This window comes from Oncorhynchus gorbuscha, linkage group LG07 (genome assembly GCF_021184085.1).
Source record: "Oncorhynchus gorbuscha isolate QuinsamMale2020 ecotype Even-year linkage group LG07, OgorEven_v1.0, whole genome shotgun sequence".
In the NCBI taxonomy this organism is placed as follows: Eukaryota; Metazoa; Chordata; class Actinopteri; order Salmoniformes; family Salmonidae; genus Oncorhynchus; species Oncorhynchus gorbuscha.
The window spans coordinates 65,130,198-65,202,286 of record NC_060179.1 but is presented as its reverse complement, the minus strand read 5'-3'; the positions used below and the strand labels follow the sequence as shown (position 1 = coordinate 65,202,286).

Here is a 72,089-nt window from a genome sequence, read left to right as displayed (position 1 = left end):
GCTTTTATCCAAAGCGACTTACTCTTCCTACAGATGGCCAGCCCAGCCAAACAGAGCAATCGGGGGAGAACGGCCTTGGTCTGGGAGGTGACTTGAAATCGATGGTCACTCTGACAGAGCTCCAGAGTTCTTCTCTGGAGATGGGAGAACCTTCCAGAAGGACAGCCGTCTCTGCAGCACTCCACCAATAAGGCCTTTATGGTAGTGACTCACGGAAGCCACTCATCAGTAAAATACACATGACAGCCTGCTTGGAGATTTAAAGACTCTAAGATTATGAGAAACAAGATTCTCTGGTCTGATGAAACCAAGATGGAACTCTTTGGCCTGAATGCAAAGCGTCATGTCTGAAGGAAACCTGGCACCATCCCTACGGTGAAGCATGGTGGTGGCAGCATCATGCTGTGGGGATATTTGTCAGTGGCAGGGACTGGGAGACTAGTCAGGATTGAGGGAAATATGAATGGATCAAAGTACAGAGACATCAGGATCTCAGACTGGGGTGAAGGTTCACCTTCCAACAGGATAACAACCTTAAGCACACAGCCAAGACAATGCAGGAGTGGCTTATGGACAAGTCTCTGAATGTCCTTGAATAGCCCAGACAGAGCTCAGACTTGAACCCAACCGAACATCTCTGGAGAGACCTGAAAATGTCTGTGCAGCAACACTCTCCATCCAACCTGACAGCTTGAAAGGATCTGCAGAGAAGAATGGGGGAAACTCCCCAAATACTGGTGTGCCAAGCTTGTAGCGGCATAGCCAACAAAACTTCAGGCTGTAATCGCTGCCAAAGGTGCTTCAGCAAAGGAATGTAAAGGGTCTGATTGGTTATGTAAATTTGATACTTCAGTTTTTTATTTGTAATACATTTTCAGAAAAAAAATGTTTTTGTCATTATGGGGTATTGTGTGTAGATTGGTGATGGGAAAAAATATTTTAATACATTTTATAATAATGCTGTAACAACAAGTCACGGGGTCTGAATACTTTCCGAATGTACAGTAGCTGGGTTTTGCATGCATCGGTAAGAAGCATGTAAAATGTGTGGTGTGTCTCTTTGTCAACAACAGCTGGTGCGCGATCTCTAATATTAAGCAATTCTCAAGGTTTTGCTCTCCTGAGTACTTCATGATAAGATGTAGACCACACTAACTAGAGATAGTTTTCATCTATTTTCATTGTAGCTGTCTATTTACCACCACAAACCGATGCTGGCACTATGCTGGCACTATGACGGCACTCAACGATCTGTATAAGACCTTAAGCAAATAAGAAAATGCTCCTCCAGAGGGATCGCTCCTTGTGGCCGGGGACTGTAATACAGGAAAACCTTTACTCCACACAGAGACGCATACAAAGCTATACCTCGGCCTCCATTTGGAAAACCTGACCTCTATCTTCTTGATTCGTGACTCAGAGCAAATACTCAAACAGGAAGTAGCAGTGACGTGCTCAATAGGGAAGTGGTCCGATGAAGCGGATGCTAAGCAACAGGACTGTTTCGCTAGCACAGATTAGAATACGTTCCGGGATTTATCCAATAGCATTGAGGAGTATATCACATCAGTCACCAGCTTAATTAACAAGTGCATCAACAAGCCATCCCCACAATGGCCGTACGTACATATCTCATCTAGAAGCCATGGATACAGGCAACATCCGCACTGAGCTAAAGGCTAGAGCTGCCGTTTTAAGGAGTGGGACACTAATCTTACACGATTGTTAGAAATCCTGCTATGCCCTCCGATGAACCATCAAACAGGCAAAGCATCAATACAGGACAAAGACAGAATCCTACAAAACCAGCTCTGACGCTCATCAGATGTGGGGCTATCAAATTATCATGGACAAATGGAAACCAAGTCGCGAGCTGCCCAGTGACGTGAGCCTACCAGACGAGCTAAATGCCTATTACGCCCGTTTTCTAGGCAAACAGTACTGAACCAAGCATGAGAACACCAGCTGTTCTGGAAGACTGTGTGATCACATTCCCCATAGCCGATGTGAGTAAGACCTTTAAACAGGTTAACATTCACAAGGTCGCAAGGCCAGACGGATTGCCAGGACACATACTGACCAGCTGGCAAGTGTCTTCACTGGTCTTCACTGGTGAAAAAATGCATTTTTCAACCTCTCCCTGACCCAGTATGTAATACCTAGCAGACCACCATAGTCCATGTGCCCAAGAATGCCAGGTTAACCTGCCTAAATGTTTTACCGCCCCATAGCACTCACATCTGTAGCCACGAAATGCTTTGAAAGTGTCATGTCTATCTCCGCTTCTTCCCTACAGAGTTCGACGTCGCCGGTATGCTAACCATCATTACGCACACCTGGCATCAATCATTACGCGCACTTGCATGAGGCATACTTGGACTCCATTACCACTCTTCTTACCTCCCCTATATCTGGCACTCTCTTAGGTTCCTTCCCCAGTCAGTATTAATCCTGTGTTAGGCTAAGATGCTACAGTTATGTTGTCTTGTTCCATGTTTGTTGTTTTATTAAATGTTCCACCTGCACCTGCATCTCGACTCACAACTTTTTTCCCTATAGAAAGGCTGGTAGTGGCTCACATTAACACCATCATCCTAGAAACTCTGGATCCACTCCAACTCGCAAACCTCCCCAACAGATCCACAGATTACGCAATCTCTATTGCACTCCACACTGCCCTTTCCCACCTGGACACTAAGCTAAGGATACTGGGACTGAACACGTCCATCTGCAACTGGATCCTGGACTTCCTGATGGGCTGCCCCAAGGTGGTGAGGGTAGGCAACAACACATCCACCACACTGACCCTCAACACTGGGGCCTCTCAGGGCCACGACTGCGTGTCCACGCATGACTCCAATACATACCATCATTAAGTTAGCCGACGACGCATTGTGGTAGGCCTGATCACTAATGACAATGAGACAGCCTATATGGAGAAGGTCGGAGACCTGGCAGTGTGATGCCAAGACAACAATCTCTCCTTCAACGTGAGGAAGACAAATGAGCTGATTATGGACTACAGGAAAATGAGTGCCAAGCACGCCCCCATTCATATTGACTCTGTAATGGAGCGGGTCGAGAGCTTCAAGTTCCTTTGTGTCCACATCACTTAGAAACTATCATGGTCCAATCGCACCAGCACAGTCGTGAAGAGGGCATGACAACACTTATTCCCCCTAAGAAAGCTGTAAAAATGTGGTATCGTTCCTCAGATCCTCAAAAAGTTATACAGCTGCACCATTGAGAGTATCCTGACTGGTTGCCTCACTGCTTGGTATGGCAAGCAGTGGTATCGGCATCCAACCGCAAGGTGCTACAGAAGGAAGTGCGCTACAGAGGGTAGTGCGTACGGCCCAGTACATCACTGGAGCCAAGCGTCCTGCCATCCAGGAACTCTATTCCAGGCGGTGTCAGAGGAAGACCTTAAAAATTGGCTCCAGCCACCCACGTTATTGACTGTTCTATCGCACGGCAAGCGATACCGGAGTGCCAAGTCTGGGACCAAAGGATCCTTAACAGCTTCTACCCCCAAGCAATAAGACTGCTGAACAGTTAATCAAATATTTGCATTGACCCCTTATTGTATTCTACATTTTACCCCTGCTTACATGGACATTACCTTGATAAACCCGTACCCCTGCACATTGACTCGATACAGATACCCTTTGTATATAGCCTCGTTATTGTTATTTTATTTTGTTACTATTTTTCCTTCTTACTTACTTTTTTTACTCTGCGTTGTTGGTTAAGGGTTTGTAAGTAAGAATTTCAAGGTAAGGTTGTATTCGGCACGTGACATATACAATTTGATTTGAAACCACTCAGGGATTTCACCATGAGGCCAATGGTGACTATAAATTGTTTGAGTTTAAGGGCTGTGGATGAGACTGGATCAACAACATTGTAGATACTACTCAATAGCACCTAATTGACAGAGTGAAAAGAAGGAAGCCTGTACAGAATACAAATATTCCTAAACCTGCATCCTATTTGCAACAAGGCTAAAATAAGACTGTAAATAAATAATAAGCAATTCACTTTTTGTCCTCGATACAAGGTGTTATGTTTGGGGCAAATCCAGTACAACACATTGCTGAGTACCACTCTCCATAATTTCAAGCATAGTAGTGGCTGCATCATGTTATGGGTATGCTTGTAATCATTAAGGGCTAGGGAGTTTTTCAGGAAAAAATAAATAAAAAGAATGGAGCTAAGCACAGGCAAACATTTTGAGGAAAACTTGGTTTAGTCTGCTTTCCACCAGTCACAGGGAGATGAATTCACTTTTTCAGCAGGACAATAACCTAAATCACAAAGCCAAATCTACACTGGAAATGCTTAACAAGAATGTGAATGTTCCTTAGTGGACAATTTACTACTTGAAAATCTATGGCAAGACCTGAAAATGGTTGTCTATCATTTATCAAAAACCAATTTGACAGAGTTTGAAGAATTTTAGAGACGTATATAGTGTATGTAGACACCCCTTCAAATGAGTGGATTTGGCTATTGCGGGTGTATAAAATTGAGCACACAGCCATGCAATCTCCATAAACAAACATTGGCAGTAGAACAGCCTTTCTGAAGAGCTCAGTGACTTTCAACGTGGCACCGTCATACAGTAGGATGCCTCCTTTCCAACAAGTCAGTTCGTCAAATATCTGCCCTACTAGAGATGCCCCAGTCAACTGTATGTTTTATTATTTTGAAGTGGAAACGTCTAGGAGCAACAATGGCTCAGCTGCGAAGTGGTAGGCCACACAAGCTCACAGAACGGGACTGCCGAGTGCTGAAGCACGTAGAGCATAAAAATGTTCGTCCTCAGTCTGAACAGTTCCAAAAGCAACATCAACACAAGCACTACTCATCGGGAGCTTCAAGAAATGGGTTTCCATGGCCGAGCAGCCGCACACAATCCGTAGATCACCATGCGCAATGCCAAGCGTCGGCTGGAGTGGTGTAAAGCTCGCCGCCATTGGACTCTGGAGCAGTGGAAACACATTCTCTGGAGTGATGAATCACGCTTCACCATCTGGCAGTCCGACAGAAGGATCTGGGTTTGGTGGATGCCAGGAGAACGCTACCTGCCCCAATGCCTGGCCTGCAGAGCCCAGACCTCAACTCCATGGAAAACCTTTGGGATGAATTTGAAAGCCGACTGCGACGCAGGCGTAATAGCCCAACATCAGTGCCCGACCTCACTAATGCTCTTATGGCTCTTATGGCTGAATGGAAGCAAGTCCCCGCGGCAATGTTCAAACATCTAATGGAAACTATTCCCAGAAGAGTGGAGGTTGTTATAGCATCAAAGGTGGGACCAACTCCGGTTTGCAGGTGACAACATACTTTTGTTTATGTAGTGTATTTTCGTATTTCATTATCATTTGCTAAGAATTCTAAAAACATGTTTTCACTTTGTGATTATGGGGTATGGGTGAGATTTGTGGGATAATAACTCCATTTTGAATCAGTCTGTAACACAACAAAATGTGGAATAAGTCAAGGGGTATGAATATTTTCTGAAAGAACTGTATCTTTGCCCAAAGATGTTATGCAGTTGGTAGAATCTTATTCCAAATTATTCACAGCTTTCTTGTGTGAAAAATGTGTGACAAATGTGAAAAAATGTAAAGGGGGTATAGACCTTCTGTAGGCACTCTATGCATATACATTTAGCAGACACTCATCACATCATAGTGCCATCAGACTTTTGATACCAATGTAGGGTAAAAGATGGCCAATATATTTTTGAAAATACAAAATTACAGCTTTCCAAAGTGTCTTATTACAAAATACATTGGAGTGCAGTTCAGCTCAGAAGTAATTCAAATCCATATTTCAAATACATGTAGAAGAAATAATGCCCATCTCTGAAGACAACCAATGACAATAGTTGCCGGCCACCATCACTCTTCCATACAAGATGTTTTTCTTTTGTATCTGTGCCCAATTTGCATATAATACAGTACATCTCATCACCTGTCTGACACTGACGTCAACTGGAGACAAGCCCTGGGAATGGAGGGCTACTGTCATTGTCAGTCCGAACCCAAAATCCTGATTACCCAGATTAGTGTAAAGGATTCTGGTAACATGACACACATATTGTTATTGTGTGCTACATTAGCTTACTGTGTGGACTCTTCCCTATGCTATGAATTATTAACCAGGAGACTGTAACCTATAGGCCCCAGGGTAGTTACCTCAGAGTGGGGTTAGGTTGTTTGTTGATGTGTCCCAAAATGGCACCGTATTCCCTACGCAGTGCGTTACTTATTGGGCTCTGGTCAAAAGCAGTGCACTATGAAGTGAATAGGGTGCCATTTGGGACACCGCTCTGATGCTGCTGGAAGAGAAGGCGGACTGAACTCATCTGCTTCAAACACTACACACACAGAAAAAAATACATTTAAAATATACTTTTAGATCCATTTTTTAGGATACATGTTGGTCCTTCTGTAGCTCAGTTGGTAGAGCATGGCGCTTGTAACGCCAGGGTAGTGGGTTCGATCCCCGGGACCACCCATACGTAGAATGTATGCACACATGACTGTAAGTCGCTTTGGATAAAAGCGTCTGCTAAATGGCATATATTATTATTATTATTATAAAAACGTCAAATTGGAGAAATAACCCCCTCCGTTTGTTTTGTACACTGTTGCTACTCATTGTTTACTATCTGTACATAGTTACTTCACCCCCACCTACATGTACAAATGACCTCGACTAACCTGTACCCCCGCACACTGACACGGTACTGTCACGCCCTGACCTTAGTTATCTTTGTTTTCTTTATTATTCTTTTTTAGGTCAGGGTGTGACGAGGGTGGTATGTGTGTTTTTGTCTTGTCTAGGGTTTTTTGTATATCTATGGGGTTTTGGTATTGTCTGGGTAAATATAGGTCTATGGTGGCTTGAATTGGTTCCCAATCAGAGACAGTTGTTTAGCGTTGTCTCTGATTGGGGATCCTATTTAGGTTCCATTTTGGTTTTGTGGGTTATTGTCTATGTGTAGTTGCCTCTCAGCACTTGTGTTATATAGCCTCACGTTCATTTTGTTAGTTTGTTTAGTGTTCTGCGTTTTAATAAAGAAGAATGTTGCGCCTTGGTCTCCTCATTACAACGAACGTGACATGTACCCCCTGTATATAGCCTCATTGTTATTTTATTGTGTTACTTTGTATTGTCATTTTTTTTTTTTACTTTAGTTTATTTGGTAAATGTTTTCTTAACTCTTCTTGAACTGCACTGTTGGTTAAGGGCTTGTAAGTAAGCATTTCATGGTAAGGTCTACACTTGTTGTATTCGGATCATGTGACAAATAAAGCTTGATTTGATGTTCTTAATAACAAAATACTTTTGAGAGCTGAAATTTGTATTTTCAAAACACAAAATGCTTTTCGATATTTATTTATTTTTGTGATTCACAATTATATGGCCCCCTTTCACCCTGCAGTGACATTAGACGTCTGATAGCACTTTGGTGTTATAAAACCAACTGCTAGTTGAACTAAATATACTTTGCCTTAAAGTTTTCATACCCCTTGACTTTTTCCACATTTTGTCATGTTCATCAACATAAAATACTCCATAATGACAAAGTGAAAACATGTTTGTAGAAACACATTTACATAAGTATTCTGAGTAAATACATGTTGGCATCACCTTTGGAAATGATTACCGCTGTGAGTCTTTCTGGGTCCCTCAGGGGCATTGTACACCTGGATTGTACTGTATTTGCACATGATTCTTTTTAAATTATTTAAGCCCTGTCAAGCTGGTTGTTGATCATTGCTAGACAACCAGTTTCAAGTCTTGCCATATATTTTCAAGCCAATTTAAGTCAAAACCATAACTAGGTCACTCAAAAACATTCAAGGTTGTCTTGGTAAGCAACTCCAGTGTATATTTGACCTTGAGTTTTATGTTATTGTCCTGCCGAAAGGTGAATTTGTCTCCCAGTGTCTGTTGGAAAGAAGACTGAACCTGGTCTTTGTGGCTGAATGTGTTTGAGATTCACTGCTCGACTGAGGAACCTTACAGATTGGATTGGATGTGTAGGGTACAGATATGAGGCGTTCATTAAAAAAATCATGTCAAACACTGTTATTACACACAGATTTAGTCAATGCATTTTATGTTATGACTTGAGAAGCGCAATTCTACACTGAATTTATTTAGTCTTACCATAACAAAGGGGTTGAATACTTATTGACTCAAGACATTTCAGCATTTAATTTTTTATTAATTTGTAAAGATGTCTACAAACAGAATTCCACTTTGACATTATAGGGTACTGTGTGTAGGCTAGTGACACAATTCCAATTGAATCCATTTTTAATTCAGGCTGTAACACAACAAAATGTAGAAAAAGTCAAGGGGAGTGAATACTTTCTGAAAGCCCTGTATGTACAGTACATGCATCTCTAGCCATATAGAAATCGGTGGTGATTGTTAGTCGATTTTAAGTGTGATGCAGTTGAATAGTGACAATGACATGCATTGCAGTTGACATCCATTCAAGCATTACACTCCAATTTTTACCCCAATGTGTGAAATAAATACAGAGCCAGTCAAAAGTTTGGACACACCTATTCATTCAATGGTTTTTCTTTATTTTTTTACTATTTTCTACATTGTAGAATAATAGTGAAGACATCAAAACTATGAAAGAACATATATGGAATCATGTAGTGACCAAAAAAGTGTTAAACAAATCAAAATGTATATTATATTTGAGATTCTTCAAAGTAGCCACCCTTTGCCTTGATAACAGCTTTGCACACTCTTGGCATTCTCTCAACTAGCTTCATGAGGTAGTCACCTGGAATGCTTTTCAATTAACAGGTGTGCCTTGTTAACGTAGATTTGTGGAATTTATGTCTTCCTTAATGCGTTTGAGCCAATCAGTTGTGTTGTGACAAGGTAGGGGTGGAATACAGACGATAGCCCTATTAGGGTAAATGACCAAGTCCATATTATAGCAAAAACAACTCATATAAGCAAAGAGAAACGACAGCCCATCATTACTTTAAGACATGAAGGTCAGTCAATCCGGAACATTTCAAGAACTTTGTGCTATGATGAAACTGGTTGCCACAGGAAAGGACCACCCAGAGTTACCTCTGCTGTAGATGATAAGTTTATTAGAGTTACCAGCCTCAGAAATTACAGCCTAAATGCTACAGAGTTCAAGTAACAGACACATCTCAATATCAATTGTTCAGAGGAGACTGCGTGAATCATGCCTTCGTGGTCAAATTGCTGCATAGACACCACTAAAGGACAACAATTATAAGAAGAGACTTGCTTGAGCCAAGAAACACAGGCAACGGTCTGGTAGATATCTGATGAGTCCAAATTAGAGATTTTTGGTTCCAACCGCCGTGTCTTTGTGAGAAGCAGAGTGGATGAACGGATGATCTCCGCATGAGTAGTTCCCACCGTGAAGCATGGAGGAGGAGGTGTGATGGTGTGGGTGTGCCTTGCTGGTGACACTGTCAGTGATGTATTTAGAATTCAAGGCACACTTAACCAGCATGGCTACCACAGCATTTTGTAGCGATACGCCATCCCATCTGGTTTGCGCTTAGTGGGACTATCTTTTGTTCTAGAAAATGCAAAATAGTACAAATAAAGAAAAGCCCTTAAATGAGTAGGTGTGTCCAAACGTTTGACTGGTACTGTATAGAAACAATAGCCTAAAAGTAGGCTAATTTTGATTGGCGTCAATAAGGAGATTCTGAATGGCATTTCCATCATCTTGGTTGAATATCGTTTATATTGTAACGAGTGCGCTGAGATTCGGGAAGCAAGTTCAGGGAGTGAGTGTTTTAATAAGTGAATGAACGAATGAATACAAACAATAAACACGAACCACAAACAACGCACCGACTTGAAAACTGAGTCAATAACACCTGAGGAAAGAACCGAGGGGAGTGACTGATATAGGGAAGATAATCAAAGAGGTGATGGAGTCCAGGTGAGTATCAGGAGGTGCTGGTACGCGTGACGATGGTGACAGGTGTGCGGGATAATCAGCAGCCTGGTGACCTAGAGGCCAGAGAGGGAGTATACGTGACAGATATTCTCATCACATCTATAAGCCAGGGAGGAGCAGCAAAGTTGCCATGTAACTCCTGAAATGAAAAGAAGCAGTAAATAATCATAAGGATAGTTAATAATAGAAATGCAATTTTACGGTGATGAAAACACAGCAGGCTACCACTTCTGATTTTTTATTTTTTATTTCACCTTTATTTAACCAGGTAGGCAAGTTGAGAACAAGTTCTCATTTACAATTGCGACCTGGCCAAGATAAAGCAAAGCAGTTCGACAGATGTAATATTGCACCCCAAAATGAGGAGATCCTACCAGAAATGCCAAAGTGACAGCAAATTTACGCTGCTATTTTCCATCCATCAACCATTTTCAGGCTGTTATAATGCAGACACTTATCCATATGACTCACAGATGTCCACTCTAAAGTAATGTTTCCCCTATAACATTCCTTCATGGCTAATCAGAAGGTTTTCAGCTCTGCTGGTGTTTGAGTTCCTCCTATTCTGATTTGACTAAAAGGTATTCTGAGAGGGTGGTGGTGGAGAAGTGCAGTTGTGTGTTCTAATGTGAGTTATTATACACAGCTGTAGTGTGAGGGAGGCCCATACTCCCTCCCCTGTCAAGATTTACAACCACTGTCCAAATGCACCCACCAGATGTGTCTGCCACTCCTAGGCCTAACCAACAGGAGCCAATGTCCAAAATCACACCATGGAGATATTATCTCTCCCACACACATGGTCCATTTCATCTGCACATGGATCTGGGCCTAGATCCAACAGAGCCATAGATGATTTAGCTGAGGGGCTTAACGCCCAGACAGACTGCACATATTACAGACACGTTTACCATCCAGATGTTCAACATTCACATTTCATCTGGTCATAACCAGGCAGGAAGCCTGATTTTAAAAGCCATAAAGTTGATATTCACATTTAGAGGCCTTGAAATGCAACCTTCAAGGCATTTAGCAATAATTTTATATTTTCATCAGCAAAGGATCTCCTCATTTTGGGGTGCAATATCACATCAGAAGTGGCAGGCTGCTGTGTTTTCTTCACAGTAAAATTGTAGTCCTATTATTAACTATCCTTATGAGTATTTACTGCTTCTTTGCAGTTCATGGGGCAGCAGGTAGCCTACTGGTTAGAGCATTGGACTAGTCACCCAAAGATTGCAAGATCAAATCCCTGGTCTGACAAGGTAAAAATCTGTCGTTCTGCCCCTGAACAAGGCAGTTAGCCCACTGTTCCTAGGCCGCCATTGAAACTAAGAATTTGTTCTTAACTGACTTCCCTGGATACATTTTAAAAAATGTATTTGCATTTCAGGAGTTGCAACCTGCCCCCCTGGCTTATAGCTGTGATAAAATAAGCTTTAGGCTCAAAATGGTGAGAGACGCAGGTGAGCATGTTCTTCTGAAAAGTGTTGCTTTGTTTTCATGGAAAATTAATTCAGAATGTCTCCAACTGTTACAGCTACTGCAATGGCTGTAGATGGCTGTTGTTCAAATGGAATTGGCTATACTGTGACTATGTCCAAGGAGAATGGTGGAATTGGGGGTAACTCTAAACTCCAAATGTCCTCCAAGTCACAGCAAATCCCATAATCACAATGAGTAATTATGTTGCTTACAAGAGACACAATGCATGCAGTTTTGTGGGGACTCTCTCTGTCCCCATTGATGTTGAAAGTATCCGCAGTGTGTCCATGAAGCACATTATTTGATGGATTCAATCTATAAGGAATAATCCTGAACAGTATGCAGAAGGAAAAGGTTCTGTGTAACTACTCGTATGCAGTGGCCTAGCCTACCTTGAAGTATTTAACCCCCCCCCACCCCCCCCAAAATGCTTCTCATAGCAACTACCTCTGTGGCAACCGGAATGTAGGACAACTCACCTCCCAACTGAAGCAACCAGCTTTTCGGACGGTCCAAGATGCCATTGGTTTGTTTGAGCCCACAGCAGGAGTGGCCTGCGAACTTGTCCATCAATAATGTATCTTGGATTACCTTTCTAAATTCTTCAGCTCATTCTTAGGTGAGGACCGGTCGAGGTGAGCCTGTGTGTCGTTAGCGCTGGGTGTCGGGGAAACCTTTGTCTATTCACGGTGTAAGTGGATTTTATTTCAATTCAGCCTACTGTTATTTACAAAAGATGCTCACATACCTGTGACTAAATGGCTATTTTCGCAGACAATTGGCCATGTGATATTTCTTTTAATTAACGTTTTTCCCAGTGGACATTTGATTTTCTCATATTATTTGCAATTACTCCATATATCAATGATATGTTAATGATTCCAAAAATGTGTGACATTCATGCAAATGTGGAATATTGAAATATTCTAAAATATTTTAAATATCTTAAAATGTCTGACATCAGAAAGTAGCCTAACTTTAGAATTTTCAGAATCGCATCTCAAAACTGAAATGGGAATAGCAGCAGTCCAATATGGCGACTGGAGTATGGGTGAGTGGGTGTGTGGAAAGGAGTGGGTAAGTGGAACTGAAAGTAGTGGATATGTGGAAGGGAGTGGGTAAGTGGAACTGAAAGTAGTGGATATGTGGAAGGGAGTGGGTGAGTGGAAAGGAAAGTAGTGGGCGTGTGGAAGGGAGTGGGTGAGTGGAATGTAAAGTAGTGGATATGTGGAAGGGAGTGGGTGAGTGGAAAGGAAAGTAGTGGATGTGTGGAAGGGAGTGGGTGAGTGGAAAGGAAAGTAGTGGGCATGTGGAAGGGAGTGGGTGAGTGGAAAGGAAAGTAGTGGATATGTGGAAGGGAGTGGGTGAGTGGAATGGAAAGAAGGGAGTAGTGGAAAGGAAAGTAGTGGAAGGGAAGGGAGTGGGTGAGTGGAAAGGAAAGTAGTGGATATGTAGAAGGGAGTGGGTGAGTGGAAAGGAAAGTAGTGGATATGTGGAAGGGAGTGGGTGAGTGGAATGGAAAGTAGTGGGCATGTGGAAGGGAGTGGGTGAGTGGAATGGAAAGTAGTGGATATGTGGAAGGGAGTGGGTGAGTAGAATGGAAAGTAGTGGGCATGTGGAAGGGAGTGGGTGAGTGGAAAGCGCTCTGCTATATGTTAGAAGGTTTTGATTGAGCGGTGTTTTATTTATTTTGTTTCTTACCACTCAACTACCGTACACTGAGCTACGATTTGTGTTTTGAAGCCAGAGTATTTCTTTATTTGATTTAACCTTTATTGAACCTGGAAGGGCTCATTGAGATTTGAAATCTGTTTTTCAAGAGCGTCCTGACCAAGATAGGCAGCACCAAGTCATTACACAATTACAGACATTACAGACAGACAACATGAAAAACTACAGGTAGTCTAGTAAAAGAACAGAATTCACAAGAGTATAACACAATCATGAAACATCAAATTAAAAACATTGACAGGTCAGGGAATCAGCCTCAAAATCCTTCATCAATGATTTAAAAACACCAATCGGGTGTTTCAAGTTCTTCCAGTTTAAAAGTATTTTGTAAGGAGTTCCAAGCCGATGGCGCAGAGTACATAAAAACCCTTTTACCAAATTCAGTTCGGACCTTTGGAACAGTTAGCAGGATTAAGTCCTGTGAACGAAGAGAGAACCAACCACATTTCTGAACAATAAAAATGACTAAATAATATGGTTGTAAATCCAAAAGGGCTTTGTAAATAAAAGTATACCAGTGACTGAGCCTACGATTAACTAGAGAAGGACAGCCAACCCTTGTTTATAATGTACAATGGTGCGTAAGGGTTTTGCAGTTTAAAATAATAGTCGTAATTTCACTGTTGGTTTTACACAAAGAATGGTAGATTGTCTGTTATTAAACTGGCAATTGTTTATTTTTTATTAAAAGTACTGACAATGGGTGCACTGTTTCCTTATGTGTTGTACAGTATGTGTGTGCTTACTGTGAATGTCAGCCTAACTAATACAGTAGGTAGCTACTTCCCATGCTATTGCTGGTCAGTAGTGCTTGTTAAGATGGAGCGAAGGGCACTGTGTCCCAGTGTTGTTGCCATTCTTTCCCTCCCCATTGAGTAGTAAACTGTATGTATCTATCAAGATGACATCTAGATGGTTATCAACCTTAGTTATTTCTTGTGTAGGCCTACTTGAAATAAAATCATGGGAAGGAGAAAAATTGGCAACTTCAGCAACAGATAGCGACACAAACACCAAAGATATTTACAAGTAATCCAAGATTGTTCATCTGTGTCATTATCAATGGGAGCAAATTAAGCATAGTGGACAGAACAAGCAAGGAGGTGGTCAGAGCCAAGCACGAGCTAGCGAGATGTTTTTGCATATTTCCATCGGGGAACACCTTCTCTGTAAAGTGAGTGAGCACAATAACTCAGTTCACCCTTGCACTCCTTGTAAACAACGCAAAGGTTCACGTCTACAAAACTTAATGCACTATTTTCATAACAGATTATAGTTTTGACAACAGAAAACTGTATTGAGCTCAGGCTTTTATTTGGTGAGAAAATCAGCCGAATGTTGGCCCAGTTCCATCTCGCTGCAGACTCTCTCACTGATGGCCACTGGGCTTCCTCTCCTCGCCATATTGGTGGGGAGTGAAAATTTCAACCGGATGCTTGAGAATTATACATTCAGTGAAACATCTGGCCCCTTGTTCTAGCTGTCGTGATAACCAGTAGGAAGCATGTCGGCAGGCACGTCAATACAACAACGGTGAACTGGTCGCCGGCTTATTGGCTCCTTGTGTAGCCGAATCAGTCACTCAATTACCTGATTCGCTTTCCATACACCCACTCCTTTCGACATACCCACTTGCCTATACTCCCGTTGCCATATTGGTCTGCTTCTACCTATACTTGTGGAAACTGCCGAGCAAGTATAGCATCATCACTTCAGATTTTTGTATCTTTGCCTTCAAAGATTCTCAATTAAATCAGTCGTCATGACATGTTTAGTGAAGCATTTGTTGACTGCAAACGACGATAGAATGACTCAACTGTTTGACAGATAATCATCCATTTATTGACAAAATGGCTAAATCACGACTCTTTTTCAAACCTAGAAGACATTAGAATGTGTTGGTCTTGTGAAAATATAAGAGACAGATACCAATCTTTCGCAGTCTTATAAAGACTTAATGATAACAGATGACATGTGATATGCAAATACACTAATACACAGATCCAATATTGCATGTTTTCAGGAGAAAAGAAGAGCCCTGAGAAGACGAGCGACAAATGGAGCTAATGGGATCCACCTTGACGGCGGAGTACACCCGACCCAAAACCAGCCAATACTTCCCAGCCATCTCCAACATGGTGTCCTCCTACCGGAGCAACCAGCCTGTGCTGGCCATGAACCCCAGTGCCAACCAGCCCTGGAGGACTAACGCCTACTACCGCACAGGCAGCACTGCCGCCATCCCCTCCCTCTCCTCCATCCAGAGGGAGAACCTAGGCTTCGACCTGGTCCGGGCCAAGACCATGTTCTACCCGTCAAACCGGTCAGCCATGATCACCCGCTACACCCCAGACGACTGGTACAAGTCCAACCAGAGCAACTACCGTGAGTCGGAGTCGTCCAGGAACAGTGCGGAGCGGCTGAGGAGGGATACCATCAGGTTGATGCAGGATAAAGAGCAGCTGACAAGGAGGACCCAGGAGACCACCAGTAAGAACATCGGTGAACGCCTCAACGACATTAGTTTCTGGAGGTCAGAGTTGAACCAGGAGATAGACAACATGGTGAGCGAGATCATGGCCCTCACTGAGGTGAAGAGAAGGCTGGAGAGAGCCCTGCAGGAGACCGAGGGGCCTCTGCAGGTAATGGTGTGTGTGCGTGCGTGCATGCGCGCTTGCACGTGTGCGTGCTAAGCTCTATGTAAGAGTGTCCTGAAACTCCAACAGTACACAATGCATTCACACAGAAATGCAGATTGTGTAGTATAAAGCATAACAAACTCCATCTCCAGTGCACCTATTTAATCATCCATGCATGTCACTTACTCAACACAGGATCTTACTGTGTCTGATGGTGGTGGATAAAGTGACAGTAGAGTTATTGGTTCTTCACACAACTTCAGAGCAGACGGGGTCATCATTCACAATACTCTAAATTAGGTCACACGTGTCCTGTTAAGGTTGCTGGGCAACCAGGCAACCTTCCACAGAACAGCACCGGTGGTCATTTGTCCTAACCCAAAGTTCTTTGGGGTGTATAGTAGCGTCAACTTGATCTGGCTGGAGATCTGGTGACATGAAGGACCCACACACGGTAGTGGAGATCAGGTAGCAATAGATCGTTTTCAGAGAGGACCTCTAATAAGTAATTGGAACCTATGAAAAGAATGTATATTCACTGTATAGCGAGTCATACCAATCAAATCATAATTTGTGTATATACAGTACCAGTCAAAAGTCTGGACACACCTACTCGAATCAAGTGGAGAAGATGCAGGTCTCCCTCTACAATATTCACCCAAGGAATGCTCTTTGTTTCAAGATTATTTTTCCCGGAACTCTAACACGTTCAAAAGTGAATACTAGAGCAATATTTCTAACATAGAACATTGAGAATGGTCAGAGGCGATCTATAGAACACTAATGTAAATTGTATGTTATTTTGTGATGTCATTAAAAATGTTATAAAGGAAATACTGTAATTTGGAAAGTATACCCACTACATGTGAAAAGTTTCCATGCTATGCATTGTGCATGTCATTTGAAAAATGATTAGTGTTTTAGATAACAGAGGGATGTGATCAAATAAAATCAAACTTTTTGTCACATGCGCCGAATACAACAAGTATAGACCTTTCCGTGAAATGCTAACTTACAAGCCCTTAACCAACAGTGCAGTTCAAGAAGAGTTAAGAAAATATTTACCAAATAAACTTAAGTAAAAAATAATAAAGAGTAACACAATAAAATAACAATAACGAGGCTATATACAGGGGGTACCGGCACCGAGTCAGTGTGTACAGGTTAGATGAGGTAAATTGTACATGTAGATAGAGGTGAAGTGACGATGCATAGATGATAAACAGCGAGTAGCTGTCAATATAAATAGTCCGGTGGCCATTTAATTAATTGTTCAGCAGTCTTATAGATTGGGAGTAGAAGCTATTAAGGAGCCTTTTGGTCCTAGACTTGGCACTCCGGTACCGCTTGCTGTGATTTGAGAAACTATAAGAGATAATTGTTTTACCTTACTTTGTACAAGTGACAAGTCACGCCCCCGAGTGAGGTCAGAGAGTGTGTCAGTCTGACGGAACCAAACTGTGTAAATCACTGGTGCAACTGATAAGCTGTCCTAAGTAAAGTATCTTTGAAAGCGAATTTAAGTAGGACCATCCTACTACTCTGCTCAAACCACCGTATTATACTACTCTCATTACCCCACTGGGAACCATCGACCTGGCTGGCTAGCCTATCTTCAAAGAAGCATCTTCACGAGCGAATGGAAGGAACATAAACTCTGTTGTCCTGTTCAGGTTTACACGACAAGTCACTGGATACCAGACAACTACAGAAGAAAACAACAATAGAAGTCTTGTTGGAACCCTTTTGGACAATCAGAGCCTTACAAGCATGCCGGGAAAAGACCCAACCCCCTTTCCAAGGAGGCCTGGTTCAGAGAGAGATACATGGCGAACCCAGACATTTCATATATAAACAATCATGAATACTTGCTCAACGAAGACGGCGGTTTGTGTGCAAAGTATATGATTACTGTTAGAGTATTACGTTAGAATCTTATTAAGTTAGAGTCTTATTAAGTTAGAGTAACAAGCAGCCATGTTGTGTCATTTTGCTAGGGACCTGTTTTTAACATGTTAAGTGTGTATGTTTATCCTGTGTTGCCATTTAAGTAGCTAGTAAATAAATAATTAAACCTATATGTGTAATACTTAATCATTGCAGGTGCAAGGAGGTTACAACTGTTCAGAATGATGATATGATACAAGGTTATGATTTAGAAGTTGACTGTTTATAGATGTGATAGGTAAAGACCTTTTCGAGTTGACTTTGGGAGATGGTAACTCTTAAAAGAACCACTCTCAATGTGCCCAAATCCTAATGAGTTCATTGTTACATTATTAAGTTCAATTGGGTAACAATTAAACATAGTTAGTTGATTAGATAAATAACAGTCCTCAAATTAACGTTAAAGTCAAGTCACGGCATAAGTATTCAGACCCTTTGCTATGAGGCTCGGAATTTAGCTCAGGTGCATCCTGTTTTCATTGATCATCCTTGAGATGTTTCTTCAACTTGGAGTCCACCTGTGGTAAATTCAATTGATTGGATATGATTTGGTAGGTTTACAGACTTATTCTAAAATTAATGGAATAGTTTTTTCAATACCCCATAATGACAAAGCAAAACTGTTTTTTTAGATTTTTTGCTAATTTATTAAAAATGAAAATATGACATTTACATAAGTATTCAGACCCGTTACCCAGTATTTTGGTGAAGCACCTTTTGGCAGCGATTACAGCCTCGAGTCTTCTTGGGTATGACGCTACAAGCTTGGCACACCTGGACTTGGGGAGTTTCTCCCATTCTTCTTTGCAGATCCTCTAAAGCTTTGTCAGGTTGATGGGGAGCGTCACTGTACAGCTATTATCAAATCTCTCCAGAGATGTTTGATTGGGTTCAAGACCAGGCTCTGGCTGGGCCACTCAAGAACATTCAGAGACTTGTCCTGAAACCAGTCCTGTGTTGTCTTGGCTGTGTGCTTAGGGTCATTGTTTTGTTGGAAGGTGAACCGTTGTCCCTATCTGAGGCCCTGAGCACTTTGGACCAAGTTGTCATCAAGGCTCTCTCTGTACATTGCTCCGTTTTTCTTTCCCTCAAGCCTGACTAGTCTCCCAGTCCCTGCCGCTAAAAACATACCCACAGCATGATGCTGCAACCACAATTTTTTACCATAGGAATGGTGCCAGGTTTCCACTAGACGTGACGCTTGGCATTCAAAGATGCCTTTTGGCAAATTCCAAGCAGGCTGTCGTGCCTTTTACTGAAGTGTAGCTTCCGTCTGGCCACTCTACCATTAAGACCTGTTTGGTAGAGTGCTGCAGAGATGGTTGTCCTTCTGGAAGGTTCTCCCATCTCCAGAGAAGAACTTTGGAGCTCTGTCAGAGTGACCATCGAGTTCTTGGTCACCTCCCAGACCAAGGCCTTTCGCCCCAATTGCTCATTTTGGCAGGGAGAGTCTTGGTGGTTCCAAACGATGGAGGCCACTGTGTTCTTGGGGACCTTCAATGCTGCAGACATTCTTTGGTACCCTTCCCTGGATCTGTGCCTCGACACAATCCTGGACAATCATTCAAACTATTGGCTTTGTTTTTGCTCTGACATGCACTGTGAACTGTGGGATCTTTATAGACAGGCACATGCCTTTCCAAATCATGTCTAATCAATTGAATTTACCACAGATGGACTCCAATCGAGTTGTAGAAACATCAAGGATAACAAATGGAAATGGGATGCATCTGAGCTCAATTTTGAGACTCATAACAAAAGTTTTTTTTTAAACTCTTTTGAGACTCATAACAAAGGTTTTTTTCTTAACTCTTCTTGAACTGCACTGTTGGTTAAGGGCTTGTAAGTTAGCATTTCACGGAAAGGTCTATACTTGTTGTATTCGGCGCATGTGACAAAAAGTTTGATTTGATTTGATCACATCCCTCTGTTAACAAAAACACTAATCATTTTTCAAATGACATGCTCAATGCAGGGTTTTTCGGGTTTTTTATTTTCTGTCATGTTTTGTCTTATTTTGTCTTGTCATTTTGCTTTTCCCTCTGTTCATTTTCCCCCTGCTGGTCTTTTTAGGTTCGTTCCCCTTTTTCTCTCTCCCTTCCTCTCTCTCTTCTCTCTATCGTTCCGTTCCTGCTCCCAGCTGTTCCTATTCCCCTAATCAATCATTTAGTCTTCCCACACCTGTTCCCTATCCTTTTCCCTGATTAGAGTCCCTATTTCTCCCCTTGTTTTCCGTTTCTGCCCGGTCGGATCCTTGTCTATTGTTCACCGTGCTGTGTTTGTGTATCGCCCTGTCGTGTCGTGTTTCCCTCAGATACTGCGTGGTGAGCAGGTGTCTGAGTCTGCTAAGTTCAAGTGCCTTCCCGAGGCAACCTGCAGTTCAAGATCGAGTCTCCAGTCTGTTCTCGTCATTACGAGTGGAAATTGTGTTTTTTGATTGTATTTTACTTTACTGGATTAAAGACTCTGTTTTCGCCAAGTCGCTTTTGGGTCCTCATTCACCTGCATAACATTTTCATAAATTCGCTTTAAAAAATCAAATAACTTTTTCACTTTTTCATTATGGGGTTTGGGGGGAGATCAAAGAGGAATACTTTCCAAATGCACTGTAAATCAGGAATGCAAACAGGCTAGCTCATTATATCTGGATGAGTGACTGTGTCCAACACAATACCCCTGTTGTTATGTTGGACACATAATGACCAAAAAGAGGATGTTATTTTTCTCAATGACATGTAAAAAATAAAATAAAAAAGTTGAAGGAAATACATTACTACACAACAAAACCCCTAACTAAATCAAGCCTGAGGGTCTTGTAAGTATAAAAGCAAAGCTTGCTTTCATGTAATAAAAAAAACATTGAAAAGATAGTGGAATGGGATAATGTCTAACTGTGTTGTGTGAAGAATCAAATACTTACCATGTATGCGGTACAAATCCCATTATTGTGGGAGCACCTCCTGTAAGAGTATAAATTAGGCTGTTTGAGAAGGTTTGAATTCGAATACACCTGCCTACACATTGTTTCAAGTACAACAGACCAACATACCTACTTCAGTAGGTCAGAGCTGTGTGCTGGAAAATCTGGGTAGAGAATGGGTGGAGTGGGCATTGTGGTGCGCATGTGAATTTCCATTATTTTTCAGCTTCAGACCAATGCCTAATTTTCAGCTAAAACATTGTTTTTGTTTTTAATATTAGATAACGTAGAGTTATTTGGCCATTAGATTGGAAGACCATCCTTCTACCACACCAGACTCTGTCTGTACTTTATACTACTGCACTAATATATTTCCTATATAGTGCTTACTTTGGGCCAGAGCCCATCGGACTCTAATCAAAAAGTAGTGCACGATGGGCCCTGGTCAAAAGTAGTTCACCATGTAGGGGAATAGGGTGCCATTCGGGACACTAAATTAATATTGTGTGACCATCAACAGGTGTCCCAAGAATGCCTGTATCACAGAGAGAAGCGAATGTCCATTGATCTGGTTCACGACAACGTGGAGAAAGATCTCATAAGGGTACAAACAAAGACATGTCAATACAATCATGACTTATGACTATTAATCCTAATGATCAGAACTTTATTAACTGAACTGATACCTGTTTTGCTCATTATGTAACCAGGAAGTGGAGACCATTAAGTCATGCCAGGAGAGGATGAGGAGACATCTAGACAAAGCCATCGCTCAACTAGCGTGAGTCTACACTCCTAGAGTATGGACAGGACTACTGTATAATAGGCCTTCACTGTTTGAAAACTACATAGCAAATCCTCCAGTGTAAAAAAAAGGGAGAAATCAACACAGAGAGGGATAAATCAACAGTGACTGTGTTAAGTCTGTGGACCCATATAGACACCAGAACCGTATTAAAATACATACTGTTTGGTGTACAGCCTTATTCAAATATTTCCCAGAGTGCCTTGTCTTTCGTGTAAATTGTATTACCACTCATGACTATATTTGTTAGGGACAGTGACATGTTTGTTGCATTCATCCATTTTCAGTCCTATGGACTTCACCAAGTGAGATCCTAAGTGAGTAAGTTTTTTTTTTAGTATTTAACACAATACCATATGTATTTCATAAGGCCTTATATTATTAAGGAGCTAGTTCAACCCTAAAAATCATACGCATCACTTTGAACCAAAACCATGCCCATCATTATCATATTTCCAAGCATGCTCTATAGCAGGTTGATTTTCAGAATTGTTTACTTCAATATCTATGTTTGTGCATAATTGATTGGTTACTCTTATACTTAACAAAGATAAATCACATATTAGAATCTGAACTCTGGCTAGTTTCCAGTAGGAACCACCCAAAACGTTGTAAGACAGAATTATGTGACCTGCGGGTAGGGTTGTCCTCTTGCTCAGTTGTGCACCGGGGCCTCCCACTCCTCCTTCTATTCTGGTTAGAGACCGTTTGCACTGTTCTGTGAAGGGAGTAGTACGCAGCGTTGTACGAGATCTTCAGTTTCTTGGTCATTTCTTGCATTGAATAGCCTTCATTTCTCAGAACAAGAATAGACTGACGAGTGTCAGAAGAAAGGTCTTTGTTTCTGGTCATTTTGAGCCTGTAATCAAAACCACAAATGCTGATGCTTCAGACACTCAACTAGTCTAAGGAAGGCCAGTTGTATTGCTTCTTTAATAAAACAACAGTTTTCAGCTGTGCTAACATAATTGCAAAAGGGTTTTCTAATGATCAATTAGCCTTTTAAAGTGATAAACTTGGATTAGCTAACACAACGTGCCATTGGAACACAGGAGTGATGGTTGCTGATAATGGGCCTCTATACACCTATGTAGATATTCCATTAAAAATCTGCCGTTTCCAGCTACAATAGTCCTTTACAGCATTAACAATGTCTACACTGTATTTCTGATCAATTTTATGTTATTTTAATGGACACTTTTTCCATTTGTTTTTAACTCTCGTCCTTCCTCAACCTCTCCCATATATTATTTTTCTATTTGCCATATCTTTCAAACTGTTGTCATGCCTTGGTCTTAGTATTTTGTGTTTTCTTTCTTTATTTGGTCAGGCCAGGGTGTGACATGGGTCTATTTTGTGGTGTGTTCCTGTCTTTGTGTTTGCACCAGATAGGGCTGTTTTGGTTTTCATTATTTTATTTAATTATTTTTGTAGTTTCTGCATGTATAGTTTTTCCTTCATTAAAATATATCATGAATCATTATCACGCTGCATTTTGGTCCGATCCTTGTTCCACCTCTTCATCAGAGGAGGAGATAGAAGAGAGCCGTTACAGAATCACCCACCGCAACTGGACCAAGCGGCGTGTCAACAGGCAGCGACAGCAGAAGCATCGAAAGGAGGAACGGACATGGGAGGATGAATTGTTCGGAGAAGGACCCTGGGATCAGCCTGGAGAATATCGCCGCCCCAAATAAGAACTGGAGGTGGCGAGAGCTGAGAGGCGCTGGTTTTTGGTCAGCCCCAAAAATGTATTGGGGGGGGGGGGGGTGGCTCAGGGAGAGTGTGGCAGAGTCAGGAGTCAGACCTGAGCCAACTCTCCCTGTTTATCGTGAGGAGCCAAGGAGGAGACCAGAACCAGAGCTGGTGTTAGAGGTGATCGAAGCGGAGACTGTGAAGGAGTTAATGGGGAAATTGGAGGAAAGAGTAATGAGGGAGTTGCTAGTTTGGTGCTTTAGGTACGATATTCGTCCGACGGAGTGTGTCGGGGATTTGATGGCACCTGGGTCAGCGCTCCATACTCGTCCTGAGGTGCGTGTTAGTCGGCTGGTGAAGATTGTGCCAGCCTCACGCACCAGGCCTCCTGTGCACCTCCCTAGCCTTGCACGTCCTGTGCCAGTCCTGCTCTCAGGCTCTCCAGTACACCGGTCCATCCTGTGCCACCTTCACACACCAGTCCTCCGGTGGCAGCTCCCCGCACCAGGCTTCCTGTGCATGTCCTCGGTCCAGTACCACCAGTGCCAGCACCACGCACCAGGCCTTCAGTGCGTCCCGCCTGTTTAGCGCTGCCAGAGCCTTTCTCCTCTCCTGCTCTGCCGGAGCCTCCCGCCTGTTCAGCGCTGTCGGAGCCTTTCTCCTCTCCTGCGCTGTCAGAGTCTCCTGCCTGTTTAGCACAGCCAGAGCCTTCCTCTACAGCGCTGCCGGAGCCTCCCACCTGTTCAGCGCAGCCAGAGCCTTCCTCCTCTACAGCGCTGCTGGAGTCTCCCGCCTGTTTAGCGCAGCCAGAGCCTTCCTCCTCTCCTGTGCTGCCGGAGTCTCCCGCCTGTTCAGCGCTGCCAGAGCCTTCCTCCTCTACAGCGCTGCTGGAGTCTCCTGCCTGTTTAGCGCAGCCAGAGCTGCCAGCTTGCATGGAGCAGCCACAGATGTCAGTCTGCATGGAGCAACCAGAGCTGCCATTCTGCATGGAGCAGCCAGAGCTGCCAGTCTGCATGGAGCAGCCAGTCTTCATGGAGCAGCCAGAGCTGCCAGTCTGCATGGAGCAGCCAGAGCTGCCAGTTTGCATGGAGCAGTCAGAGCTGCCAGTCTGCACAGAGTTGCCAGTCTGCATGGAGCAGCCAGAGCTGCCAGTCTGCATGGAGCAGCCAGAGCTGCCAGTCTGCATGGAGCAGCCAGAGCTGCCAGTCTGCATGGAGCAGCCAGAGAAGCTAGATAAGCCAGTCAGCCAGAATCCGCCAGTCAGCCATGAACTTCCAGACTCTTCCAGATCCGCCAGCCAGCCAGACTCTTCCAGATCCGCCAGCCAGCCAGGATCTGCCGGAGCCAACTACCTGCCTGAGCTTCCTTTCAGTGCTGAGCTTCCCCTCAGTGCTGAGCTTCCCCTCAGTGCTGAGCTTCCCCTCAGTCCCGAGCTGCCCCTCAGTCCCGAGCTGCCCCTCAGTCCCGTGCTGCCCCTCAGTCCAGTGGGGTTCTGGGTGAGGACTACTAGGCCATGGTCGGCGGCGTTACAAGGGGACTACTAGGCCATGGTCATAGGACGCGTTGGAGTGGGGTCCACGTCCCGAGCCGGAGCCGCCACCATGGACATGCCTTGGTCTTAGTATTTTGTGTCTTCTTTCTTTATTTGGTCAGGCCAGGGTGTGACATGGGTCTATTTTGTGGTGTGTTTTTGTATTGGGGTTTTAGTAGGTATTGGGATTGTGGTTGAGTAGGGTTGTCTAGGAAAGTCTATGGTTGCCTTGAGGCGGTTATTAATCAGAGGCAGGTGATTTCGTTGTCTCTGATTGGGAACCATATTTAGGCAGCCATATTCTTTGTGTGTTTCGTGGGTGATTTTTTTCAAAAAAGTTCTTAACCTATATATGTTTTACGGACACAGTATGTTTTACATTAGTTATATTAGTTATCTTGCTGTTATTAGTCCCAACTTCAGCTCCATTCAACCCCTCCCATCTATCTCTTAACACCATCTGTAATGTTTTGTCATATATTGTCTTGTCCTTGTGCTTTCCCTTCTGTTCGTTTCCCCCTGCTGGTCTTATTAGGTTCGTTCCCTCTTTCTATCCCTCTCTCTCCCCCTCCCTCTCTCTCTTCTCTCTATCGTTCCGTTCCTGCTCCCAGCTGTTCCTCATTCTCCTAACTCACTCATTTACTCTTTTCACACCTGTCCCCTATTTTGCCCTCTGATTAGAGCCCCTATTTCTCCCCTTGTTTTCCGCTTCTGTCCTTGTCGGATCCTTGTATGATGTTCGCTGTTCTGTGTCCTGGTCTTGCCCTGTCGTGTTTTGTCTTCTTCAGATGCTGCGTGTGAGCAGGTGTCTTAGTCTGCTACGGTCGGTGCCTTCCCTAAGCAACCTGCAGTCTATGGTCGAGTCTCCAGTCAGTGGATTTAAGTTTTTCCTGTTTTGTTTTCTCCTTGTTATATCCAGGATTATTACTTTTGTCTTATACTGGAATAAAGACTCTGTTTTCGTTAAGTCGCTTTTGGGTCCTCATTCACCAGCATAACAGAAGGATCCGACCAAGAATGGACCCAGCGACTACGGATTCTTGTAACACTGCCGTCGAGATCCAGGGAGCAATGCTCGGCAGACACGAGCAGGAATTGTCTGCTGCTCGTCATGCCGTTGAGACCCTGGCCGCTCAGGTTTCCGACCTCTCAGGACAGTTTCAGAGTCTTCGTCTCGTGCCACCAGCTACTTCCTGGTCTTCCGAGTCTCCGGAAGCTAGGGTTAATAACCCACCATGTTACTCTGGGCAGCCCACTGAGTGCCGCTCCTTTCTCACCCAGTGTGATATTGTGTTCTCTCTCCAACCCAACACATACTCAAGAGAGACAGCTCGGATTGCTTACGTCATTTCACTCCTTACTGGTCGGGCTCGAGAGTGGGGCACAGCTATCTGGGAGGCAAGGGCTGAGTGTTCTAACAATTACCTGAACTTTAAAGAGGAGATGATACGGGTTTTTGATCGTTCAGTTTTTGGTAGGAAGGCTTCTAGGGCCCTGGCTTCCCTATGTCAAGGTGATCGATCCATAACGGATTACTCTATAGAGTTTCGCACTCTTGCTGCCTCTAGTGACTGGAACGAGCCGGCGCTGCTCGCTCGTTTTCTGGAGGGACTCCACACTGAGGTTAAGGATGAGATTCTCTCCCGGGAGGTTCCTTCCAGTGTGGACTCTTTGATTGCACTCGCCATCCGCATAGAACGACGGGTAGATCTTCGTCACCGAGCTCGTGGAAGAGAGCTCGCGTTAACGGTGTTCCCCCTCTCCGCATCGCAACCATCTCCTCCCTCCGGCTCAGAGACTGAGCCCATGCAGCTGGGAGGTATTCGCATCTCGACTAAGGAGAGGGAACGGAGGATCACCAACCGCCTTTGCCTCTATTGCGGTTCTGCTGGACATTTTGTCAATTCATGTCCAGTAAAAGCCAGAGCTCATCAGTAAGCGGAGGGCTACTGGTGAGCGCTACTACTCAGGTCTCTCCATCAAGATCCTGTACTACCATGTCGGTCCATCTACGCTGGACCGGTTCGGCTGCTTCATGCAGTGCCTTGATAGACTCTGGGGCTGAGGGTTGTTTTATGGACGAAGCATGGGCTCGGAAACATGACATTCCTCTCAGACAGTTAGAGAAGCCCACGCCCATGTTCGCCTTAGATGGTAGTCTTCTCCCCAGTATCAGATATGAGACACTACCTTTAACCCTCACAGTATCTGGTAACCACAGTGAGACCATTTCCTTTTTGATTTTTCGTTCACCTTTTACACCTGTTGTTTTGGGTCATCCCTGGCTAGTATGTCATAATCCTTCTATTAATTGGTCTAGTAATTCTATCCTATCCTGGAACGTTTCTTGTCATGTGAAGTGTTTAATGTCTGCTATCCCTCCTGTTTCTTCTGTCCCCTCTTCTCAGGAGGAACCTGGTGATTTGACAGGAGTGCCGGAGGAATATCATGATCTGCGCACGGTCTTCAGTCGGTCCAGAGCCAACTCCCTTCCTCCTCACCGGTCGTATGATTGTAGTATTGATCTCCTTCCGGGGACCACTCCCCCTCGGGGTAGACTATACTCTCTGTCGGCTCCCGAACGTAAGGCTCTCGAGGATTATTTGTCTGTTTCTCTCGACGCCGGCACCGTAGTGCCTTCTTCCTCTCCCGCCGGAGCGGGGTGTTTTTTTGTTAAGAAGAAGGACGGTACTCTGCGCCCCTGCGTGGATTATCGAGGGCTGAATGACATAACAATTAAGAATCGTTATCAGCTTCCCCTTATGTCGTCAGCCTTCGAGATTCTGCAGGGAGCCAGGTTCTTTACTAAGTTGGACCTTCGTAACGCTTACCATCTCGTGCGCATCAGAGAGGGGGACGAGTGGAAAACGGCGTTTAACACTCCGTTAGGGCATTTTGAGTACCGGGTTCTGCCGTTCGGTCTCGCTAATGCTCCAGCTGTTTTTCAGGCATTACTTAATGATGTACTGAGAGACATGCTGAACATCTTTGTTTTTGTCTACCTTGACGATATCCTGATTTTTTCACCGTCACTCGAGATTCATGTTCAGCATGTTCGACGTGTACTCCAACGCCTTTTAGAGAATTGTCTCTACGTGAAGGCTGAGAAGTGCGCCATTCATGTCTCCTCTGTCACATTTCTCGGTTCTGTTATTTCCGCTGAAGGCATTCAGATGGATCCCGCTAAGGTCCAGGCTGTCAGTGATTGGCCCGTTCCAAGGTCACGTGTCGAGTTGCAGCGCTTTCTAGGTTTCGCTAATTTCTATCGGCGTTTCATTCGTAATTTCGGTCAAGTTGCTGCCCCTCTCACAGCTCTTACTTCTGTCAAGACGTGCTTTAAGTGGTCCGGTTCCGCCCAGGGAGCTTTTGATCTCCTCAAGAAGCGTTTTACGTCCGCTCCTATCCTTGTTACTCCTGACGTCACTAAACAATTCATTGTCGAGGTTGACGCTTCAGAGGTGGGCGTGGGAGCCATTCTATCCCAGCGCTTCCAGTCTGACGATAAGGTCCATCCTTGCGCTTATTTTTCTCATCGCCTGTCGCCATCGGAACGCAACTATGATGTGGGTAACCGCGAACTGCTCGCCATCCGCTTAGCCCTAGGCGAATGGCGACAGTAGTTGGAGAGGGCGACCGTTCCTTTTGTCGTTTGGACTGACCATAAGAACCTTGAGTACATCCGTTCTGCCAAACGACTTAATGCACGTCAAGCTCGTTGGGCGTTGTTTTTCGCTCGTTTCGAGTTCGTGATTTCTTATCGCCCGGGTAATAAGAACACCAAGCCTGATGCCTTATCTCGTCTCTTTAGTTCTTCTGTGGCTTCTACCGATCCCGAGGGGATACTCGCTGATGGGCGTGTTGTCGGGTTGACTGTCTGGGGAATTGAGAGACAGGTTAAGCAAGCACTCACTCACACTGCGTCGCCGCGCGCTTGTCCTAGTAACCTTCTTTTCGTTCCTGTTTCTACTCGTCTGGCTGTTCTTCAGTGGGCTCACTCTGCCAAGTTAGCTGGCCACCCCGGCGTTCGGGGTACACTTGCATCTATTCGCCAGCGGTTTTGGTGGCCTACTCAGGAGCGTGACACGCGCCGTTTCGTGGCTGCTTGTTCGGACTGCGCGCAGACTAAGTCAGGTAACTCTCCTCCTGCCGGTCGTCTCAGACCGCTTCCCATTCCTTCTCGACCATGGTCTCACATCGCCTTAGACTTCATTACCGGTCTGCCTTCGTCTGCGGGGAAGACTGTGATTCTTACGGTTGTCGATAGGTTCTCTAAGGCGGCACATTTCATTCCCCTCGCTAAGCTTCCTTCCGCTAAGGAGACGGCACAAATCATCATTGAGAATGTGTTCAGAATTCATGGCCTCCCGTTAGACGCCGTTTCAGACAGAGGTCCGCAATTCACGTCACAGTTTTGGAGGGAATTCTGTCGTTTGATTGGTGCTTCCGTCAGTCTCTCTTCCGGTTTTCATCCCCAGTCTAACGGTCAAGCAGAAAGGGCCAATCAGACGATTGGTCGCATATTACGCAGCCTTTCTTTTAGAAACCCTGCGTCTTGGGCAGAACAGCTCCCCTGGGCAGAATACGCTCACATCTCGCTTCCTTCGTCTGCTACCGGGCTATCTCCGTTTCAGAGTAGTCTGGGGTACCAGCCTCCTCTGTTCTCGTCCCAGCTCGCCGAGTCCAGCGTTCCCTCCGCTCAGGCGTTTGTCCAACGTTGTGAGCGCACTTGGAGGAGGGTGAGGTCTGCACTTTGCTGTTACAGGGCGCAGACTGTGAGAGCCGCCAATAAACGTAGGATTAAGAGTCCTAGGTATTGTCACGGCCAGAGAGTGTGGCTTTCCACTCGTAACCTTCCCCTTACGACAGCTTCTCGCAAGTTGACTCCGCGGTTCATTGGTCCGTTCCGTGTCTCCCAGGTCGTCAATCCTGTCGCTGTGCGACTGCTTCTTCCGCGACATCTTCGTCGCATCCACCCTGTCTTCCATGTCTCCTGTGTCAAGCCCTTTCTTCGCGCCCCCGTTCGTCTTCCCCCCCCCCGTCCTTGTCGAGGGCGCACCTATTTACAAAGTACGAAAGATCATGGACATGCGTTCTCGGGGACGTGGTCACCAGTACTTAGTGGATTGGGAGGGTTACGGTCCTGAGGAGAGGAGTTGGGTTCCATCTAGGGACGTGCTGGACCGTTCGCTGATTGATGATTTCCTCCGTTGCCGCCAGGGTTCCTCCTCGAGTGCGCCAGGAGGCGCTCGGTGAGTGGGGGGGTACTGTCATGTTTTGTCATATATTGTCTTGTCCTTGTGCTTTCCCTTCTGTTCGTTTCCCCCTGCTGGTCTTATTAGGTTCGTTCCCTCTTTCTATCCCTCTCTCTCCCCCTCCCTCTCTCTCTTCTCTCTATCGTTCCGTTCCTGCTCCCAGCTGTTCCTCATTCTCCTAACTCACTCATTTACTCTTTTCACACCTGTCCCCTATTTTGCCCTCTGATTAGAGCCCCTATTTCTCCCCTTGTTTTCCGCTTCTGTCCTTGTCGGATCCTTGTATGATATTCGCTGTTCTGTGTCCTGGTCTCGCCCTGTCGTGTTTTGTCTTCTTCAGATGCTGCGTGTGAGCAGGTGTCTTATTCTGCTACGGTCGGTGCCTTCCCTAAGCAACCTGCAGTCTATGGTCGAGTCTCCAGTCAGTCCTCACTACTACGAGTGGATTTAAGTTTTTCCTGTTTTGTTTTCTCCTTGTTATATCCAGGATTATTACTTTTGTCTTATACTGGAATAAAGACTCTGTTTTCGTTAAGTCGCTTTTGGGTCCTCATTCACCAGCATAACACCATCCTAATTGGATTTCTATTTGCCATATATTGTTCAACTAAGCTGGGATGTTTAACAAAAGTTCTGAACCTTTCTATTCTCATTGTTTCTACAGATTGTATATGGAAAATAAAATGTTTTGCTAAAAGTATTATTATACAGTATTATTGATTGATTGACTATGACTTTTCAGATTACCCGGTAGTGCTCCATTCCTGGACTTGTGACCAAAAACATAAAATAAATGAATGAATCAATCAATCAATGTACATCCACAAACATACATTGCAGAAAGTATCCAGACCACATTTTGTTACGTGACAGCCTTTTTCTAAAATTGATGAAATGTCAGGTCTGAATGCACTGTAGATATTGAAACAAACCATTTAAAAAAGCAACCTGTAATAGAGCATGCTTGGAAATATGATGATGATGGGAATATTTTTGGTTCAAAGTGTATGTGTATTAGTTTCAGGCCCCTCTATTAGGGTAGAACTAGCCCCTTAAAATAAGGCCTTATGAAATATGTATGCTAGGCGGCGTTTATACCTGCAGCTCAATTCGTTTTTCCACTAATTGGTATTTTGTCCAATCACATTAGATCTATTCACATCAGCTATTTTTCAGTGCTGATATGATTGGTCAAAAAAACAATTAGTGAAAAAAGATCAGAATTAGGCTGCCTGTCTAAAACAGGCCATATTGTGTTAAATAATATATTTAAACAATATACTTATTTAATGGTAACGTATTTGCTTAGGATCTCACTTGGTGAAGTACGTTGGACTGAAAATTGATAAAGCAACATTGATGTCTCTGTCACTAACAAACCACAGTCATGGGTGGTAACTGTACAATTTACTCGAAAGGCAAGGCACTCGGGTATTTTTGAATAATGCTTTACACTAAGCATTGTGTTAACGTAACACTGTTCCAGCATCTATATGGGTCCACAGAGTGTTAATTTAACACTCTCATTGTTAGTTTTGTTTGTTTTTTAACACTGGAGAATTTGCAGTGTAGGGGCCATTTTAACCAATAGTCCTACTCAGGAAAAAGCAAGCGAAAAAAAGGTCTCTCTCCAGGTATAGAAATATATTTACAATGATGAGTCTTATAATAACACATAACAACGGCTCATACATGCTCATAACATAATAAAACATTACACCTGTCGGCGTAACGTCAAGTGTTAAAGTGTTACTATGCCTCTGTGTGTGTTACTTCCATCAGGTCAAACCGAGCAGCTCAGCATGAGCTGGAGAGAGACCTCAGTGACAAGGTGACAGCCCAGAGAATAGACAATAGGTGTCACCATCTCAGGAATGCGTCAGACGGGATCAGCTACTACAGAGGGATCGAGAGACTGGACCCATCGTAAGTCCTACCTACCCACTACTTTAGATGTGGACGTTATACAGCTTTGTGATTGAAATGGGAGATACTGTACATGCTGTGAAAGGGATTGCCCCCTCAGCCATGAAAATTGTAAAACATTTTCATGATCTTCAAGCGCGAAAACTATCAAAAATGAAAATAATTACAAATTTTAACAAAAGGCGTCTGGTAGAAGTAAATTAATCCACAAAAAAAACAGATACAATTGTAGATACAGTTGAAATCGGAAGTTTACATACACTTAGTTTGGAGTCATTAAAACTCATTTCAGGACTGGTGCACTTCGCAAAATAGATGGCATCATGAGGGAAGAAAATTATGTGGATATTGTGCAGCCACATCTCAAGACATCAGTAAGGAAGTTAAAGCTTGGTCGGAAATGGGTCTTCCGAATGGACAATGACCCCAAGCATACTTTCAAAGTTGGGGAAAAATGGCTTAAGGACAACAAAGTCAAGGTATTGGAGTGGCCATCACAAAGTCCTGACCTCAATCCTATAGAGAATTTGTGGGCAGAACTGGAAAAGTGTGTGCGAGCAAGGAGGCCGACAAACCTGACACCAGCTCTGTCAGGAGGAATGGGCCAAAATTCACCCAACTTATTGTGGGAAGCTTGTGGAAGGCTACCCGAAATGTTTGACCCAAGTGAATCAATTTAAAGGCAATGCTACCAAATACTAATTGAGTGTATGTACACTTCTGACTCACTGTGAATGTGATGAAAGTAATACAAGCTGAAATAAATCATTCTCTCTACAATTATTTTGACATTTCACATTTTTTAAATAAATTGGTGATCCTAACTGACCTAAAACAGGGAATTTATACTAGGATTAAATGTCAGGAATTGTGAAAAACTGAGTTTAAATGTATTTGGCCAAACTGTTTAAAGGCACAGTCAACTTAGTATATGTAAACTTCTGACCCACTGGAATTGTGATACAGTGAATTATAAGTGAAATAATCTATCTATAAACAATTGTTGGAAAAATGACTTGTGTCATGCACAAAGTAGACGTCCTGACCGACTTGCCAAAACTATAGTTTGTTAACAAGAAATTTGTGGAGTGGTTGAAAAACGAGTTATAATGACTCCAACCTAAGTGTATGTAAACTGACGGATCACCACCTCAAGCTGAACTTCGGCAAGACGGAGCTGCTCTTCCTCCCGGGGAAGGACTGCCCGTTCCATGATCTCGCCATCACGGTTGACAACTCCATTGTGTCCTCCTCCCAGAGCGCTAAGAACCTTGGTGTGATCCTGGACAACACCCTGTCGTTCTCAACTAACATCAAGACGGTGGCACGTTCCTGTAGGTTCATGCTCTACAACATCCGCAGAGTACGACCCTGCCTCACACAGGAAGTGGCGCAGGTCCTAATCCAGGCACTTGTCATCTCCCGTCTGGATTACTGCAACTCGCTGTTGGCTGGGCTCCCTGCCTGTGCCATTAAACCCCTACAACTCATCCAGAACGCCGCAGCCCGTCTAGTGTTCAACCTTCCCAAGTTCTCTCACGTCACCCCGCTCCTCCGCTCTCTCCACTGGCTTCCAGTTGAAGCTCGCATCCGCTACAAGACCATGGTGCTTGCCTACGGAGCTGTGAGGGGAACGGCACCTCAGTACCTCCAGGCTCTGATCAGGCCCTACACCCAAATAAGGGCACTGCGTTCATCCACCTCTGGCCTGCTCGTCTCCCTACCACTGAGGAAGTACAGTTCCCGCTCAGCCCAGTCAAAACTGTTCGCTGCTCTGGCTCCCCAATGGTGGAACAAACTCCCTCACGACGCCAGGACAGCGGAGTCAATCACCACCTTCCGGAGACACCTGAAACCCCACCTCTTTAAGGAATACTTAGGATAGGATAAAGTAATCCTTCTCACCCCCTCCCCCCTTAAAATATTTAGATGCACTATTGTAAAGTGGCTGTTCCACTGGATGTCATAAGGTGAATGCACCAATTTGTAAGTCGCTCTGGATAAGAGCGTCTGCTAAATGACTTAAATGTAAATGTAATATGGCTTTTTCTTCACAACTCTGCCTAGAAGGCCACATCCCAGAGTCACCTCTTCACTGTTGATGTTGAGACTTGTGTTTTGAGGATACTATTTAATAAAGCTGCCAGTTGAGGACTTGTGAGGTGTCTGTTTGTCAAACTAGACACTCTAATGTACTTGTCCTTTTGCTCAGTTGTGCACCGGGGCCTCCCACTCCTATTTCTATTCTGGTTAGAGACCATTTGCGCTGTTCTGTGAAGGGAGTAGTGCACAGCGTTGTACGAGATCTTCAGTTTCTTGGCAATTTCTCGCATGGAATAGCCTTCATTTCTCAGAACAAGAATAGACTGATGAGTTTCAGAAGAAAGGTCTTTGTTTCTGGCCATTTTGAGCCTGCAAACGAACCCACAAATGCTGATGCTCTGGATACTCAACTAGTCTAAAGAAGGACAGTTTTATTGCCTCTATAATCATAAGAACAGTTTTTAGCTGTGCTAACATAATTGCAAAAGGGTTTTCTAATGATCAATTAGCCTTTTAAAATGATAAACTTGGATTAGCTAACACAACGTGCCATTGGAATACGGGAGTGATGGTTGCTGATAATGGGCCTCTGTACGGCCAATGTAGATATTCCATAACAAATCTGCCATTTCCAACTACAATAGTCATTTACCAATTTGTAAGTCGCTCTGGATAAGAGCGTCTGCTAAATGACTTAAATGTAAATGTAAATGTAAACTTCCGACTTCAACTGTACAATCTGTTGATTTATTGTATAGCAGATGTAACAGATATACATGCCACCCCTATCTTCATCAAAGCTGTGAGGAAGTGAAGTAATAAATAAACAGACTCCCTCACTGTAACGTTAACAAAACTGTGGGAAAGCACAGCCAGAGGAGGCAAAAGACACGGTTTACCGGTGTCCTAGCTAGCTAACTACCGGTGTCATCCCCTCCTGTGTACTCCGATGGAGAAACAAAGCTTCCTGAAGCATTGCGGTTTTCCAGCCAATCATGTCAAAAATAGGCTCATTACGAGGCTTTGATCAACACAGTGTACTCTTGTGTCAAAATAATTTAGAGCATCCAAATTATTATAGATGACGTCCCACACTCCGTAGCGCATGTGGAGCATATCCTTTTTGTCTTCTACCAAACCAATACCAAACCAATCAGGTGGTTGTTTGATGAAACTAAGCTTTGGACATCACTGATCATGTGTGTCTGATAAAGTAATACAGGCATCGGCACACTGCTTCGAAGTACACTGCTTAGTGATTTCGACACATGCCTCATAGCTCATGTATCAAACATAACATCACTACCGGAGGCCCAGCTAGTACCCAGTGTCCTTCTCCCCCGCCTGCTGTACACCTGCCCTTGCTGTAACATTAACAGACCCGCCTTGAAGGCAGTGCTCGGCAGAAGGATAGTGTCTATTGGTGTCCTAGATTGCTAGCTACTTACATTTGCCCCCCGCCTCCCTCCTGTGTAACGTTACCAGAGCCCTAGCTTAAAAATGGACCGGGAGAAGTATAAAGAGAGGTTCCTACAGATGCAGGAATGCCCACATGCAGGAACGCCCCGAGTTCCAGATGGAAATCACACACTTCTCTGCACATGTGCAGATACTGTGTGTGACAATGTGAGAACGAAGTCTTTCATCTCGCTCATCTCAATATCTGCGGTGCTGCTCTTAGCATCCTCATTTTGCTACCTTTATTCTACCTTTAATGACTGCATTTCCACAAATTGGATGATATTATCTTTAATCCCATTTAAACTAGTACGGGACTGGATATGGAAGTAAAGCAGAAGGGGTCATCACCTTCAGATTGTATTGACACAGGTGCTTCACATTTTGTCTGACTATAAAGCACCAATCCCAAATTCAACTCTAGCTGCATCCACCCCAGTGTATCTCCTGCATGCCTTCCAAAGGCATCCCAATTAATTGACCATTGTGTCCATTGTCATTTCTCACCCACTTGACCAGGCTCTCCCTGCCCGACTCGTGGTCAAAGTTCACGGATGACAACATCCTTCACTCCCAGAGCGAGCGGGCGGCTTCCCACAAGCTGCGTGATGTTATTGAGATCCTGCTGAACGTCACGTCCAATGAGATGTGGAAACATTTCAACACGGTCAACGTGGCCTTCACCAACCGCATGTCAGAGACCGCCGATGCCAAGAACAGCCTGCAGACACACCTGGCTAAGGTGACTGACCATTACCTGACCAATGACCATCAAGCTCGTCTTTCATGTTTAATCCCTTTTTTGTTTAGTTCCATTCAACTCAGTGAAATGCAGTTTGCGTGTATCTTGTTAAACATCATAGTACTTCAACATCAGGTCCAGGGGACAGTAAGGACGGGGTTATTAACTGCCTGCATACCATAGTTGGTGATTGCTGAAATTTTACTGCTGTCTTTGATTGATTTTCCTACTGAAAAAACAGCATAGACCAGCATAAATTTCAAGCTGGTCCGTGCTAGTTCATGCTGGTCTATACTGGTCAGCGCTGGTCAAGCTCGTCTGACCAGCAAGCCAGTGTTGTAGTACTCAAGACCCATCAAATTATTGTATTTTTGAGAGTGTGATTTTGAGAGTGAAAATTGGAAAAGTCTAGGAAAACTCATTTTAAAAAATAGGATATTTTACCCACACAACGTGCCTTTCCTTCACTGGGCGGGCTATTTGAAAACTTTAAGCAAAATTAGAGTATACCCACTTCTCAAGGCACCACTCACTACACCACTGCATAGGGCGAATGGAAAGCAATCACACACAGCATGATGTTAAATGATAAGCAGTCCATAAACATTCCATAAACTCAGACATAATAAGCCAGTAGGTTCCAATCATAAGAATACAAAAACACAACCATTAAGCATTTACCAATCGAAATGTAGAACTATTACTTCCGATTTAATTGTTTTAAAAAATTAAGCACACAAAGTAACCGGTGAAATAAAGTTTAAAGTCGAACTGACAGCGTGTTAATAACTTTGCAGATATGAAACAAACAGACAATTAGAATATCAGTCAAAAATATAAAATTCCCAGTTCCAAAACCAACTTTATAAGAGGTTTCAAAAATAAGTTATATTTAACTCAACGTTCCATGACGTACACTAAGACATTGTTGGCAGAATAGATGGATGCAGTTCAATGCATGATTAATATAATTCACCAAAACATTATCCAAAAATATTGCTATCAGGTTGTAAATCACAGCTGGCCTGGTACATTGTTTGCTGCCTCCATCCGGGATGCACTGTTTCAGTTTCAATTAATCAATATTCTGGACAAAAACTGACAAATGTAACTAAGGCTGGGAATGTCAATACAATCAAACTAGCAAGGGCAATGATCAGAAGTCAGACATAACGTGGCTAATATGCTAGAATATTTATGTAGCAAACTAAAAACACGAAGCCTAACATTAGCTTGATAGCTAGCTGCTAGGAGAAGGTCATGTCATGCCATTCGAGGTGTGGGTGAGTGATTGATTTTTTTTTTTACCCTCATAATGTTTTTCGGTGGCTATACACAGAGATGCAGGTGTCATTTGGTTAGCTAGCAAGAACTTGACAGACTGCTATACAGTTAGCCAAAGTGAATTTTCAATGCAAATATGCTATCTACTCCGATTACAGAGTACTCTTGTTTGAGCGTGCCAGAGCACAGAACAAATTACGAATTTACAAACATGCAACAACTGCTGAATATGACCGGTGTCAGTAAATGTAGGGGGGGGGGGAATTAATAGTTAGTCAAGAACGCTCTAGATATCATGTAAACAGCCTAATCTGCTCTGCATCGGAGAGTAAAATGGCAGAGTGAGGTGTTCTCTCATTTGTGATTGGAAGTAGCTAGCTAACCAGCTAGCCAACTTTAGCCAGTGAGCCAGCAAGTATTCATTGCAGGCATTACATTTACATTTACATTTAAGTCCAGTGAGCTTGGGTGCATTCACCTTATGACATCCAGTTCACTTAACAATAGTGCATCTAAAACTTAGGGGGTGGGGTGAGAGGGATTACAACCTTCCTAGGTATTCCTTAAAGAGGTGGGGTTTCAGGTGTCTCCGGAAGGTGGTGATTGACTGCAGAACCATTGGATGAGAAGGAGGCTACAGTTCCCCATCGTTTATCAGTGCAAATTTGAAAAAGTTTGAGAGTGTTTATCTAATGTTCCTTCGTTAGATTTTTGCTCATCTTGCTCTGGCTAGGAATAGTTGTTGAGCTTGTTGTTATTGATGTGCATAACTGAGGGAGGGAGAGCCTACCTTTTCATGGTTGTTTGATCAATAGGATTGTAAAGTTTCCAAATGTAAGAGGACTCCTGTGGTGTTTACATGTTTGCAGAAATCCATTCAGGTCTATATTGTGGCTTTTGGCAAATGTTGTCAGAATCTTTTTTTTAAGTGTCATAATCTTCCTGGGGGTGTATATGAACACATTTTAATAAGATTTCATGTTGCTAAAGTGCTAAAGTGCTGTTGCTTCCACTTTAAATGCAACAATGTTTCACACACACACACACACACACACGTTATTTTCAAAGAGAGGATTAACAACAGCAACAGCTTCTGATGGCCTTGCCCATTGCTGATTTAGCTAGCTAGGTTTATCTCCCCAAAGACCAGCAAGGAAAAATCCTGATTGGATTTGATTTATCTTCTAAATGAACCCTGTCCTTTCTAACAAAACTGAAGGGATTAAATCAGAATTTAATTGAAAATAATAATCTAATTATCATTATTATTATGTTATTATAATCATTATTTTATAAATCCTTAGCCCTTCTCTGAAGGTGTAGAAGGCTCATTGTGCTCCACTGTGTTTGGGTTAGTAATAGTTTGTATAGTGGCTCTATTCTCCCTCAGCCTGCATTTATTCACTATTCTGAATGTCTAAAGAATCCATATGTTGTTCTGAAATATGAACACAGAAATACTGGACATTTTGAACTCTTATCATGGTGGGGATTTGACAAAATTACCATCATGGTCTTTAATTGGACTCACATTTTTCTTTCTCTGTCTTGTCTCTGTCTCGATACAGTCTCGGACCTCTTGTCCCCCTCCCGGTCTCGGTTATGACTCGGTCTCGCCCCCCTCCGGCCTTGGTCTTGACACGGATTCATTTGGCTCCGATCTTGGCCTTGAATCGGTTTCGCTTTAGGTGGTCTTGAACACAACACTGCAGCATGTGTGTGCATGGTCTAGCATGGTCTAGCTTGTCTGACCAGCATGGTCTAGCTGGTTCTGCTGGCTGACCAGCATGGTCTAGCTGATCAAGCTGCTAAACCAGCCTTGGTGTGTTTTGACTGTTGCTTCAACATTGATAAAGTTTAAACATAAAGTTACTCGTCCCCTCCCCATGTGAAACACCTTGGATTCATTATTAACGGAACAAGGAGAAATTGCCTTAACTCTCATTTTAATACAACGATAGTAACATGATATTCTCTTACCTAATTCAAATAAGTACTGCCTCGTAAATAATATCGGAACAGGCGTTTTTGCAGAGGGTTGTGGTTTATATAGCTAGATACAGTGCCTTCAGAAATTATTCATACCCCTTGACTTATTCCACATTTTGTTGTGTTACAGCCTAAATTAAAAATGGAATCAATATATATGTTTTACCTATCTACACACAATACCCCATTATCACAAATTGAAAACATGATTTTAGACATTTTTGCTATTTTATTGAAAATCAAATTCAGAAATATCAAATTTACATACAGTACCATTAAAAAGTTTGGACACACCTACTCATTCAAGGGTTTTTCTTTACTTTTACTATTTTCTGCATTGTAGAATAATAGTGAAGACATCAAAACTATGAAATAACACATATGGAATCATGTAGTAACCAAAAAAGTGTTAAACAAATCAACATATATTTTAGATTCTTCAAAGTAGCCACCCATTGCCTTGATGACAGCTTTGCACACTAGTGGCATTCGCTCAACCAGCTTCACCTGGAACAGTCTTGAAGGAGTTCCCACATATGCTGAAAACTTGTTCCTTCACTCTGTGGTCCAACTTATCCCAGACCAGTTCAAATGGGTTGAGGTTGGGTGATCTGATGCAGCACTCCATCACTCTCCTTCTTGGTCAAATAGCCCTTACACAGCCTAGAGGTGTGTTGGGTCATTATCCTCTTGAAAAACAAATGATATTGTTGCAGAATGCTGTGGTAGCCATGCTGGTTAAGTGTTCCTTGAATTTTAAATAAATCACTTAGTGTCACCAGCAAAGCATCCCCACACCATCACAACTCCTCCTCCATGCTTCACGGTGGGAACCACACATACGGAGAGCATCCGTTCACCTACTCTGCGTCACACAAAGACACTGCAGTTGGAACCAAAAATCTCAAATTTTCACAAATTTCCACAGGTCTAATGTACATTGCTCGTGTTTCTTGGACCAAGCAAGTCTCTTCTTATTATTGGTGTCCTTTAGTAGTGGTTTATTTGCAGCATTTCAACCATGAAGGCCTGATTCATGCAGTCTCCTCAGAAAATATGATATTTTAATGTGTCTGTTACTTGAACTCTGTGCAGCATTTATTTGGTCTGCAATTTCTGAGGCGGCAATCTCTAATGAACTTATCCTCTGCAGCAGAGGTAACTCTGGGTCTTCCTTTTCTGTGGCGGTCCTCATGAGAGCCAGTTTCACCATAACACCATAGAATCTTTAAAAGTTCTTTAAATCTTAATCTTTAAAAGAAACAACATTTCTCAAAAGAACCTTTAACAAGGCACACCTGTTAATTGAAAAGCATTCCAAGTGTCTACCTATTGAAGCTGGTTTAGAGAATGCCAAGAGTGTGCAAACCTGTCATCAAGGCAAAGTGTGGCTACTTTCAAGGATCTCAAATATAAAATATACATATTTTAATTTGTTTAACACTTTTTTGGTTACTACATGATTCCATATGTGTTATTTCATAGTTTTATGGCTTTTCAACCTCTGCCATATTGCAGCTCTCTAGGTCCTCTACTATTCTATTTCTACCAATGACCTGCCACTTGCATTAAACACAGCTTGTGTGTCCTTGTATGCTGATGATTCAACCATATACATGTCAGCAACCACAGCTAATGAAGACATTAAAACCCTTTACAAGGAGTTATACAGTCCGTTTTGGAATGGGTGTCCAGTGATAAACTCTAAAACTAAGACCATTATATTTGGTGCAAATCATTCCCTAAACTCTAAAACTAAGACCATTATATTTGGTGCAAATCATTCCCTAAACTCTGACCCTAACCTCAGCTGAACCTGATAATGTTGAACAAGTTATGGAGTCGTGGTAAAAACATATACTGTAGATTCAATGGTTGTAAAGATGGGGAAGAGGTCTGTCCATAATAAAGAGATGCTCTGCTATTTTGAGTCATACTGTCCTCTAGTTTTGTCTTATCTTGACTATTGTCCAATCATGTAGTCAAGTGCTGCAAAGAAAGACCTAGTTAAACTGCAGCTGGCCCAGAACAGAGCGGCACGTCTTACATTGTAATCAAATGTGCATTCTATGCATGCCAGTCTCTCTTGGCTAAAAGTTGAGGAGAGACTGACTGCATCACTTATTTTTATAAGACATGTGAATGAATGTGTTTCAAATTCCAAATGGTTTGCACAGCCAACTTACACACAGCTCTGACACACACACTTACCCCACCAGACATGCCACTAAGGGTCTTTTTACATTCCCCAAATCCAGAACAAATTCAAGAAAGCGTACAGTATTATATGGAGCCATTATCACGTAAAACTCCCATACATCTCATATTGCTCAAATGAACAGCAAACCTGTTCTTTTTTAAACATAAAGCAACACGTCACGGCACAAAGCCTCTCCCCTAATTTACCTATATATTTTGTGTGTATGTATTGATATGTAGGCTATGTGAGACTTTTTAACATGTATGTACTTCTGTCCTTGAGCTATTCTTGTTTCTTAATGTTTCATGTTTTGAGTGGACCCCAGAAAAAGTAGCTGCTGCTTGCGCAACAGCTAATGGGGATCCTAATAAAATACAAAAAACCTGATGTAAAACTGTGCAAATGTGAAGGAGCATTATAACTCTGCCTGAATTGTCACCTTTTATGGTGACAATAACACCCTTATTTGCCGTCTACTTTGTAGGTATTGGAATTAGGCCAAGACAGTACATCTAAGGGAAATATAAATGGTAAACTTGATCAAATGTCTTTAGCAGTGTTAACAGAATATTTGCTGACATTTGCTGTATCTGATCGTTTCTGAAACGCAAAAATAATAACAAATTGCTATGGACCTGTAAACAGATCATTTGAATTCAATAATGTTTTGCATTTACTTTCTCCCGAACATAAATATGCTTGCACTGCCCGTGAACCGATGTCACTTGTTAAATCCACATCAATCAGTGTAGATCAGGTATTCCCCTCAGGTGTACGCGCAATGCCGTCGGGGTACGCCAAATAAAAATGTGATTCACATTTTTTTAAATAAAACTTATTTTGTATTTTTTTTTTAAAGAAAAAAATCTTCACATTTTCAAACAGTCCATTTATATTTTCCAAAGGGGCTATACATCTGGGGCAGTTTTTTTTCTCGCCTCGTTTCACTGTCAAAAATACCATTAAACCATCTAGTGTTGAAGTGAAATAACAACACGATGTCAAATACAGGTAGCCTAGTAAAATAATGAACATCCAATCACATGAACGATTACCATCTCGCGGGAATTCCACTAACGGTCAGTATGTAGCCAAACATAGCTGCTGCTCATTCCGTTTGCGCGAAAATTAAGAATTGGAAGAAAAAAAGTAAGGCCCGCGTCCATAGAGACACATACCAGCAGTACTACACCTGCACCTGGACCATAGAAGAGGCACAAATATGATGAGAACTACATTGTTTTGGAGTTCACTTATGTTGGGAGTAGTGCCTTTCCTCAGCCACAAAAGCACTATCTCACAACTCAATGAAACCTTCACTCTTGCACAGACATTTTGAAACAAAACATGCCAATTTGAAAAATAAGAGAATTAAGATGACTTTCGAGTAGTAAGTCATGTATAAAAGCAACAGATACTATTAATAAGAAGGGGCTAGAAGTGTCTTATATGGTGAGCTACTGAGTGGCTAGGACAGGCAAGCCCCATACTATTGTGGAGGACTTAATTCTTCAATTATTTTTAAAGTACTGGATAGCTTTGTGACATAAAATGGATTTTGGTGGTCAAGATGTGTTGGTATCTGTACTGATGGTGCAAAATCCATGACAGTGAGACATAGTGGAGTGGTAACACGTGTGCAAGCAGTTGCTCCAGACACCACTTGGGTACACTGCAGCATTCACCGAGAGGCTCTTGCTGCCAAGGGAATGCCTGACAGCTTGAAAGACGTTTTGGACACTACAGTGAAAATGGTTAACTTTGTTAAAGCAAGGCCCCTGAACTCTCTTGTATTTTCTGCACTATGCAATGATATGGGCAGTGACCATGTAATGCTTTTACAACATACATAAGTGCGTTGGTTGTTAAGGGGCAAAGTATTGACATGTTTTCTTTTAAATGGAGAGACAAGTTTAAAATGTTCTTTACTGACCATCATTTTCCCTTGTCTGACCGCTTGCATGATGATAAGTTTCTCACACGACTAGCCTATCTGGGTGATGTCTTTTCTCACCTGAATGATCTGAATCTAGGATTACAGGGACTCTCCACAACTGTATTCAATGTGCGGGACAAAACTGAGGCTATGATGAAGAAATTGGAGCTCTTCTCTGTCTGCATTAACAAGGACAACACACAGGTCTTTCCATCATTTTTTTTTCTGTGTGCAAATAAACTCAATCTTGCGGGCAATGTCAAATGTGATATAGTGAAGCACCTGAGTGAGTTGGGTGCGCAATTATGCAGGTGCTTTCCCAAAACGGATGACTCAAACAAATGGATTCATTATCAATTTCATGTCCTGCCTCCAGTTCACTTACCGATATCTGATGAAGAGAGTCTCATCAAAATTGCAGCAAGCATACTGTGAAAATGTAATTTAATCAGAAGCCACTGCCATATTTCTGGATTGGGCTGCGCTCAGAGGATCCTGCCTTGGCAAATCGCGCTGTTAAGACATTGATGCCCTTTGTACCTATGTGAGAGTGTATTCTCGGGCCTCGCTAGCATGAAAACTAAATACTGGCACAGACTGTGTGGAAAATGATTTAAGACTGAGACTCTCTCCAATATAACCCAATATTGCAGAGTTATGTGCATCCTTTAAATTACACCCTTCTAATTAACCTGTGGTGAGTTATTCACAATTTTAGATGAACAAATAAGGTTTTATATGTAAGATGGTTAAATAAAGAGCAAAATGATTGATTATTATTATATTATTATTTGTGCCCTGGTCCTATAAGAGCTCTTTGTCACTTCCCACAAGCAGGGTTGTGATAAAAAAATTCACACATTCTAATGTTTAATAAATGTATTGTATAGTGTGTGTGTGTGGCAGGCTTACAATGATGGCAAAAAAAATAATAATTTGAGAGTGCGGTGACCCTGGTGCTAGAGGGGGTACGCAGCTGGAGGTTGAATGTTTGAAGGGGTACGGGACTATAAAACGTTTGGGATTTTGTACAAAACGTTTCATCCGACTGGTACAGTAGCTTAGCAGGTCGACAATGGAATACTCAGGGGAATGAGGGTATGATGTCGAATCCTGTTGAAGGCACACTATTTTGAAAATTGTTTTATGTGAAACCACACTGTTGTTAAAATCATTTGTTTTATTTAGTATAGTATACGCTTCTGTGTTAAGCATCCTAAATAATGCCGGAAATTCTGTTTTTGAAAAATAGTCAACTTCAAGGCAAGAAAATGATGCATGATGTATGCAAACCTGTTATTCCAACTGATTATAGGTTGCGAAAGTCAATAACTTACTGCTGCGCCACAGAATTTTGATGAAAACAGTGGAGGAAAAAAATGTCTATCTGAAAGTCACAGGCTGCTATTTATTGTTGAACGGCAAATGTCACTCATGTGCAATGTGAACAGATAATGAAGCGCTGAGTAATGAACTGTTTTTCGGGACAATTTGATGAAAGTCTCGAAGTCTTCAGACAGCCTCGGTTTTCCATCACTAGCGAAAACACAACGAAGGCTGGTCACCAGCCTATGCTGGTCTATGCCATTTTTTCTCCAGGGTTGTAAACAAACTATTCAAGGGTCTATTGCATTTTCACGTGACATCTTTCATGATAATGGAAAACAAAGGTTTAATCCTATCACACTGCTTTCACTGTTCAATGAGGAGAAAAATAAAACTCCTTTCAGCCCCTTTTACTTGTGTCTCACAAGATCAGCGTTTGATGGGCAGAGACATGTGAGTTTGGTGGAGTGATCACCCTCTTCACTGGTCTAGGCCTTATTTTTACTGTAATCGTGTTATGGAACCCAGGCATGCAAACTAATTCACCAAACTTTGTTACTGCTAGGCTAAATAGTCTTGTCAAAAGAAGGACACCAAAAATAGATTTATCTTGCATTGCCTGTGTTCAACACTTTCCACTGATACATACCCTTGGTAGTGGAGTAGTAGACACTGGAGCCCATTGTTGTCGAACGGTTAATTGGATGTTGCAGGGCTCTATCCACCTCAGCTGTTCTCTGGGTTTATCCATTGACAGCAGCTATGATGTGAGGCACACAGTCTTTAATAACGCCACTCAGCCAGTCAGTCAGCCAGGGATGGTTCTGAGGAGTGGTTGAGTGATTCAGGGGAATGAGATAACATGATAATGTGATGGTGGGATGAGAAGGAGGAAAGTACTGTACAGTACAGTGTTAATCTGATTTGATCTACAGTTACATTTGGTGTGAGTTTTTGCTTTTTCAGACACCTGCATCTGTACTATACATTTCACATCATCTAACAGTGTGGTGTAAATAAACAAGTTCTTTGAGTTTCCTAGAACTCTTTACCTCAAACCCTTACACAGCAGGCAAAACTGGTTGCAATGACGTCCATAGCATTATAGACAGTTCCGTTTGTAAACTGGTTGTAACAGCGCCATTTCAACCGCTAGAACTGCTCCATTCCTGACCACTTAAATTCCTATGTTTCCTTACTCCCTGGATTATCTCACTATCCCTCTCGCCTGTTTCTACTGGCAGACCCTCCAGGAAATCTTCCAGACAGAGCTGCTGATAGAGAGCCTGAAGAAGGCTCTGAGGGACAAGGAATGCCCCCTGAAGGTGGCCCAGACCAGGCTGGACGAGAGGACACGCAGGCCCAACGTGGAGCTCTGCAGGGACAACCCACACCACAGGTAGGGCTCGAACATGTTGTGGGTATTTTATAGCCTGTAAAATGAGGACGTTTTACAGGTACATTCCCTTCCTTCTCTGCCATTTACCTCTTCTCCTCCGTTTTGTCTTGTCCCTATCCTTATCGCTATTTCCAGACTGGTGGGAGAAGTGAGGGAGATAGAGGACACCATCCACAAGCTGCGTGAGAGACTGATGGAGGCAGAGAACACCCTGCAGAAGCTGGTGAAGACCAAGGCTGCCCTGGAGCATGACCTATCCATCAAGGCTAACTCCTTGTTCCTGGATCAGGAGAAGTGCATGGGCATAAGGAAGAGCTTCCCCAGCACCCCACGCCTGGTGGGATACACCTAAAGCCATCACATACAGTGCATTCGGAAATTATTCAGACCCCTTGACTTTTACAGCCTTTTTTAAAAATTCCCTCATCAATCTACACACAATATCCCATAATGACAAAGCAGATTTTTTGATATTTTTTCTAATTTATCAAAAACAAAAACTGATATATCACATTTACAAAAGTATTCAGACCCATTACTTAGTACTTTGGCCACGACTACAGCCTTGAATCTTCTTGGGTATGATGCTACAAGCTTGGCACAGCTGTATTTGGGGAGTTTCTCCTATTCTTCTCAGCAGATCATCTCAAGCACTGTCAGATTGGATGGGGAGCGCCGTTGCACAGCTATTTTCAGGTCTCTCCAGAGATGTTAGATTGGGTTCAAGTCCCTGCCCTTGCTGTCCCGACGCCACTTCTGCATTGTCTTGGCTGTGTGCTTAGGGTTGTTGTCCTGTTGGAAAGTTAATCTTCGCCCCATTCTGAGGACTGGAGCAGGTTTTCATCAATGCTCTTTCTGTACTTTGCTCGGTTCATCTTTCCCTCTATCTTTACTAGTCTCCCAGTCCTTGCCACTGAAAAACATCCCCACAGCATGATGCTGCCACCACCATACTTCACTGTAGGGACGGTGCCAGGTTTACTTCAGATGTGACGCTTGGCATTCAGGTCAAATAGTTCAATCTTGGTTTCATCAGACTAGAGAATCTTGTTTCCAAGAGGGGTGTCGTGCCTTTTAATGAGTAGTGGCTTCACGTCTGGCCACTCTACCATAAAGGCCCGATTGTTGCTGCAGAGATGGTTGTCCTTCTGGAAGGTTCTCCCATCTCCACAGAGGAACTCTGGAGCTCTGTCAGAGTGACATCGAGTTCTTGGTCACCTGCCTGACAAAGGCCCTTCTCCCCCAATTGCTCAGTTTGGCCAGGCGGACAGCTTTAGAAAGAGTCCTGGTGGTTCCAAACTTCTTCCATTTAATAATGATGGAGGCCACTGTATTCTTGGGGACCTTCAATGCTGCAGAAATGTTTTGGTACCCTTCCCTAGATCTGTGCCTCGACACAATCCTGTCTCGGAGCTCCACGGACATTTTCTTCGACCTTATAGCTTGGTTTTTGCGCTGACATGCACTGTCAACTGTGAGACCTTATATAGACAGGTGTGTGCCTTTGCAAATCATGTCCAATCAATTGAATTTACTACAGGTGGACTCCAATCAATTTGTAGAACCATCTCAAGGATAATCAATGTAAACAGGGTGCACCTGAGCTCAATGTCGAGTCTCTTAGCAAATAGTCTGAATACTTATATAAATAAGGAATTTCTGAAAACCTGTTTTCACTTCGTAATTATGGGGTATTTTGTGTAGATTGATGAGGAAAACATTTAATACATTTTAGAATAAGGCTGTATACATTTTAGAATAGCGTAACATTGTGGAAAAAGGGGAGGGGTCTGAATACCTCCCGAATGCACTGTACATGTATACCACAGGAGGTTGGTGGCACCTTAATTGAGGAGGACGGGCTCTTGGTAATGAATGGAGCGGAATTGGTGGAATTTTCTCCGTTCCAGACATTATTATGAGCCGTCCTCTCCTCATCAGCCTCCACTTATGTATACCATAAGAGTGGTGGGCTACACTTGGGCAATGACGAAGTACTGTATACACTAAGCCCCAGAATGTTTCCTGGTCAAGAGCATTGCACAAGGGAAAACTCCTGGATCCTATAGCAATGAGCATCATATAGGGATAGGGAAACGCATATCCTTTCTATGCTATTGTACCGACCTGACCTGTACTATTCTGGCTCCGCTTTTCACATTTTCCTTTCTAGCATGGTTCCAGCCAAGCCAATCTGCGCTATACTGCTCTGGCCTGGTTCTTCCTACGCTGAGGAACCAGACCAGAGCAGTAATAGTCAGATGGGCGTGGCTTGGCAATAGAGAATGATAGAGGACTCTAGTGCACAAAAGCTTGTTTTAGCATGAGCACCGCCATTGAGGACGTTCACCATTTTGGAGTCGTCAACTGGTTGTGACTTCCTTTAGGTGAAGGAATGATTAAATCATTTTGTCCAGGTCATCAGGAGAGATCAGCCAATGAATTATACTTGTGAGTAAACATTCCATGACTGCAGGTGGCAGTAAATCGGTAACTTTGGCTTTGTACCTTTTCAAACAACACACTACCAGTGGCAGTATATACCATTTCAGGTTGTTTGCCAACTCATATATGTAGTACAAGAAAAACATTGACTACTTCCAAAATGTAGATAGCCTCAATGGCGCATGCTCTAACATATGCCATAATGGGACAGATACAATGATGTGATTTCTATCTAAGTCTATGGTGGAACATTATCACGACAATATATTATAAGGTCTGGGACTCAGGTTAGGGGACAGCCCTATTGGTCTGACAGTCCATGGAAACCAAACAGTGGTTCTGGGCGAGCAGCAGATGTGGCAGTAATCTCCAAACAAACACACAGGATTAGCTCCTGTAGCAGAGAGGCTAGAACAAATATATAGGCCTCTGGAGGGTTACTTAGTCAACCTCTGATCTGTCAGAGTCAATAACTAGCCTGGATGATACCTTTGTGAGCCATTGACACTCACTGGTGGTGGTTTTACTACTGTTTGAAAGAAAGCTCTGGCCCTGGAAAAACACTAAAAGTTCAAGTGAAACTGACACAGGTGGCCATTTTTTTAATTACTTCCAGGCTGCTTGGTATACCGTTATTTTTAAACCATTCAGTGAGTGAGATTTATATTTGATTGCCTTTACTGGTGGTATATAAATAATTTGACACAATGGTGGAGCTGTGTATATAGTACATCCACCCATCTTCTCCTTCTCCCTGTATAGATTATACCTATCCCCCTCTTCTCCCCTTTCATTCTCATCCTCTTCCTGATGTCTTTATAGTCCAGCATTGGGCGGTGATGGATTGTTGTAATAGTTTTCCAGACACATACGATAACACACAGAGAAAGGCATTACCCTGTAGCACTCACTTCTGTCATCATGAAGTCCTTTGAGAGGCTAGTTAAGGATCATATCACCTCTACTTTACCTGCCACCCTAGACCCACTTCAACTTGCTTACCGCCCCAACAGATCCACAGACGATGCAATCGCCATCACACTGCACACTGCCCTATTCCATCTGGACAAGAGGAATATCTATTTAAGATTGCTGTTCATTGACTATAGCTTAGCATTCAACACCATAGTACCCTCCAAACTCATCACTATGCTCGGAGCCCTTGGTCTGAATCCCGCCCTGTGCAATTGGGTCCTGGACTTCCTGATGGGCCGCCCCCTGGTGGTGAAGGGTGCGTGCTCAGACCCCTCCTGTACTCCCTGTTCACCCATAACTGAGTGGCCACGCACGCCTCCAACTCAATCATCACGTTTGCAGACAACACAACAGTAGTAGGCCTGATTCTCAACAATGACGAGACAGCCTACAAAGAGGAGGGGAGGTCCCTGGGAGTGTGGTGGCAGAAAAATAACCTCTCACTCAATGTCGACAAAACAAAGGAGCTGATCGTGAACTTCCGGAAACAGCAGAGGGAGCAGCCCCCTATCCACATCGACGGGCTCAGTGGTGCAGGTGGAAAGCTTCAAGTTCCTCAGCATACACATCACTGACAATCTGAAATGGTCCCCCCAAACAGACAGTGTGGTGAAGAAGGAGCAACAGCATCTTTTCAACCTCAGGAGGCCGAAGAAATTTAGATTGGCACATCAAATCCTCACAAACATTTACAGATGCACAATTGAGAGCATCCTGTCGGGCTGTATCACCGCCTGATACCGCCAACTGCACCGCCCGCAACCGCAGGGCTCTCCAGAGGGTGGTGCGGTCTGCCCAATGGATCACCGGGGGCAAACTACCTGCCCTCCAGGACACCTACACCACCCAATGTCACAGGAAGGCCATAAAGATCATCAAGGACAACAACCACCAGAGCCACTGCCTGTTCAACCCGAGACCATCCAGAAGGCAAGGTCAGTACTGGTGCATCAAACCTGGGACCGAGAGACTGAAATCCCGCTTCTATCTCAAGGCCATCAGACTGTTAAACAGCCATCACTAGGCGGCTTCCGGTTTACGTAACCATGCACCTAAGAGGCAGGATTAGCTCCTGCTGCCCCATATACATAGACTTGAAAACACTGGCCACTTTAATAATGGAACATTAGTCACTTTAAAAATGTTTACATATTTTTGCTTTACTCATCTCATATGTACAGTGGTTCTTCCTTTAAAAGTTTTGAGCTTATGCAGCGACCGTTTGTGGTAGATGGTGGCAGATTGTGGTAAATTGCATCATTCTGGCAACAATGGCTGACACTTAAATAATGTGCCATAGAATTCTGTGGCACCCTGCAAGCTGTGCTGCAGCACGCCTCAACTTTTAAAGGAAGAACCACTGTAGATGCTGTATTCTATTCTACTGTATTTAGTCTATGCCACTCTGACATTGCTCATCCTAATATTTACGTAAATATTCCTTAATTCCATTCTTTTACATTTAGGATGTGTGTATTGTGTGTATTGTTGTGAATTGTTAGATATGACTGCACCCGCAATAACATCTGCTAAACATGTGTATGTGACAAATAAAATTTGATTTGATGAACAATATTCCATTTAACTCCATTGAGCGCCTGTACTAACCATTAACACATTTCCTCCCCTGACCCAACCCAATCCTGCTACTTTAACACTCTAACCTCCGACACAACCTTAGGTTCAACTAAGGACTGTCAGTCTTGCTCAAGTCCGATGGAGAAGAGCGACATCTTACGGGTTCCAACCCAACTTTGCTATTTAGAGAGTTTTTTTCATTGGTATCTTTACTTTTTCGTACAGAAAGTTCATACTATTACCTCATATGAACGCCAAGCACTTCTGGACGTCAGATCGGCAGTAACTAACCTCGATTTCCACTTCAAATCCGACTCCGACTTCCCTTGTTCATACCGGATTGCATTCCTTTGTTTTATGGGCTGCCAAAACGCACCAGGCGTAGATGCAGTAGACGAGCCAGCATCCTGGTGAGACTGACAAAGAGAAAATCGACCAGCACTCTCCTCCGTTCTATTGGCAAATGTCCAGTCATTAGAGAATAAGATGGATGAGCTTTGCTCGAGAGTCTCCTTTCAGAGAGACTTGAAAAACTGCAATATTACATGACTTGCAGAGACGTGGCTGGATGTCAGTGTACGTAGAACTCAGTGGTTTCTCCATGCAGTGGCACGATCGAATGAAGGCAGCCTCAGGCAAGTCCAAAGAGGGAGGGGTGTGCCTCTTCATAAACAACAACCTTTGCGCCATTTCCATTGTGAAGTAAATCTTGAGCGTTTGCTCACCTGATATAGAATACCTCATGCTAAACTGAAGACCAATTTATTTACCAAGAGAGTTCTCATATGTAATTATCATGGATGTCTACATCCCTTCACAAGCCAACACCATTTCTGCACTCAATAAACTGTACGGGGTTTTAAACAAACAAGGATCCGCTCACCCAGAGGCAGTGTTTCTAATGGGAGGAGACTTAAAACTGTTCTACCTCACTGCCACAAAAGTGAGGCGGTAAAACTCTAGACCACTTTTATTCTACACACAGAAACGGATACAAGGCCCTCCCTCGTCATCCCTTCTGCAAATCTATTCTCCTGCTTTCTGTTTACAAACAAAAGCTCAAACGGGAAGTACCAGTGATGCGCTCAATACGGAAGTGGTCTGATGAAACAGACGCAAGGCTACAAGCCTGTTTTACTAGTGCAGACTGGGGTATGTTCCAGGATTCATCCGAAAGCATTGAGGAGTTAACCACATCAGTCATGGGCTTTGTCAATAAGCGCATAGACAACGTCATCCCCGCAGTGACTATACAAACGTATCCAAAAAGCTGAAGGCTAGAGCTACCGCTTACAAGGAACAGAACACGGGCGCATACAAGAAAGTCTGCTATGACCTTCACTGGTTCCGACACTCGTAATATGTGGCAGGGCTTTCAGATGATAACAGATTACAAAGGGAAACCCATCTGTGAGATGCCCAGTGATGCATTTTATGCATGCTTTGAGGAATGCAACAATGAGTCTTGCGTGAAAGACTAACACTCGCAAGGCCACCCGTCCATACAGAATACCAGGGCACATTCTTAAAGCATGCGCTGACCAGCTGGCAAGTGTCTTCACAGACATTTTCAATCTCTCCTTGTCCCTGTCTATAATCCCAACATGTGTGAATACGCTCTTTATGGCCGATGTGAGTAAAACTTAAAAAGGTTAATACTCATGAACCGCCGGGCCAATTGGAATACCAGGGTATATTCTTAAAGCATGTGCAGAACAGCTGGCAAGTGTCTTCACAGATATCTTCACAATCTCTCCCAGTCTGTAATCCCAACATGTTTCAAATTTACCACCATTGTCCCTGTTCCCAAGAACTTCAAGGTAACCTGTTAAAGTAACTATTGCCCTGTAGCACTCACATGGTGAGGGTAGGCAACAAGCAACACCTCCAGCAAGTTTACCATCAACATGACTCCAACCCCATCATCAACTTTGCTGACTACTAAATGGTGGTAGGCCTGCTCACCGGCGGTGATGAGACAGCCTAAAGGGAGGATGTCAGAGACTTAGCAGTGTGGTGCCAGGACAACAACCTCTCCCTAAATGTCAATAAGACCAAAGGAGCTGATCGTGGACCACAGGAGGAGAGAGCACGCCCTCATCCACATCAACAGGGCTGAGGTGGAGCAGGTCAAAAGCATCAAATTCCTTGGTATCCACATCACTAAAGGCTTAACATGGTCCCCACACACCCGCAGAGTCGTGAAGAGGGCCCGACAGCACCTCTTCCCCCTCAGGAGGATGAAAAGATTTGACATGGGGTCTCGGAGCCTCAAAAGGTTCTACAGCTGCACCATCGAGAGCATCTTGACTGGCTGCATCACTGCTTAGTATGGCAAATTCCCCTCCTTCGACCACAAAGCGCTACAGAGATTGGTGCAGACAGCCCAGTACATCACTGGGGCTGAGCTCCCTGTTATTTAGGACCCCTACTGGTACTGGTACTTCCTGTATTTAGCTCCATTCTTGTATTTTATTGCTCTTGTGTTTCTATTTACATTTTTATGATTATTTAACTCTGCATCTTTGGGAAGGGCTCGTCAGCAAGCATTCACTGTGAAGTCTAAACCAGTTCGGCACGTATGACAAATGCCATTTTACTTAATTTGATACTGTTTGAGTCCCTGCCCAACTTCCGAAAACTTCTGAAACCTTACCGCTTCAAAGAGTATCTTAAATAATACATTTCAGTCTTACCCCCCAGTATTTCTGTCACAAAAACTGTTGCATTAAATTGCAAATATACCTACTCTATCTCTCTACTATCTCACAGATACAGTGCCGATAGGCTGGTCTACATGATAAGATTATTATTGATAAGAGCATTCAAGCATCATGTCACCAGAATAAGACCCTCAATATTTATTGGAAAGGAGCATCAGGCTCATAGTGTGCACTTTCACTATGTGAAGTTCATCGTAATTTATTTAATCTGTAGCCTAATAAAAAATAAACAAATTTTACCTTTATTTAACTAGGCAAGTCAGTTAAGAACAAATTCTTATTTTCAATGACGGCCTAGGAACAGTGGGTTAACTGCCTGTTCAGGGACAGAATGACACATTTGTACCTTGTCAGCTCTGGGATTTGAACTTGCAACCTTCCAGTTACTAGTCCAACGCTCTAACCACTAGGCTACCCTGCCGCCCCAATCTGCCCCAAAAGTCATAGCGGGAGGACCACACACCATATCTATCAGGAATCAATGTAAGACCCAGATGCAGACTGTCAAAGTAACAATGTTTATTATAGCAACAGGGGCAGGCAACGACAAGTCAAGGCAGGCAGGGGTCATTAATCCAGAGTATAGGGGCAAACGTACAGAACGGCAAGCAGGCTCAGGGTCAGGTCAGGCAGAGGTTGGTAATCCAGAGGTAGGGCAAAGGTACAGGACGGCAGGCGGGTTCAGGGTCAGGGTCAAGACAGGTAGAGTAGTCGGGCAGGTGGGCTCAGAGACAGGACCGGCAAGGGTCAAAACCAGGGGGGGCGAGAAGAGAAGAGACTGGGGAAAAGCAGGAGCTGAGAAAAAAGCTGGTTGACTCGACAAACAAGACAACCTGGCAACGGACAAACAGAGAACACAGGTATAAATACACAGGAGATAATGGGGAAGATGGGCGACACCTGGAGGGTGGTGGAGAAAATCACAAGGAAAGGTGAAACAGATCCAAAAAACTGATTGGCCCTCTGATTGGACAAATTAACACAGGTTGGGTGAGCTAGCGCAGTGAGAAGGTTTTGAGGGTTGCGAGCGTGAAACTGAATGGGGAAAATATATATATTCATACATATTTTAATAGGCTACATGTAGCCTACCATTTGTATTTTATATGTATCTTTGCTTATTCGATCTGGTCACTAACATAGGCCTACAGCATTGCACCACAATCTTGTTTCAAAAACGAGAACCAAAAAGTTGCGCTTCTTGACTGTTGACCAATGACCAGTCATCAGCATTGGGGCGCAAAGGCAGGCGTACATATCCAGATTAGTGACCAGAAAACGTTGTTCAAATTTCTCTGGTTTTGCATAGCAAAAACAGAATAGCCTACCTACATTAATATTATCCATATAACTACTATTTAGCGATCTGCTTTAGATATCACAACACGCGTGGCGACTTGACCCACTACTACCATCCTGTAGTCCCTTTAATAAATACATATCAACCTACATTGATGTCTTTTTACAGATCAACTGCACCCCTGACGTGTCTCATTATGCTGTGTGGGAGTCTTTAACAGCATATCTAAGGGACACATGATTTTATACACAGCATATGACAACAAACTGCGCACTAAACGCTTATCGGCGCTATCTCAACTCATTCTAGATGTGTGTGTGTGTGTGTGTGTGTGTGTGTGTGTGTGTGTGTGTGTGTGTGTGTGTGTGTGTGTGTGTGTGTGTGTGTGTGTGTGTGTGTGTGTGTGTGTGTGTGTGTGTGTGTGTGTGTGTGTGTGTGTGTGTGTCTACTTGTGTGAGTACCAGCTCGTTTTTGTGTTAGAGGTTAAACTTGCACTTTTATTCAGGGTTGCCATGTTTTATGACTGCACTGTATGTTATCTATTGTTTGCACAGAGCTTCCCTTTTGACACACATACACACACACACACACACGTCACTGCCCTCCCCCCTGCTGTACAAACAGTATTGCGCTTGACTGTGACCTACAGCAGTAAGTACATGGTGGATCCATGGTGGTTTCTAGCATTCCCACCCTCCAGTGTTTGTTTCCACCTATCTCCCTTACATCACAAGACTTGCGCCTCTCATCGCTCAGTGATTAGACTTACTGACGGGCAGAGAACAGAGCTGAGGCTTTCCCTCCTCGTCTCCCTCTCTTTGTCTCTCAGTTTAAGTGTGTTTATCTTTATCTGTCTTTCTGTCTTTTTCTCTCCCCCTATCTCTTTTTATAGTCCTCCTTTTGACCTCCTGTCCCTCCTCTCCCACCCCTGCATACAGGGAATGTCCTCTGGAATTGTCCCCACAGTCCAAGCATCTTGGCAGTTGATAAATTTGGTTATAGATGACCCTCAGTTCATAAACTCAGCACAAAAAGGAATGTCCCTTTTTCAGGACCCTGTCTTTCAAAGATAATTTGTAAAAATCCAAATAACTTCACAGATATTCATTGTAAGGGTTTCAACACTGTGTTCCATGCTTGTTCAATGAACCAGAAACAACTAATGAACATGCACCTGTGGAACAGTCGTTGAGAGACTAACAGCTTACAGACGGTAGGCAATTAAGGTCACAGTTATGAAAACGTAGGACACTAAAGAGGCCTTTCTACTCACTCTGAAAAACACCAAAAGAAAGATGTCCAGGGTCCCTGCTCATCTGTTTGAACGTGCCTTAGGCATGCTGCAAGGAGACATGAGGACTGCAGATGTGGCCAGGGCAATAAATTGCAATGTCCATACTGTGAGACGCCTAAGACAGCGCTACAGGATGGACAACCTTATTGTCCTCACAGTGGCAGACCACGTGTAACACCTGCACAGGATCGGTACATACGAACATCACACCTGCGGGACAGGTACAGGATGGCAACAACAACTGCCCGAGTTACACCAGGAATGCACAATCCCTGCATCAGTGCTCAGACTGTCCGCAATAGGCTGAGAGAGGCTGGACTGAGGGCTTGTAGGCATGTTGTAAGGCAGGTCCTCACCAGACATCACCGGCAACGGTGTTGCCTATGGGCACAAACACACCGTCGCTGGACCAGACAGGACTGGAAAGAAGTGCTCTTCACTGACAAGTCACGGTCTTGTCTCACCAGGGATAATGGTTGGATTCGCGTTTATCGTCAAAGGAATGAGTGTTACACCGAGGCCTGTACTCTGGACCGGGATCGGTTTGAAGGTGGAGGGTCCGTCATGGTCTGGGGCGGTGTGTCACAGCATCATCGGACTGAGCTTGTTGTCATTGCAGGCAATCTCAACGCTGTGCGTTAGAGGGAAGACATCCTCCTCCCTCATGTGGTACCCTTCCTGCAGGCTCATCCTGACATGACCCTCCAGCATGACAACGCTGTGTGTTACAGGGAAGACATCCTCCTCCCTCATGTGGTACCCTTCCTGCAGGCTCATCCTGACATGACCCTCCAGCATGACAATGCCACCAGCCATACTGCTCGTTCTGTACGTGATTTCCTGCAAGACAGGAATGTCAGTGTTCTGCCATGGCCAGCGAAGAGCCCGGCTCTCAATCCCATTGAGGACGTCTGGGACCTGTTGGATCGGCGGGTGAGGGCTAGGGCCCAGAAATGTAAGTTCCCAGAAATATCCGGGAACTTGCAGTTGCCTTGGTGGAAGAGTGGGGTAACATCTCACAGCAAGAACTGGCAAATCTGATGCAGTCCATGAGGTGGAGATGCACTGCAGTACTTAATGCAGCTGGTGGCCACACCAGATACTGACTGTTACTTTTGATTTAGCCCCTTTGTTCAGGGACACATTATTCCATTTCTGATGGTCACATGTCTGTGGAACTTGTTCAGTTTATGTCTGTTGTTGAATCTTGTGTTCATACAAATATTTACACGTTAAGTTTGCTGAAAATAAACGGAGAGGACGTTTCTTTTTTTGCTGAGTTTATATTTTATGTACTATGTTTATGTTTAGACTAGAGAGCTGATGATGTTTAGTGGGGAGCCACAGTTCAATACTATATCATTGAGAGGTTTGCGGTCTCAACTCCACATACATTTTTAAAAGTCATATGGGTCGTTCCACCAATTTTGAGAAGTTTTAATTTCACCTCATTTTAACATTCTGTCAAGAAGACCACATGTTCAACTTCATAAAAAACACATTTCCCATCTCAAGAGGTTAAATAATGAAAGTTCTGTAGTAAGTGCTTATTAAAGACATGGCCCGGTGACTAAGAAAGTATTTTAAAAACCTCCCAATTTCGCCTGGATGTGTCACTGCGTAGTTCATACATTTATAATCTATGAGCAGCGACTGTTTACTTGAAGCTGTGCCGGTCCATTTTCCAATTTTAGTCATTTAGCAGACACTCTTATCCAGTGCAACTAGGGTTAAGTGCCTTGCACATCAACACGTTCTTTACCTAGTCGGCTCTGGGATTCAAACCAGCAACCTTTTTGTTTACTGGCCCAACGCGCTTACCCGCTAGGCTACCTGCCACCCATTCCCTACAATTACTTCCACGTGGGCCAGCCCTCTAACATTTACCGTTCTAGCCTATGAGCTTCAGCCTCTCGCATTTGAGTGACAGCCAGTCCCAATGGCTCAGTGGACACAGCAGAGAGAGAGAGAGAGAGAGAGAGAGAGAGAGAGAGAGAGAGAGAGAGAGAGAGAGAGAGAGAGAGAAAGAGAGAGAGAGAGAGAGAGAGAGAGAGAGAGAGAGAGAGAGAGAGAGAGAGAGAGAGAGAGAGAGAGAGAGAGAGAGAGAGAGAGAGAGAGAGAGAGAGAGAGAGAGAGAGAGCAATATCTGCACATGTGTGACGTAGTACGCAAAAGTATACAAAAGTACCAGAGAATTTCTTAATGTGTCAAATAAAGTAACAGGGTTGACTAACATGGTTGATGATTTCTTAAAATCAGCCATAAATCCCCTTGTGACAGGGAAAATGGAAGCTTACTGTGTATAACAGGAGTGGCAATTGAACGCAATAAAATATTTTGTTGTATAAAAGTTGGGTAGCAGGGTTGAAGTGTTGTGATTGACAAGCTCAGTTTTCCACCGCAAAACATCAGAAAATGGTAAAATGAGTAGAACCAGCTCACATGCTTTTACTCTATGATTTTACTATCAAATGTTAAATCTTTTTAAAAATTCCCTTATTAAAATGAGAGTTCAGTTCACGTAACAGGATTTTACTTAAATGAGGGAAAGACATAAATGATTCACTAATGACATGAAATAAACAATAATCTTCAGAAATGACTTTGTCAAAGCAACAAATAACTAGGGCTTTACAATGATAGTGTAACTTGGAGACATTTGGGGATTAAGTGGGTTATAATCTTCCTAGAAGTGACACAGGGTTGACAGAGGCACATGACTATATTAAAGGGCACTTCATTTATTATAACGGGCTTTTAAAATTCAATATTGGAGAACAAGTTCTACTTAAAATATCAAAGCGATGCAAAAGGATCTCATTTCGTGGGAGACCCACATAAAATATAATATTTGTGAGGGCCTCCTGGGTGGCGCAGTGGTCTAGGGCACTGCATTGCAGTGCTAGCTGTGCCACCAGAGACTCTGGGTTTGTGCCCAGGATCTGTCGCAGCCGGCCGCGACCGGGAGGTCCGTGGGGCGACGCACAATTGGCCTAGCGTCATCTGGGTTAGGGAGGGTTTGGCCGGTAGGGATATCCTTGTCTCATCGCGCACTAGCGACTCCTGTGGTAGGCCGGGCGCAGTGCACGCTAACCATGTCGCCAGGTGCACAGTGTTTCCTCCGACACGGTGTTTCCTGGATTCTGGGTTGGATGCGCGCTGTATTAAGAAGCAGTGCGGCATGGTTGGGTTGTGTTTCAGAGGACGCATGGCTTTCGACCTTCGTCTCTCCCGAGCCCGTACGGGAGTTGTAGCGATGAGACAAGATAGCAGCCGGACTACTACTAAGAATTGGATACCACGAAATTGGGGAGAAAAGGGGGTAATATATATATATATACAGTATATATATCATATTTTTTATTACATTCTATTTTCCAGATGTGTCTTGGAGACAGAGTGACGTGAAACTAAACTTATCCCACTCTAGAAATTGATATTGAATTACTATACATTTTTCACATTTAGACCATTCAATTAATTTTTCTTAGGAATAAAGGCCAATTTAATTGAATCCTATAGTATAATTTATGTGGCTCAACTACCTGTGTGCATAGATTAGTCCATTGAAAAACTATATTACACTTGTATACTAGAAAATGCAATGATATTATATAACATCAAAAGGCAATACCTCAATGCATCCAAGTCTGATAGTGGTTATGATAATCTTACCTGCTAATTTCACAAAACATCAAAGGTGTGATTCTCTACCTGGGAGGAGTGTCATATTACAACATTATGACAGTGATATAGATTATTCAACAAGTAGAACATTAGCTCATCTAATCTCTCATGGACAGACTTATTATATCTTAGTTCTGGACAGAACCTGGGTTAACCGAGACTAGCTCATCTCTGATCCCATAGTACCACCAGGGCCCCCATACAACCAAATCCTCCACAGCTGGTACAAAGGCCTGCAGGGATATGACAACAAGCAAACTAACTGTGTCTAACCTGACTTCTCCTATTGAGTTTTCAGTTTCCACATCATGCTAACAGTGAACCCTAACATCCACAGGAACAATTGTCTTCTCAGGGGACTTAGTCCCTGGCCAAACTCCTCTTCTCGGCCTTCACCACTAATATTAGGCTAGTGTAGATTCTGACTATGAGAAACGGAAGGGCTGTGATGGTGAGAGAAAAACAGTAGTAGAAGGGTGCGAAGGTGAGAGGTCACACCCTAGTACACATGATTTCATCTACGGCTAAGCAGGCATTCAACGTGACTTGTTTCATGGAACCTATGCGTAATGATAGGAAATGTTGATACCAAATATGTCTCTATCCTGGGATTGATGTAATACATTTATTTTTGGTCATTTTGTAATAATCCTAGACCTCATGGAGATACTGTCATGTTTGTCATTCATTGTCATGTCTTGTCCCTGTGCTCCCCATGCTATTCGTTTCCCTCTGCTGGTCTTGTTTGGTTCTATCCTTCTCTCTCCCCCTCCCTCTCTCACTCTCTCGCTCTCTCTTCTCTCTGTCGTTCCGTTCCTGCTCCCAGCTGTTCCTATTCCCCTAATCATCATTTAGTCTTTCCACACCTGTTCCCGATCCTTTCCCCTGATTAGACTCCCTATTTATTCCTTTGTGATCCGTTCCTGTTCCGTCGGTTCCTTGTTTTGTATTCCATGCTGTAATCGCGTTTCGCCCTGTCCTGTCGTGTTTTTTGCCGTGATTGTGTATCACCCTGTCCTGTCGTGTTTTGTGCCTTCTTCAGACGCTGCGTGTGAGCAGGTGTCTCAGTTGACTACGGCCTGCGCCTACCCGAAGCGACCTGCAGTCTGTGGCCGCTTCTCCAGTTGTTTTCCCCTCTACTATCTAGAGGATTTCAGTTATTCGGTTTTGAGCATTAATAAACTCTGTTTCTGTTAAGTCGCGTTTGGGTCCTCCTTCACCTGCATGACAGAAGGAACCGACCAAAGAATGGACCCAGCGACTTCAGACGCTCGTTACACTGTCGTCGAGATCCAAGGAGCCATGCTCGGCAGACACGAGCAGGAATTGTCTGCTGCTCGCCATGCCGTGGAGAACCTGGCCGCTCAGGTTTCCGACCTCTCTGGACAGTTCCAGAGTCTACGTCTCGTGCCACCTGTTACTCCCTGGCCTGCCGAGCCTCCTGAACCCAGGGTTAATAACCCACCTTGCTACTCCGGGCAGCCCACTGAGTGCCGCTCCTTTCTCACGCAGTGTGAGATTGTGTTCTCTCTCCAACCCCACACATACTCTAGAGAGAGAGCTCGGGTTGCTTTCGTCATTTCACTCCTTACTGGCCGGGCTCGAGAATGGGGCACAGCTATCTGGGAGGCAAGGGCTGATTGCTCTAACAGATTCCAGAACTTTAAAGAGGAGATGATTCGGGTTTTTGACCGTTCAGTTTTTGGTGAGGAGGCTTCTAGGGCCCTGGCTTCCTTATGCCAAGGTGAACGGTCCATAACGGATTATTCCATTGAGTTTCGCACTCTTGCTGCCTCTAGTGAGTGGAACGAGCCGGCGCTGCTCGCTCGTTTTCTGGAGGGACTCCACGCAGTGGTTAAGGATGAGATTCTCTCCCGGGAGGTTCCTTCAGATGTGGACTCCTTGATTGCTCTCGCCATCCGCATAGAACGACGGGTAGATCTTCGTCACCGGGCTCGTGGAAGAGAGCTCGCATCAACGGTGTTTCCCTGCTCCGCATCGCAACCATCTCCCTCTGGCTTTGAGACTGAGCCCATGCAGCTGGGAGGGATTCGCATCTCGAATAAGGAGAGGGAACAGAGGATCACCAACCGCCTGTGCCTCTATTGCGGAGTTGCTGGACATTTTGTTATTTCATGTCCAGTAAGAGGCCAGAGCCCATCAGTAAGCGGAGGGCTACTGGTGAGCGCTACTACTCAGGTCCCTTCATCTAGATCTTGTACTACTATGTCGGTCCATCTACGCTGGACCGGTTCGGTGCTACATGCAGTGCTTTGATTGACTCTGGGGCTGAGGGTTGTTTCATGGACGAAGCATGGGCTCGGAAACATAACATTCCTTTCAGACCGTTAGACAGGCCTACGCCCATGTTTGCCTTAGATGGTAGTCATCTTCCCAGTATCAAATTTGAGACACTACCTTTAACTCTCACAGTATCTGGTAACCACAGTGAGACTATGTCTTTTTTGATTTTCCGTTCACCGTTTACACCTGTTGTTTTGGGTCACCCCTGGCTTGTATGTCATAATCCTTCTATTAATTGGTCTAGTAATTCTATCCTATCCTGGAACGTTTCTTGTCATGTGAAGTGTTTAATGTCTGCCATCCCTCCCATTTCTTCTGTCCCTACTTCTCAGGAGGAACCTGGCGATTTGACAGGAGTGCCGGAGGAATATCATGATCTGCGCACGGTCTTCAGTCGGTCCCGAGCCAACTCCCTTCCTCCTCACCGGTCGTATGATTGTAGTATTGATCTCCTTCCGGGGACCACTCCTCCTCGAGGTAGACTATACTCTCTGTCGGCTCCCGAACGTAAGGCTCTCGAGGATTATTTGTCTGTGTCTCTTGACGCCGGTACCATAGTGCCTTCTTCCTCTCCGGCCGGGGCGGGGTTCTTTTTTGTTAAGAAGAAGGACGGTACTCTGCGCCCTGCGTGGATTATCGAGGGCTGAATGACATAACGGTTAAGAATCGTTATCCGCTTCCCCTTATGTCATCAGCCTTCGAGATTCTGCAGGGAGCCAGGTGCTTTACTAAGTTGGACCTTCGTAACGCTTACCATCTCGTGCGCATCAGAGAGGGGGGACGAGTGGAAAACGGCGTTTAATACTCCGTTAGGGCATTTTGAGTACCGGGTTCTGCCGTTCGGTCTCGCCAATGCGCCAGCTGTTTTTCAGGCATTAGTTAATGATGTTCTGAGAGACATGCTGAACATTTTTGTTTTTGTCTATCTTGACGATATCCTGATTTTTTCTCCGTCACTCGAGATTCATGTTCAGCACGTTCGACGTGTTCTACAGCGCCTTTTAGAGAATTGTCTCTACGTAAAGGCTGAGAAGTGCTCTTTTCATGTCTCCTCCGTTACTTTTCTCGGTTCCGTTATTTCCGCTGAAGGCATTCAGATGGATTCCGCTAAGGTCCAAGCTGTCAGTGATTGGCCCGTTCCAAGGTCACGTGTCGAGTTGCAGCGCTTCTTAGGTTTCGCTAATTTCTATCGGCGTTTCATTCGTAATTTCGGTCAAGTTGCTGCCCCTCTCACAGCTCTTACTTCTGTCAAGACGTGTTTTAAGTGGTCCGGTTCCGCCCAGGGAGCTTTTGATCTTCTAAGAGAACGTTTTACGTCCGCTCCTATCCTCGTTACTCCTGACGTCACTAGACAATTCATTGTCGAGGTTGACGCTTCAGAGGTAGGCGTGGGAGCCATTCTATCCCAGCGCTCCCAGTCTGACGATAAGGTTCATCCTTGCGCTTATTTTTCTCATCGCCTGTCGCCATCTGAGCGCAACTATGATGTGGGTAACCGTGAACTGCTCGCCATCCGCTTAGCCCTAGGCGAATGGCGACAGTGGTTGGAGGGGGCGACCGTTCCTTTTGTCGTTTGGACAGACCATAAGAACCTTGAGTACATCCGTTCTGCCAAACGACTTAATGCCCGTCAAGCTCGTTGGGCGTTGTTTTTCGCTCGTTTCGAGTTTGTGATTTCTTACCGTCCGGGTAGCAAGAACACCAAGCCTGATGCCTTATCCCGTCTGTTTAGTTCTTCTGTGGCTTCTACTGATCCCGAGGGGATTCTTCCTTATGGGCGTGTTGTCGGGTTAACAGTCTGGGGAATTGAAAGACAGGTTAAGCAAGCACTCACGCACACTGCGTCGCCGCGCGCTTGTCCTAGTAACCTCCTTTTCGTTCCTGTTTCCACTCGTCTGGCTGTTCTTCAGTGGGCTCACTCTGCCAAGTTAGCGGGTCATCCCGGTGTTCGAGGCACTCTTGCGTCTATTCGCCAGCGCTTTTGGTGGCCGACTCAGGAGCGTGACACGCGCCGTTTCGTGGCTGCCTGTTCGGACTGCGCGCAGACTAAGTCGGGTAACTCTCCTCCTGCCGGTCGTCTCAGACCGCTCCCCATTCCTTCTCGACCATGGTCTCACATTGCCTTAGACTTCATTACCGGTCTGCCTTTGTCTGCGGGGAAGACTGTGATTCTGACGGTTGTCGATAGGTTCTCTAAGGCGGCACATTTCATTCCCTCGCTAAACTTCCTTCCGCTAAGGAGACGGCACAAATCATTATTGAGAATGTATTCAGAATTCATGGCCTCCCGTTAGACGCCGTTTCAGACAGAGGTCCGCAATTCACGTCACAGTTTTGGAGGGAGTTCTGTCGTTTGATTGGTGCGTCCGTCAGTCTCTCTTCCGGGTTTCATCCCCAGTCTAACGGTCAAGCAGAGAGGGCCAATCAGACGATTGGTCGCATACTACGCAGCCTTTCTTTCAGGAACCCTGCGTCTTGGGCAGAACAGCTCCCCTGGGCAGAATACGCTCACAATTCGCTTCCTTCGTCTGCTACCGGGTTATCTCCGTTTCAGAGTAGTCTGGGTTACCAGCCTCCTCTGTTCTCATCCCAGCTTGCCGAGTCCAGCGTTCCCTCCGCTCAAGCGTTTGTCCAACGTTGTGAGCGCACCTGGAGGAGGGTGAGGTCTGCACTTTGCCGTTACAGGGCACAGACGGTGAGAGCCGCCAATAAACGCAGGATTAAGAGTCCAAGGTATTGTTGCGGCCAGAGAGTGTGGCTTTCCACTCGCAACCTTCCTCTTACGACAGCTTCTCGTAAGTTGACTCCGCGGTTCATTGGTCCGTTCCGTGTCTCCCAGGTCGTCAATCCTGTCGCTGTGCGACTGCTTCTTCCGCGACATCTTCGTCGCGTCCATCCTGTCTTCCATGTCTCCTGTGTTAAGCCCTTTCTTCGCACCCCCGTTCGTCTTCCCTCCCCCTCCCGTCCTTGTCGAGAGCGCACCTATTTACAAGGTACATAAAATTATGGACATGCGTTCTCGGGGACGGGGTCACCAATACCTAGTGGATTGGGAGGGTTACGGTCCTGAGGAGAGGAGTTGGGTTCCGTCTCGGGACGTGCTGGACCGTTCGCTCATCGATGATTTCCTCCGTTGCCGCCAGGATTCCTCCTCGAGTGCGCCAGGAGGCGCTCGGTGAGTGGGGGGTACTGTCATGTTTGTCATTCATTGTCATGTCTTGTCCCTGTGCTCCCCATGCTATTCGTTTCCCTCTGCTGGTCTTGTTTGGTTCTATCCTTCTCTCTCCCCCCCCTCTCTCACTCTCTCGCTCTCTCTTCTAGATACAGTCAGTATGTGATGTCAGCTCTCTCTTTGTGGTCATGAGAAGAAGAAAACGGCCCAACATCAGTCACTGTAGTCGTGCAATCCCTCCCGACCGTTAGAGTGAAGCAAGAGGAAGCTTGAGGCAGCCAAGATAATGCTTTTCTCTGCATGGTTTCCTATCATAGCTGACATTGGCCATGTCACAGTGATGCTTGAGTAGTGGTGGTCATGCCTTAAGTGTTAGTATCCCTTTTATTCTCAGTATTGCCATAGTTCTAACCTGTCATTCAATCCCTCATATCACTCACCGGCATACTCCACATAACTAAGTTTCATCAAACAAAGTGAAATGATAAGATTCAACTGCAACCTGACGATTAGGATTCATAAGCAATGTATTGAATCACATTGGGGTAAAGAGAGATGGCCAACTCATGGAGCCAAGAGTCTGAAGATTCCACAGTGAAATTGTTTGGAATGCCTGGACAATCTATTTAATAGATCTGTTGTTCTCTCCTTCGGTTCATTCTGCAGGCAGATATTATGTTAGACTGAATGAGAGAGAGAGAGAGAGAGAGAGAGAGAGAGAGAGAGAGAGAGAGAGAGAGAGAGAGAGAGAGAGAGAGAGAGAGAGAGAGAGAGAGAGAGAGAGAGAGAGAGAGAGAGAGAGAGAGATTGGTTGTGGGTGGGTGGGTGGGTGGGTGGGTGGGTGGGTGGGTGGGTGGGTGGGTGGGTGGGTGGGTGGGTGGGTGGGTGGGTGGGTGGGTGGGTGGGTGGGGTGAAGGAGTGAGGAGAGGGGGGTGATGTTAGCCGACTGTGCTGAATCAGAGTGTGGGATGATTCTAGAATTTATTTTCATTCACTGTTGTTTATTTATTTGTCTGTCTCTAAGGAGACAACAGGAAATGGGGTAGTTATAGAAAGATAAGGGAAAGAGGCCGTCAGGCAGCCACAGCAGAGCAGTTCATCACACTACCGTGAACTGATTCTGATCATAGATGATCACATTATCTTTAGAAACAGCACAAACACCTCGCAAATTAGCATATTTTAGCAGTGGCACTCTTTTGGTTTTGTTTCCGAATGGTACTCTATTCCCTATGTAGTAGACTACTCTAGTCAAAAGTAGTGCACTATGTAGGGAAAAGGGTGCCATTTCAGACACAGACTCCATTGTCAACACCTTGTGCTTTGTTTGTCTGAGAATGTAATGTAAACCTGATGACAAGACTACCATACTAGAGCATGAAGTTAAACTAATAGATACACAAACACAATTCATTGTGTATCCCTCTCTCTCTATCTCTCCAACCATCCCCCTCCCTGCCTCCTCCCAGCACATTCTGTTTCTCTGACTACACACGCAACATTCTCCTAACCTCCTTACACACACATGCTCAGAAAATGTGCTGACTCATATCATGCCACTGTTTCCGATGCGTGCCATTTTACCGGAAGAAACACCATGTGCCTTCACTAATCCCCTCTATATAAACCTGCTTTATCTTTGCATCTCCATTAGGTGTGCTTTAATGCACATGCATATGTGTGCATATGCACGTGTGTTTGTACGTGCATGTGTGTACGTTTGAGAGAGACTGCATCTCAATGTCTTTAAATGGCAGGATTTAGCAGTCCATTCTGACACATCTGGGCTGTGTCAGACAGAGGGAGGGAGCGGGGCAGAGCGGGGGCGGGCGGTGAGGGTGGGTGGGAAGCTGTTGAACTAACTCTAAGGGCCAACAGAGATGAGCACTCCACACTGATGCCAGCCCTGGACATTGGGAGTAACCTAACCCTCATTTGACCAACACCCAATAGCAGCTTTCCAAGTGGTTATCCTTTGTCCCTGGGTACTCCTGACCTCCAAGGAAGGAATCCCACCTGGAACCTATTGCTTTGCTGTCCGTCAATAGCCAATCCACTGTAAGTCTGATGAGTTCTTTCCCGGGTAACTACGTATCTTGCTTTTTTTGCTCTCTGCACCTACAAGTAACTGAATGGGCTCTATTTGAACATACATACATAACACAATGGAAGCATCCCCTAGTCGCTTCTTCACACTTCTTCACGTTGAGACTGGTGTTTTGCGGATACTATTTAATGAAGCTGCCAGTTGAACACTTGTGAGGCGTCTGTTTCTCAAACTAGACACCCTAATGTATTTGTCCTCTTGCTCAGTTGTGCCCCGGGGCCTCGCACTCTTCTTTCTATTCTGGTTAGAGACTGTTTGCACTGGTCTGTGAAGGGAGTAGTACACATCGTTGTACGAGATCTTCAGTTTCTTGGCAATTTCTCATATGGAATAGCCTTCATTTCTCAGAACAAAGCCTTTGTTTCTGGCCATTTTGAGCATGTAATCGAACCCACAAATGATGATGCTCCAGATACTCAACAAGTCTAAAGAAGGCCAGTTTTATTGCTTCATTTATCAGAACAACAGTTTTCAGCTGTGCTAACATAATTGCAAAATGGTTTTCTATTGATCAATTAGCCTTCTATAATGATAAACTTGGATTAGCTAACACAACGTGCCATTGGAACACAGGAGTGATGGTTGCTGATAATGGGCCTCTGTACACCTATGTAGATATTCCATTAAAAATCTGCCGTTTCCAGCTACAATAGTCATTTACAACATTAACAATGTCTACACTGAATTTCTGATCAATTTGATGTTATTTTAATGGACAAAAAAATGCTTTTCTTTCAAAAACAAGGACATTTCTAAGTGACCCCAAACTTTTGAACGGTAGTGTATCTTTACTAAATACTTTAACTTGAACCCATTTGCAGTCCACATTGTTCTAAGTAATTACATGGCTTCAATAGCATTCACACTGACATAGGGGCCTGGCCTACTGTAAATTGCTTTATGGCTATGCATGGTTATGCCAAACATTGTCAATAAGCAAGATTATATTCATTATTGATAAGGCCTAATAAGTGAACAAATAATTCTAATCAAATTCTAAACAAAATAACTCGTTTTAAATAGACTATGTCACACGTACAGGTACCATAATTTCTCACTGTGGGCATATAATATTAAAACAACGCAGACTATTGAGAGTTTTATGCACATCCAAATGTTTCACACTAGCCAGACAAAGATCCAATATGAAGAGAAAGGGAGAATGTCCACTCACCGTTATATTGCTCCCAAATAGGCCTGTTTTATGAACATAATCGCAACCATTTTACAGATTAGATCGCATTCCCACATCTCCAAGAAGTTACATTGCAATCACGCCACGGACGTTGTCACCATGAAACCAGGAAGGTTAACCATTCTGTTAGGTTGCAATAAAATGAAAACACATACGCATACAAATACATAAATCAGTGTAAAATGTAATGATATCATAATATCGCCAGGATAAAAAAGACACGAATTGCTGTTGAACCACCCTTTGTTGTAGAATGTATGCACACATGACTGTAAGTCGCTTTGGATAAAAGCGTCTGCTAAATGGCATATATTACAATATTACAATATTAGTAGGCCCAAGGGAGGGCTTGGCTTTTGAACATATAAAACGGAAGACAAGCAATTTTACAGGTTACAGATAAACTTCTCAATACAAAAGTTCAATGGTATTCACCGCGGTTCAATGATATATCTATCATTGCATGATGGGCATGTAGCCTACATCATTTTACGCACGTCCAAAACGGGACTTGCGTGGCTAAAATAAGGTGGATCTGCTTACAATGCACAGATAAAGAGGAAATGCCAGCTCACTGTTTCATTTGATATAATACAGGTAAATTGCCGAACCTGGCGTTAGGGGTGGGAAATGTTCAGTGCGCAAGGTTTTACATGACGAAATTGCAAACTAATGTGCGTTTGACACAAGCGCCGCCTTATCACCAGCCGAAAATAGAGCCCAATTTCCTTATACTTTTTTGCTACAATATGGAATGAGTATTATGTTGTTTCTTTGTCTTGAAGTCGTGATGACATTTGATGACATTTCCTCAAGGATGTTTTAGTAAAGTAATACCATATTTCCCATATCAAGGATACACTGATAACAACGTGTTTCTCCTTTCCTTCAGGTCTCAGTATTTCTGAAAATGTTAAATTCTCATTTTGACTCAGCTTAGGTATTTTCCTTAGGCGTTCAAGTGCTTTGATTTTTGACATTAAGAATGAGGTGCTGATTCACTTGGAAAAGGGAAGACAGAGCTCCTACCATATGGTCGTCTGCTGCCATGGATAAGATACAGAAATATAAATAGGACACAAAATCCCTGTGTTTGCTAGTTAGTGATGGAGATGCAACATTAGACACAGGTCAGAACCTGACCAGTTGACTGTCTCTTCCAGCTGGGTTGGCTCTGGGCCTCTGCTAAACAGATGTAAATGTAACACTCCCGTGCGGTAGGAACGTCCACCAACCAACACACTCACTAACTCTTGTCAGTCTTTTACAAACATTGGCATATATGGGGCTAGGAGGGTGTGCTAGCTTTTCATTTCAAGCAGCGAGCTACTCCTCTAGCCTGGTCCCAGATCTGTATGTGCTGTTTGGCAAGGCATTGACTATAGCAGTTGAATATGCTCAATAAACAGATCTGCGGCCAGGCTTGTACTTCTCAGCACCTCTGGGGCAGTATGCGGTCTCTATATCATTGCCAAGAACTGCCATTGTATACCTACTACTACATAAATACATGGAATAAAGTGTAATAGGTGTCCCGTGTCATCTTGATACACAACTACTGTCCTACAAAAGTACATTGACTAAATGGAGGAGTTTTGAAATACTCACATGCTGTGAGGTCAATCAATGAACTGAGTTGAAGCTCTGTGTATCGGAAGTTTGTTCCTTGACAATGTTTTACTAAGGGTGGGCAAACATTTCTATTGGGCATCATCCCTTGACAATAAGATACATTAAGATGTCAATGTTTATCTCTCACCAACACTTAACTGATACTTTTTCATTCTGCTGAACTTGCTTTCAGCCAAGATGCCTCCACCATTATCCAGAGAGAGGTTTGAGTGTGTGTGTATATATATATGTCTGCTGACATGGGTTATCTAAGTCCTGTGGGCCTGTAGAGCTGCTCTACTAGCCTACTGAGTGTGTGTTAAGTGTCTGTATGTCTGTCTGGCTGTCTCATGCTGTGAGTGTGACATCCACCCAACACACCCTGTATTCAGCATCCAGGGCTAAAACACTATGCCGGAGTATTCTTCCTTATAGGCATAATGACTGACTGTTGAGTGCAGCAGTGTGTATCTACTGAGCCTAATCTGGACCACAAAGACCCTTACACTGTATAATTTATATAATATGTCTTTCACTGTGCAGAATTCAGTCTCTTTCACTCAGAATGTAGATTTCAGTATCTCTCACTGAGAGTGAAGCATCATTGACTGACAGTTTCTGTACAGCAGGTCTCCGTGCTGTAGTGTGCTACAGGTTATTTACGTTAGAGGGAAAGTCATGTCTTAATACTTACAGAGAGAGCTTGGGACGGTTTCTCCAAAGTACTCCTGATGAATGGAGAATCTCCATTGAAAGTACTTTTCAGTCCAGGACATTGAGTATAATCTGTGTCCAGGAATCAGGATCCTAAAGTTTTGACTCCTCACTGCTCTTCACACTTAAAAGACGCTGTCTGAATTCCGATCATTGTAATCATTGCAACACCCATGGCTTTATTACCCGGTTATCTGTATCTGTACCTGTAAAAAGGAGTAGAATCCATCCCTTTGGAGGTTGGAACGGCCCTGACACTCCCACACTCCTAGTTGTATGAGTCAGGTCAAACAGAAGATAGAGGATAGCCCCATATCCTGTCTGTGTCCCAAATGGCACCCGAATGCACATTGTGCATTACTTTTGACCGGAGGCCTATGGGCTCCCAGCTGAATGAGTCATGTAAAACAGAGGATAGGGGATAGCCCTAGATCCTATCTCTCCTATCCAGCAGGCCTACGTCCCATAGGCGCTGCGCTGCGGCTGGGGCATACCCACCCGTCCACACATGCAGTGCGATGGGGTGAGTCACTCATTGGACAGACCACACTGTGTGCTATGGCTAGTATCCAGCGGGAGGGAGAGGGACTCCCACCCTTGGAACCAACCATGTTTGTGTACCTTATTGCCCAGACAACACTGCAGCAGGATGAATGAATGACTGACTGGAGGG

At 43.9% G+C, this 72,089-nt stretch overlaps 1 protein-coding gene across 1 annotated transcript; it reads left to right on the top strand.

Moving 5' to 3' along the window:
- Positions 1-15,276: 15,276 nt before the first annotated feature.
- Positions 15,277-46,900, top strand: tekt3 (tektin 3). Its single transcript, XM_046355284.1, has 7 exons — positions 15,277-15,861; positions 21,246-21,329; positions 21,436-21,506; positions 31,791-31,934; positions 35,955-36,177; positions 46,157-46,311; positions 46,447-46,900. Exons 1-7 carry the CDS (start codon positions 15,277-15,279, stop codon positions 46,661-46,663), a joined length of 1,479 nt encoding a protein of 492 aa, XP_046211240.1. The 3' UTR covers positions 46,664-46,900.
- Positions 46,901-72,089: the final 25,189 nt, after the last annotated feature.

Bases quoted from the DNA above. Each gene is read 5' to 3' on its own strand.
- tekt3 (XM_046355284.1), top strand. From the start codon at position 15,277: ATGGAGCTAATGGGATCCACCTTGACGGCGGAGTACACCCGACCCAAA. The intron at 15,862-21,245 runs GTAATGGTGTGT...GACCATCAACAG, and splicing joins AGACCGAGGGGCCTCTGCAG to GTGTCCCAAGAATGCCTGTA. The intron at 21,507-31,790 runs GTGAGTCTACAC...TACTTCCATCAG, and splicing joins AAAGCCATCGCTCAACTAGC to GTCAAACCGAGCAGCTCAGC.